A 72,089-nucleotide genomic window follows, 5' to 3' on the forward strand; every position below is an offset into this window, starting at 1 on the left:
GATTTTTTCCGCCACCAGCCATATCTAATTTCATTTTGGGTGGAACAAGCATATATCAGCCTTCTAGGTTTATTGCCATTTAAATGCTTAAATATAATATCAAATAGGCCACATGCATGACTTTCTCTATAAATATACAGTGGTGTGAAAAACTATTTGCCCCCTTCCTGATTTCTTATTCTTTTGCATTTTTGTCACACAAAATGTTTCTGATCATCAAACACATTTAACTATTAGTCAAAGATAACACAAGTAACACAAGTAAACACAAAATGCAGTTTTTAAATGAGGGTTTTTATTATTTAGGGAGAAAAGAAATCCAAACCTGTGTGAAAAAGTAATTGCCCCCTGAACCTAATAACTGGTTGGGCCACCCTTAGCAGCAATAACTGCAATCAAGCGTTTGCGATAACTTGCAACGAGTCTTTTACAGCGCTCTGGAGGAATTTTGGCCCACTCATCTTTGCAGAATTGTTGTAATTCAGCTTTATTTGAGAGTTTTCTAGCATGAACCGCCTTTTTAAGGTCATGCCACAACATCTCAATAGGATTCAGGTCAGGACTTTGACTAGGCCACTCCAAAGTCTTCATTTTGTTTTTCTTCAGCCATTCAGAGGTGGATTTGCTGGTGTGTTTTGGGTCATTGTCCTGCTGCAGCACCCAAGATCGCTTCAGCTTGAGTTGACGAACAGATGGCCGGACATTCTCCTTCAAGATTTTTTGGTAGACTTTCATGTAGAATTCATGGTTCCATCTATCACAGCAAGTCTTCCAGGTCCTGAAGCAGCAAAACAACCCCAGACCATCACACTACCACCACCATATCTTACTGTTGGTATGATGTTCTTTTTCTGAAATGCTGTGTTACTTTTACGCCAGATGTAACGGGACGCGCACCTTCCAAAAAGTTCAACTTTTGTCTCGTCGGTCCACAAGGTATTTTCCCAAAAGTCTTGGCAATCATTGAGATGTTTTTAAGCAAAATTGAGACGAGCCTTAATGTTCTTTTTGCTTAAAAGTGGTTTGCGCCTTGGAAATCTGCCATGCAGGCCGTTTTTGCCCAGTCTCTTTCTTATGGTGGAGTCGTGAACACTGACCTTAATTGAGGCAAGTGAGGCCTGCAGTTCTTTAGATGTTGTCCTGGGGTCTTTTGTGGCCTCTCAGATGAGTTGTCTCTGCGCTCTTGGGGTAATTTTGGTCGGCCGGCCACTCCTGGGAAGGTTCACCACTGTTCCATGTTTTTGCTGGATAATGGCTCTCACTGTGGTTCGCTGGAGTCTCAAAGCTTTAGAAATGGCTTTATAACCTTTGAAATTGAACTCAGGTGTGATAAACCACAGTTAAGTTATTTTTTAACAAGGGGTGCAATCACTTTTTCACACAGGCCCATGTAGATTTGGAGTTTTTTTTCTCCCTTAATAACGTAAACCTTCATTTAAAAACTGCATTTTGTGTTCAATTATGTTATCTTTGACTAATAGTTAACGGTTTTTGATGAGCAGAAACATTTAAGTGTGACAAACATGCAAAAGAATAAGAAATCAGGAAGGGGGCAAATAGTTTTTCACACCACTGTACATTAAAATATGAGAGGCAAATTTAATTAGTGGATATACATAGATATACTGTACATATAGAATGACAAGGCTGTAACTAAAGATGCACAAGTTAATGCAACTGAATGATTATCGCAGCTGGGAAAGGGATGGCTGATATGCAAGATGTCATTTTGCATCCACTGACCATAGAAATATCAATAAATTGTTTAAAATTACCTTTCAAGCAATTTTCGGTATGTGTACGATAGCCTGCCAATCCCAACCAATATTCATGTACTATAGATATTGGTTCATTCTGGGATTGGACAGGTTCAAAAGCACTTTATATAGCCATGAAAGACCTTTCTACAGCTCTATACTGACATTTTGAAGAATGACTTCTCTCAGAATTATCATTGGCCACATGAGAACAATCCAACATTTTTTCTTTACCCATCCGTGTGTGCTCTGCATCACTGCACTGCTGATGACTTGCAGTACAGAATAGGTAAATTCCAGTCAGGTTCCAGTTGAATTGTTCTCTACAATCTTTCATCAATTTGTTTATTGCATTCACACCCAGAGAGACTGGCTGGAAAATCATGGACCTTAGACTTCATTGGCCACAAAGACATTCAGGGGGGTTATATATTAAACTCCTAATTTTTCTAGTTGGACTTTTAAAGGGAACAATGACATTTTATCAGAGAAGAAAAACCCGACTTATTCTGGATTTATTAAAATCCGATGGTGTCAAAAGTCAAAAAGTACTCCAACTAAGAACTGCTGAGAACACATAAAAATCAATGTCAGATTTGCAGAGTAGTTTTCAGAAAATAATGAGCACTTTTTGGATCTTGATAAATAACCCCCTCAGGGTATGTAATTTGAAAGAAAAAGCAAAGGTGACAACATATTTGCCTATGGCTGTATGTTTATATATTTTATATAAAGAGAGCTATTGTAGAATTCGATTTCAAAATGTACAAGTATTTATAAAGCCAACATGTTCAGCAATACTGTACAATATAAGGGGATACATATAAAATTACACACAAATACTGATCAATACCCATTGTCTATATGTAAGTAAATAACCCCTTATAAATTCCTCTTCTGAAATAATTATTTTCAACTAGAGTCAACATATAGATATTTAGGGAACAATCAATTCAGCTCTCTTGGGTCCAATTATTGTGTGATTTAGTCATTCCGTTTTCAGATACACATAAAAGAGGTGCACAGAGTGCAAAATATAAAGTGTAGAACAATTTTATGCAATTTTCATTAACAAAGTATCTCCCTTTTCTCATCTTTGTAACCTAAAGAAACATACTGACATGATTCGGTAATCCTATTTTGTTTGAATAGGCTTACTGTACTTTTCCTATGCTGCTTTTATTCTTTTCACAGTTGGTTGCTCTTTACTTGTCTGGATTTCTTCAGCTGTCTGCTTGGCCTGTTAGTCTGACCCAACTCTACATGGTTTGCTGATACAGTTTAGCAGTTTCTCAATTCAGATGTCGATGTACACCATAGCATGGGCAGAATCTATGTCAGATGGGTCAATAAACAAGAACTGAGATATTGAACTTGTTGTTAAGTCCAATTGACAGTTTGTGATTTTGAGGTAAATGGTAAAAATTAGGAATGGAGAGGAACCAAGACCAACAACAAACTTGACACAAAAACAGGTTTTACATCACTGTAAAGCATGGAACCAACATATATTTCCTGTACACTGTTTTGGTGTGATCAAATTTCAATTAGTATAAATATTTGTTTCATTGTAGGATGTTTTCTTGTTTTATGTATACTCCATCATTCCACATATTGCTTTCTCTGCAACAGGCTCTTTCATTAGCTAAGCTTTAAAGGGGTGGTTCACCTTCATGTTCAATTTTAATATGTTATAGACTTATTTCTATCCACTTAGCAATTTGTCTTCATTATTTAATCTTATCGTTTTTGAATAACTGCTCTGTGAGACTATATTTTTATTGTTATTTGTATTACTTAATTCCTAACTGGAGAGCACCTGAACAGAAACCTGAATAACTGCCAAAAGGCAAAAAAATTAAAAATGAAGACAAACTGCACATTATCTCAGAATATCAATGTCTACATCACAGTAAAAGTTAATATAAAGTTGAACGCTACTATTTTAAGAATGCAATTCAATTAATATTACAAATGTATCTGATGAACAAAGAGAATGGTTCATATTATCCATTTAAAGGAAAACTATACCCCCCCAAACAATGTAGGTCTCTAGTAAAAGATACTGAGTAAAACAGCTCATGTGTAAAACCCTGCTTCATGTAAATGAACCATTATCATAATAATATACTTTTTTAGTAGTATGTGCCATTGGGTAATCATTAATAGAAAATTGCCATTTTAAAAAATAAGGGCCGCCCCCTGAGATCGTAAGATTCACTGTGCACACATACAAACCACATGTAAGGTCACATGAGCCAATTAACAGACAGAGTTCTGCCTTTTGCTTCCTCACTTCTTCCTGTTACAGTTAGTGTTGTAGTATTTCTGGTCAGGTGATCTCTGAGGCAGCACAGATAGAGTCATGAAATGGTGGTTCAAGGCAAGAGATGTAAAAGGGCAATATTTATGTATATGTATATTCCAGTTTGGTAAGATTCTTTAATATGTCATTCAATTTGATATAAACTATCTGTTGCTTAAGTATTCATTTTGGGGGTATAGTTTTCCTTTAAGTTTGAAATACTGTACAACAAATGTCTCGTTGAAGCGAAACAGGACAGATTCGCCCATCACTAACAGGCGCCTATCCTCAGCTCAACATCCTCAAAGAAGTTACACATCCAAATATAAAAACCTAAATGGGGGGAATGTAACAAAAGTCGGTAATGGAAAAAATATGCACAAATCATAAAGTTATGCCTTTGTGCAAACAAATTTGCCTTTTGCACAAATTTAATATAACTTTTGCAAACCCGGAAACTGTTTAGCGACCACTTCCGACAGGGTAAGAAGGTTTGTGAATTTTATAGTTTGCGCCAGAGCGCAGTGAATGTAATAAAACTACTTACTGAAAAAGTTATGTTTGCTCCGAAAGATTACGACACCTCCAGGCACTTCTTAAAAGTGGGCAATGTGCAATTATAATTCACAATGCAATAAAAGTTTAAGGAAGAGTATTACACTGTGAAAATTGTTTTGCTTTGCAACTTTTATTACATTCCCCACAAAGTGTTACCAGAATATACACTACAGGGTACCACACACCGGGGTTGAAACTAGGGGTAGGCAGAGTAGACACATGCCTAGGGCGCAAAGCTGGGACTCTCCTACCCCCTAGTCCGGTCCCCGCTGAGGTTGGCGTGTGCAGTCTGTCCCTTTCGCGACACATATTTGTTTCGCCCATGCATGCTCACGGTTTTTCACGCTTGCGGTATTTCACACATGCGCACGCACCTATTGGACGCTTCGGCCGGCCATGCTTCCTAGGGCGCCTGCCCAGGTTGGCCTAGTGCTACCACACACTGTTAGTCCATTTGGCTGTTTTTGAGTAGTGCTTGCTAATAACGTTGCCTGACACTCCTTGATGACATCATCATTAGTTTCTTACATGTTCACCTAAACCTGATGAAGTGGAGGTGTAATCTCTAATCACATGGAAACAAGGTGTATTAGCAATCAATGAGTTACTGTGATTAGACTGGGTCTAATCTACCTTCCAGCAGATGCCTATGTAATGAATATCTATACACTTCCTACCATACTATAACATAGGTTTAATAACTTTCAACTTGTCGCATGATGCAGATGTAAAGATAGTAACTCAATAACAATGGAAATCAATAAGAATTTTTTTTTTCCCTTCTATGTTTTAACTGTTTGGAAACGTATTGGGGTTTAGGTTTGAACGTCTTCAACTTAATATTTTTTAATATTAATATTTTTTTTTTCTGAAACAACTCATCTGCATTGCATTTACCAAAATCAATTCTAAATTGACATAGGATGCCATTGACTGCATCATGATGTAAGTTGTTCTTGTTAAGGCCTTATATTTTGACCCATGCAGGACTATTCCAAAAGCTCAAAAACAGGGAAGATGTTAAAAAAAAAAAAAAAAGACACGTCCATTACATCACCATTTCTATATAAAACCTGCCTAATTGCTAGTTGATGAAGAGGAAGGCAAACAACCCCTATGAAGCCTCTCTAATTTGTTCCCAATGGTATTCTCCTCAGAACTCTGGGTCAACAAAAAACTTCATTCCTCAATCACCTGTTCTTTAATCTTTTTTTTTTCTCCTACATCCTGTATCCATAGACTGAAGATTATTTTTTTTATTCAGACTCAAAAATCTGTGAATTGCAGCCCAATTGCTTTGGAGGATGAAAAGTGTTTTATCATACAGACCACACTGCAGAAACCATGCCTGTCGCAAAGTTTACCACATAGCACTGTATGTTGTGGCCCCTTGCCAATAGCCGTTAATAAAATACATAGTGGGAATGGTAGCCAATGAGCATGTACAGTTATTTACAGTACATACAGCTGGTTGTCTACTAAAGAACACCAAGGCGAAGAAGAAGTTTACAGCAGGAAAAAAAGTTAGGTTGTGAAACATACACCAATATAACATTTATATATGTTAAAATAAATAAAAAAAATAGATCCAGGCATATACGCCAGCATTGGGGAGTGTGTGGCAGTTTGTGAGGTTTGATTCTCATTTAAATATAGGGAAAATACTATGGTTAGTTTTTAGCACTGTAGACCAAAGGTGAAAGCTGTAATGAAGGTAGAGCAATTGGCTTTTATAAGAACGTTAAAACTTTATTAAAGCTTACATTATAGTATAAGTTTCTTTCATAACCTTTATATATTACACAGTTTTTCTTAGAATTTTCTCTTTATGATATTTTGGGCTGAATGGAAATTGACGCAAACACACAAATGAAAGTGAACCCGTCATCACAAGTATAATTTTTATTTACAGTCCATGTCTTGCATGGGGAACAATTTCATTATGGTCACTGTTATAGAAGGTCCTCTGTACCTAGAAGGAAAAAGAAAAAATGTTAAGTGATAAATGTTACTGGATTCAGCATCATAAAGGTACTAAAGGCCCTCAACGTGATATGTGCATCAGAAAGCGTTTACAGTATCATTATTTTTCATACTGTTACTTGATCATCACTTGCACAAAACTCATGCAATTCCACACACCATTCAAAAATGAATATTTAACCTTTGTTATAGTTCTATTCCACTTTATAAATTTGGCTGTAAGAGCAGAAAATCCTGTTCTTTCAAGTTAACCACACCCATTACCTTACCCATGAGGCAATGCAGGAAGTGCAAGCTTGTCTGTACATCCTGTTACACCCAGTAGTAAGTGATCAGCAACATACTATGTATGTCACTGGTCCAAAAATGAATAAGAACATTTCTGCAGCTAAAACTTCAATAAAATATTAACCTATGACGGGTTCACGAAGGTTTACTTGCACAACCACTCTACCAACAACCTCATTCTGTTCTCAACATAAGGATTCACCATCTAGAAAATATTTCAATACAAGCTTGCACTTTAATTAAAATAATCTGAAAAAAGTTTTCCAAAGAAAACCTTCAAAAATTAATGAACAAATGAGCTTCGTTTTCCGAAGTCGCCCAAAGTTTCCTTGTGAGGCACCCGGCATTTGGGGACATTAATCGCCCAAAGAAGAAGCGTTTTGTTACAACTAAACTCCCAGAATCTTCACATGTGTCTCTGCCCATAGAATCAAATTTGACACAAGATCATGTGACGTGCTATTGTGAGCAGTAAAATTTCATTGGCTGGCAGGATCTACCAAGCTGGTTCTGTCAATGCTGAATGGACAGGCTAGAAGACAGAACGGGGAAGCAGTGAGTATTCTATTTGGGGTTGGGGGGATATCATTTAAGTTTTTTGGCAGTAACTGCAGTATTAAATTATCATATTAATTTATTAGAATAATGCATTCATTTTATTCTGTTACATGCTGCGCAGGGGGGGAGGTGGCACTAAGTAATGTGGAAAGAATTACAGATTTAGCACAACTCCAAATGACAGCATGATTATGTTACTGTGCAGATCACACTAAAAGTACTTACCTTGATAGATTAAGCGCTCATTTTTTCAACAGCTGGTGCCTTACTATAATGAATGGAAATGCAAAGCCGCTGCCAAAAAACAGGGTCATCATCCCTAGAAGTCGCCATTTGTTTTCAACGGAGAAGGGCAGGTTCTTAAAGTGAGAGCATAAACAGAATGTCAGTTAGTTGAAACATTAGTTAAGCTGTCATAAAAACCAGAACACATTTTTTCCCTTCCTAATTAGAATGGGATAACCAATCAGCCACGCGGCAAGACAGACAGCTCATAATACAGGACAGTTCTGCCTTTAGACAATTTCTTGCAAAACACACCAAGCATCATATTTTATGTAGCCCCAAAGGCTTTGGACAGTTTAATCGAAAGCCATTTGCAACTAAACGTGTTGATAAAGACTTCATGATAGGTTGAGAACACCAGCCACTGAGTAACTATTCAAATTAGCACTGACCAGCACTGTCCAGTAATAATGCCCAAATAGGTTTAAAGGAATTCTGTCATGATTTTTGTGATGTACTTTTTTTTTCTAAATGACACCGTCTAGACAGCAAATAATTCACTCTAATATACAAAATTTAGATCCTGAACAAACAAGTGCATTTTTTTTAATTTTAATATTGGTGTGTAGGTGCATCTCAGGTCATTTTGCCTGGTCATGTGCTTTCAGAAAGAGCCAACACTTTAGGATGAAACTGCTTTCTGGCAGGCTGTGGTTTCTCCTACTCAGTGTAACTGAATGTGTCTCAGTGGGACCTGGATATTACTATTGAGTGCTATTCTTACCAGGCAGCTGTTTTCTTGTGTTAGGGAGCTGCTATCTGGTTACCTTCCCATTCTTCTGTTAAGCTGCTGTTAAGGTGATTTCACTCCAACTTGCGGTACAGCAGTAAAGAGTGATTGAAGTTTAACAGAGCACGAGTCACATGACTGGGGGCAGCTGGAAAACTGACAATATGTCTAGCCCCATGTCAGATTTCAAAATTGAATATAAAAAAAATCTGTTTGCCCTTTTGAGAAATGGATTTCAGTACAGAATTCTGCTGGAGCAGCACTATTAACTGATGCGTTTTTGAAAAAAAAAAAAAAAATCTTTTGCCATGACAGTATCCCTTTAAATGTTAAGGTAATTTGTGTGCTGGTCACCGATTTGCATCTTAGATCCCCTTTTGTTTTGTAGCCAGGCCCATGGGCCGGATGAGATAGCACCAACAACTCGTTACTTCATTCATTTTAAAGAAACGTGTAAAATCTAAAGAGATTTAACAGTTTGAGGAAATAAAAAAAAATAAAAAAAATAAAGAGCTATACATTGCAAGATCTGTGACAAAAAGTTGTCAGCCGCTTTCCATTACACATCATTTACCAACAATATCTCTGCCTTTTTGTTTTTGACTCCAGGGTCAATGTAGAAGTCCTAAACCGATTAAGGGCAGAGACAAACGGTCAGATTTGTGGAGATTAATCGCCGAACGACAAATCTCTTCTTCGGGGCGACTAATCTTACCAAACGTTTTTTTTTTTTTTTTTAAATGGCCCTATAGTATTTGAAATGCAGCTGCAATTTAACTCAGTAGTTTTTTTTTCTTCTTCTTTGGTTCTGACTCTAGAAACATTGTGGCTGAAGCCGTTTCTCCTGTTAGGGCAGAGACACACAGTCAGATTTGGGGAGATTAGTTGCCCGGCGACAAATTTCCTCTTCTTCGGGGCAACAATCGCCCCTAACTGCCTTCCCACCTGCTAGAATGTAAATCACCAGCGGGATGGCACTTGGAACGTTACCCCCCCCCCCGAAGTTTCAATGAAACGACTTTGTAAAATAAAGAGCCCAGGGTGCCACTAGAATGTAAATCATCAGCGGGGTGGCACTTGGAACGTTTCCCCCCCCCCGAAGTTTCAATGAGACGACTTTGTAAAATAAAGCGCTCCGGGTGCCACTAGAATGTAAATCGCCGGCGGGGTGGCACTTAGAGCGCTTTATTTTCCTTAGTCGCCTCATATGGAAACTTCAGAAAACAAAGATCTAGGAGTGCCACCCCGCCGGTGATTTACATTCTAGCAGTTAGGGGAGATTTGTCGCCACAAAGAAGAGGAAATTTGTAGCCAGGCAACTAATCTCCCCGAATCTGAAGGGTGTCTCTGCCACATTGTTTCAAGAGTCAGAACCAAAGAAGAAAAAAACAAAAAAACACAACTACTGAGTTCAATAGCAGCTGCATTTCAAGTAATATAAAGCCACATATACTGAAAACTTACTAAAATTAAATGTAACTTCATTATAAATAACCAGTTTTGGTGTGAGGGAGTCTCTAAAGTCCCGTATGTGTAACAGGCCCAAGGTCACTCCCCATCAAGCAAGTGGCACATCAGTAAGCGTTTACACTATCACTGGATTTCTCATAGTCACGTGTTCTCATCATCTGTGCCAACAGAAAACTAAACAAAAGTACCATTTTAAAACGTTGTATCGGTTAAATGCAGGATTTTCTTTCCTATTAACCCTGCCCTATCCAGCAATGACTGCAATAGAGAATCAACTTTACCTTGCCAGGACCCTCCTCGTAGTGGGACCTGCGAATAGCAGAGGTAGCAAACCTACGCACAGCCTGACCGAACATGATGGCGGCGAAGGAGACACTGAAGGCTACAGAATCTTTCTGAACGCACTACGCTTCCTGTAGGAAAAGGCGTGACCATAACCACAGCACTTCCGGTTCAGGCGTTGCACCTCGGGATATGTAGTCCTGACTCCTTTATAAGCTCCTTGAATAACACGCACTGCGTATGTAAAACTACATGTTCCCAGCAGCTAGTTTGCTGCCGGGACCTTTGCGTCAGTACGTCAGTACGTCAGAGGCATAATAGAGAGAGTGTAGCGAAGGTCAGGTAGTTGGGGGAAGGTGACTCGTAGAAAGCGGGAGAGGGTATTTGCGGAAATAAACGACGTGAAACTGGCTAGAGTATTAGAAATACTATAGGTATAAATGATATAGAGTAAAATGTCGTTGTTAGGTGAAATACCTTGACAAGAAATCAGAAAGCTGCGGAAAGAGTGGGGTGCGAACGTTTTGCACGTGTTTCACAATGATGTGTATAGTTTATTCTTTGCCAGCGATAGCCTTGATTATGCGGGGCCTTTGTGTTAATAATAATGATATCACAGACGGTTAAAGGGTGGAAATCCTACTTGGGGCTGAAATATATCATAAATGGCGACTAAAATGATGCGACATATTCTGATAGATGGGAAAGTTCAAGTGCAATTAAAGAAACGTATGAAATATCTCCCTGTCTCACTAAATGTAAAGAATGAGGACAAAACTACAGGCAACTATGGCTTCTTGCTGTTAACACTACTGTAATTTATATAAATAAGCTGCTGTGTATCAATGGGGGGCAGCCATTCTAAGGAGAAAAGGCTCAGGTTACACAGCCAGTGTTGTCACCTTTTCTGAAAAAAAAATAAATACCGGCCTTCCTATATTTTTAACTTTTCTTTATTAATAACATTGGGATCAACCATCATTTTTACCGGCCAGGCCTGTAAAATACCAGCCAGATGGCAATCCTATACACATTCGATGGAAGATAAGCTCTGTAGAAAATAATGTTATGTTATCCACTATTTATCCTGTGCCATATAGACTTTATTCAATTTCCGCCATTGCTACTCAGCAGTTTGTTTATATGAACTATAGTCGTGTTTCTGAAACAAAAAGAAAAGTTTTACCAGTGCAGGGCAAAAGTATATGATATTTTCATTACTTTAAAACACTTGAATTTTTTGGTGTTACTGTGCCTTTAAGTGATAACCGAAAAAAATGTCAACAACAGCGAAGAGCCGTATAGTTAAGATAAAATCCCTGTCGAATGCTTCCCCAATTTAATTTAGTTTTCCTCTGCTACGTTTATAAATGGGTGCAAGAGGGACTGCCGTCCTGCAAGTTCAGCTTCAGAGTTGGTTTCTGAATCCAAATTATAACACGGGTTGAGAGTGTCAGGCCCAGCTGGGGGTGTTATACAGATCTAATAGGATTCACATTTGCTATAGTACACAGCACAAGATACCACAGGAGTGATTTGCCATGCGTTTGCTTGGATATGATGTGCTTTTATGGACACTTTTAAGGGGGCAGATAAAATCTGCCGACAGACCGAGTCAGCAGTTTATTGGCCTTATTGGATCTCCCGGTGTATGGCCACCTGTAGTGTGAGCTGAATGAAAATTTAGCTTTGGAGCTAAAATATTTTGTAACTGTGCCAATTGAGCAAGGCACTTCTTATTGTTAAGCAATGTCTTTCAGTTTATTGCTAAATAAAAGAATTTGAAAAAACACCTTCCCGGGATTTTCCCCTCCATTCATTTTATCCTTTCTGCTCCACCTGTTTATTTACCTTTAATATTCCAAATCTACAATCTCCTAGTGGTTTTTGTTATTAATGTGTATTTTAAGAGCTCCAACATAGTCTGCAGCATTATACAGGTATGGAACATTTTATTCAGACTTTAGGTCTACTAGAAAATCACGTAAACATAAAACAAACCCAATAGGCTGGTTCTGGTTCTAATAGGGATTAATTATTTGTTAGTTTGGATCTAGTACAAGGTACTGTTATTACAGAAAAAAGGAAATAATAATAATAATAACAACTTGAATTATTTGGATGTTTTCCAGATAACAGATCCCATACCTGTACAAAAAATGGGTTTATAAAAAGAACATACATTTTTACATACATAGTAACCAGTAACCGATACAAAAGGCGAAGAGGGCCCTGCCCAAAGGGGCTCAGAATTCGAAGAAGCTAGTGACAGAAGCCAAGTAAATGGAATTTTTATATTTGAAGGTACAAATTGAGAAATTAAAAAAAATTATAATTAGTATACATTCCTATGAAAGATGAATATTTCAGTCTTCCAATTCATTGCATTTTGGGCAGATAGATTTACATCAAGCATCATGTTTTCTATGGTTATATCATTTAAAAAGTTAAATATAACTTGTAGGGGTGATTTATCAAAGGTCACATTTTAATTGTTGCCATGATTCAAATTTTTTTGCTGAAAAATTTACAAATTCAAATTATAGTTTCAAAAACTCAAATGACTCGAATTTATTGAGCAAAAAAAAATCTCTAAAAAAATCTAAAAGCTGGCAAGGCCTTTTAGATGTTGAGAGTTGTCCTAGACAAAATTCAAGCCATATTTTAATTCGAGATTTTCATATTTTCGAGTTTGTAAACTTACAAATTCGAATTTTTAAAGCCTATAAACTTGAAAATTTGAGGTATTTGAGTTTTAAAGCCTTTAAATGTTTCTTACTATTGTATTCAATCAAGTGTTTTACATTTTGATTTTTTAATAAATAAGCAAACATCCAAGATTTTTTAAATTGTGAGTTTACTCAAAGTAGAAAAAAAATCACAAATTCGATTTTTTTTTATTTTTTTTTTTTATAATTAAGCCCATTAAAGGTTTCAACAGTATTTGGAGCCACTGTCATGCAGTAGCTGACTGGGTTTTTCAGTAACTTTTTACAAGGTGAAATAAAAAACATTATAAGCTTCAAATCAATGTTCCCAAGATAAATTATCATGGGATAATCTTATACAAAGATGTGTGCAGAGTGTTAAATATTAAAATACCTTGCTATAGCAAATCTACCCATATAGAGAAATAAATAAAAACATCCATGATCATGGAACAGTATAAAAAATAGCAACAATTGTAAACTTCTTAATATCATACTGCGCTATCCCAAAGCTCTAGAGGGCTATCTATTTCTATTCCAGTGTATCAATATCAGTCTAAAAGGATATTATATTCCAACAACTGGAAATCACTTGAAGTTCGCCCAATTCAAGTTACAGGAAACGAGCTAAAGAATACATTTCATTAAGCCCTTTAGGGGCCACTGTTTCCAGGATCCGCATCCATTTGACTTCTCGCTGTAATAGAAGTTTAGATCTGGTCAATAAGAATTGCTCGTAGTGTAGGCAATGGATGTTTCTGTCCCAGAAAGTGTCTAGCCAGAGGGGTGTCCGCCCTACCGGTAGCTAAAGCTGTACATATAACAGAACGATGGTTATTCATTCGTATCCGCAATGTCGTGGTGCACTTACCTACATAGTAGAGGCCACAGTAAACGACAAATTCTGAGGTGCAGCTAAACCTATGTCCGATTCGAAATCGTTTACCACTATGTGGGTGAGAGGTTTCACCAGTAAGTAGACACCCACAAGTTTTACACCCTGAGCATCTATAACATCCATTCTTACTACTCCTCAGCCAAGTACCAACATTCGGGTTCCTCATATCAGTTCTCATAAGTAAATCCCTCAATGACCGACCTCTTCGATGTGCACATATAGGGGGTCGCATATGTGCAAAGGGTAAATTAGTATCCATCTGTAAGATAGACCAATGTCTCTTCAAAATCGTATTGATCTTTCGACTCGCAGGTGTATAATCCGAGACAAACACCATTTTCTCATTATCAGACCTTATAGCCTTCCCTGACTGTTCATCAGCGACTACCACTCTCTGTGCCCAATCAAGCTCACCGTTGAGGAAAGCTGCTTTATACCCTCTCTCCAAGAAATGATCCCACATCTCAAGCGCTTGCTGTCTAGCCGTATCTACATTGGAATTCAATCTAAACACCCTCAAAAATTGTGTGTAGGGTATAGAGTTTAAGGTAGAAGGGGGATGGTAACTATGAGCATGTAAGATCGTATTTCGATCCGTACTTTTACGAAATAGCGTAGTGCCAACTCCCCTCTCAGTGCGAAATATCCTTACATCCAAGAAGTTAACCTCATCCCTATCACAAGGCAGCGTGAATTTAACAGGGGTAGGCAGAGCATTCAACTCAGTTACAAACGCCTGAATTCCAACGTGGTCCCCTCGCCAAATCATCAAAATATCATCGATATATCTACAATACAATATAAGCTGTTCAGAATATTTAGAGTAGATATATGTCTTCAAATTGATCCATATACAAATTGGCATACGAGGGGGCCACGTTGGAACCCATTGCTGTCCCGTTTTCTGCAGGAAATAGGTTTGCTCAAATAGAAAATAGTTACATGTTAACAGCATCTCCAATAGTGTACACAAGAATTCGGCAGGCGGGTCTCCCTTGTGAAATTTACACAATGAGTGATTAGTATAGTATATAGGCTACATACATCAAGTGTAGCAAACACAGTGTCATCAGGTAAAGGTCCTATACGACATAAAATGTCCAATAGTGATGGGGTGTCAGCAATATAGGATGGCATCTTGGCGCATAGAGGTTGTAAAAAGCTATCCAAGAATATAGCCACATTAGAGAACAATGATCCTCTCGCCGAAATTATCGGACGACCAGGTGGGACAGTTGGACTCTTGTGCACCTTAGGAAGTGTGTATATAATTGGCCGTTTAGGATAATCAACCGTAAGGAATTGGAAACACTTCTCACTGATCCAACCCGAGTTGAGTGCCAAAGTTAACAGGGAATCAAGTTGTAATTTAAAACGTTCAGTTGGATCACTAGAAAGTCTTTCATACACCCCAACCTCTGAGAGTTGTGACAGAAGTTCCTGTCTATAAAATGATCGATCTAAAAGCACTATAGCTCCACCCTTGTCAGCGGGGCGTATGATTAATTCACTATCACCCTGTAGGGATTTAATTGCTTCTCTCTCAATTAGTGATAGATTAGAGAAATAATTACTCAAAGCATTCATTTTGTACAATTCCACAATATGTTTTAATGGACACCGCAGTATTCAATGGGTCAAATGTACTAACCGGACGAAAAGTCTCACTCTCCGTGTTCACACTATCCTTAAAGTGATCCTTCAATTTTAATTTCCGTTGGAATCCACCTCTAAATTAAATGCATCATTTTTATTGACTGGCACAAAAGAGAGACCACGTGAGAGTAGAGACACCTCGCCCTGCGAAAGCACATGCCCACTCAGATTAAAAATCACTGTGTCGGTTTCCTTGGTGGTCTGCCTCTTCGGGCCCCCGCCACCCCGCCTGGCATGTTTCCTTTTCCTACCCCTAAAAAACGATCCTGTGTCTGACTTCCAAGTGGAGTAGAATCCTGAATGACACATTGTGTAGCTATCTGAGGGGACTCCCTGTCAGAGGAGGGAGAATCACCAGAACTAGCAACAGTAGAAAACTTTCTTGGCTGTCTGAATCTGCGTCTATCTCTTCCCTCTGCAGTTGACCTGCCAATTAACCACCTATACACCCTACGACCCTTATAGTCTTGATCTACCTTGATAACCTTAGCTTGTTTTAATGTAATCAATTCTTGTCTATACTGTTGTACACTTTTATCCAATTTCTGTAACCAATTATTAGATTGATCAGATTTCAAAATTGACAACGATTGTTCTTCGAGTTCACTGATCTCAGTTCTAATCTTTTCCAATTCCTTTCCAGATTCCTCTATCACAATCAGCACAAGATCAAGGGAACATTTGTTTAACATGCCACACCAGCGGCTGCAGAATTCTGCACTCGAACGCCCTATCGTAGGGGTGTTCCGCACTCTAAAGCCCCTAGGGATCTTATGCTGCCTGTAATAGTCAGAAAGGTAGGAGCCATACAACAAAAAATCAGTTTCCCTTTTTTTTTAGGGTGTTCAGTTGGTTAAACACATCTCTGGGCAATTTACCAGCTTGGAGTACAGCAGCTGAATCAGAAAATAAAATGCTTGTAGCATCATCCTGGGTGAATGCAAATTCACTTGTTACATCAACCTGAAAGTTTATAACATGCTCAGCCATTAGTAATGATGTAGTAAAAAATCTAGTAAGTATGGCGTTAGTTCATATAACACTGTTCACAGCCCCATCGCGAGAAGTCCACCTGTATAGACTATTTTTCAAAAGATAGAAAAAGCAATTTATACATATGGGAGTCACAATTAAATCCTAAAAGAGAATGGTGTTAATAGCCACTTCATGTGCTCAACCCTCCAATGTAAATCAAAGTTAGTCTTGTGGACTGCATTAACCAGAGTCCAAATGGTTAATAGACTCTTCTTAGATTGTCAATAAAATTAGTAGAAGAATAGTATTCAAATGAGGAATGTAGGTTGAAACACACAGAAGCCCATAAAATGGAGCGCCCACCCTTCTATGGAAGCAGCTGGTCAGCCTCAGAACATTTTATCAATAGGGTATAGAGTTTAACAAACCCTAATAGTGGCGATCAGTTCCACTCGCCACCAGGGTAACAGTGCACTGTGTCCCAGAAGGGAAGACATCCATCCCCAGCAGTGTAGTAGAGATGGTCAAACAGCTGTAGATCCTCTCAACAGCGTGGCATATGTGCCGTGTAACAGACAGGCTGAGTCACTCAAACACGGATCTTCTCCGCAACAGTGCCTCACTTAAGATCTGTGCCTTGTTATCCCAGTCGTCACGCCATACAGAATGCGCACCATCCAGGGTCATCAGACCGTGCCAGTACTTCCCCGTGGTCAGATGACAGTAGTCAGGGGGTGTGCCAGGATCAGCGCCTATGGCAAATGCTAATGACAAACATAAGCATACAATGAGCCAATAATCACTGTGGTTTCCTCTGTTCCCCGTCCATGTAATTCACATGTTCCTGTCCACCTTGCAGTTGTATGTAGATCATATGAGGAAATAAATCAGTCTATTCAAAATATCTGGGGTGCACAATCAGCAGCCATTATTAGGCTGTCTATACAATCAGGATGGAGCGGCACTCACCATTCAAAAATATTCTCGCCGGGTGCTGACCAATAAATCAAGTTCAAAGAAAGCACTCACGGCATTGATCATCAGATAAATTTCAAAGTGTATTTATTTCTTGTGTGATACCTTGGTAATGAGAAACCTTTTTATAGACTATCAATTAGGACAGCTGATAATTTGCATTGATAAGGTACAGGATTGCTTGCTAAATACTGGCAGGTTCCTTGGCTCTCCTTTGCTTTTTGCACCTCCTTTTCTTCATTTGTTCAATTATTATTTCCTGTGTCATTCAACTTTATTACACAACATAATAAGTTCTTTGTATGTGCGGATTACTTGGATTGTTACTGACTTCTGGTGTAAATTTTATATCAATAGTCCCAGTAGAAATATATTTACTGAGAAAACATTGACGTGTTTAATACTTACTTTTAACTGCTGTATACTCAGTATAAAATTATGGAATGGTCCTACATGTAAAAGGCCTGTAATGCTATACACAGCCTATAATTACAAAGAGGCTCTAAATGTTCTTTATAAAACTTAAGACAGTGTTCAATACCAAACAACGAGTATGATGTACAGAGTATTAACATATAGTACCAGGTTGACAAAGTAGGATAATGCAGTCAAACCTCGATATTACACTTCCCAGGTGACTTTAAAAGAAAAGTTGTAAACCGTAAAAAGGGGGGTGCATAAAATTAGTTTTTTTTTTCCGGTAAAAAAGTGTAAACTATAAAAGAAAACCATACAGTGGGGACTATACAGTGTCCTCCATTATGTTTCGGCAGAGACACACTGTGATTTACCCCTCTGCATCTTTTATATGCTGAAGAGGAAACAAAACCCTGGAACAAGCAGGAGTTGAATGTGCTGCAGTAGAGGCTTGGCAGAGCATCCCCAAAGACAATTCTTAGCACCTGGCGATGTCTATAAATCACAGACAATCATTGCATGCAAGGGGTATTGGTTTTACAAATAACTTTTAACAGCAATGTAAAATTTCAATACATGTTGCTTAGAATTGTGTTTTCTTCTAGGAGGCAATTTTTTATTTTGGAGTTGACTTACCGTTTAATTTACACTGATGCAAACTTTTATACAGGCCAAGGGCTTCTTTTGAAGGAACAAGGAGAAAAACATTATATTTTTACATATAAAAATGCATTTTATAATTTTACAGAATGATCGGTACCTGGGGTTTTCCAAATAATCGGTCTTTCCGTAATTCGGATCTTCATACCTTAAGTCTACTAGAAAGTCATGTCATCAAATAAACCCAATAGGCTAATATTACTTGCAATACAGATTAATTATATCTTCATTTGGATCAAGTACAAGTAAGTCTTTTATTATTACACAGAAAAGGAAATCATTAAAAATGATCTTGCATAAGGCGTCATTTACACAGTAATATAGTGTGTAGTGATGGGCGAATTTATTCGCCAGGCGCGAATTCGCGACGAATTTGCGCGTTTCGCCGCCAGCGAATAAATTCGCGGCATAAATTCGCCGGCGTCAAAATTTTTTTCGAAAAAAACGGATGCCGGCGCCAAAAACAGCCGCCGGCGTCGAAAAAACGGGCGCCGGCGCCGTTTCGCGAATTTTTCGCCGTTTCGCGAACCTTCTCAGCAAGATTTTGAGATGGATCCTGAAAAAAATCCACTTAGGTCCAAGGCAGAAGAAAAAAAGATATATGTAAGGAAATCAAGACAATAACCAGAGAAACATGGAAAGTAAAAGACTTTTTTAGACTCTGTTAACGCCAAGATAACCAGTTCAGATATAATTCTAATTAAAGTGTGTGGGAAATAAAACGTAAATTTTAATCTAGGTTTGTTAAAAACACACACACCCCCACATAGACAACACCAGAACAGACTCCATTATAATATATAGAGGTCCGAGACCGTGTCCCTAAAAAAACACACATTTAAAAACCAGGCATAAGATGGATCAGTGGGCTATTCGTGTGTCAGAGTTGTCATTACACCCTGACCATCATAATCTTAGAATATCAACCATGCTTAAGTAGCCATTCCAGAACCCTCCCTTCCAGCCATTCCCCAGACCAAGTAGGAGGGCTTAAAACATGGGCTTTCTTTCTCTCCGACTAACTCTTTTGTATTATTTGATTTGATAAAAGATTTGCACCTCTTTGGGAGAAAACTTTCACTTCACAAACATTTTTGTAAAGACAGTAAAGGTGAACATTGGAATGCAGAGGAACAACAAGCACTTCTTGATCTATCACAATGGTAGATATATACAAGGTGGAGAGTATCGCCAGTCCTGTAACTGTCTCACTGGCGCTCCGTCCTGGCACCAAAATTTAGAAATGCAACTTCACCAAAGTTGAGAACAGACAGGACGCTGAAGCAGAATTACTGCTGATATGCTCTTTTATTTTCCACACAACATGTTTCGGACAGCATATGTCCTTTTTTACTTGAAAAAGGACATATGCTGTCCGAAACATGTTGTGTGGAAAATAAAAGAGCATATCAGCAGTAATTCTGCTTCAGCGTCCTGTCTGTTCTCAACTTTGGTGAAGAAGCACTTCTTGATCTGTACCACCTATTGGAGGACAATGAGGCGTATAGAACTGAAGTCACTGGTCCATTCACAAAATTAAGACCTAAGAGAACTTATACACCTCCTGGTTCAGGTGGGGCAAAAATAGATACTTTCATTGAATGCTGTACTCAGGATTTTAAAAAGCTACTTTTCAAAGCACAGAATAATGGTTGTTGTTCTAATAACGTGCCCTTTAAAATAAGACTGGATTATGGAGTTAGAGAAGTACAATAGTATAATAATAAAGCCCATCGATAAGGGCGGCAATATTGTAATCCAGGACAGAGACAAATATGTTCAGGAGTGCTTACGTTTGCTAAAAGATAAAATTTTTTACACACCATTAAGTACTGACCCCACAAAGATCTTTCAAACTGAATTATTGTCAATTTTAAAAAAAGGGAAAGCGTCTAACCTCATTAACAAGGAGGAACTAAACTACATGACGGTGAAATCACCCACTATACCCATATTTTACACAATCCCTAAGATACACAAAAATGGGGCATCTCCACCTGGACGCCCAATTGTATCAGGTATAGGGAGCCTTACCGAACCAGCGAGTAATTACATTGATAAAATATTAAAACCTTTTGTACATAGTCTCCCATCCTTTATACTAGATACTATGGACACTTTAAGACATCTGGAGGGGGTTTCATTGAGGGAAGATCAGTTCCTAGCCAGTTTGGATGTAGAGTCGCTCTACACGAGCATACTACATGAGATAGGACTTAAGGCAGTCCATGACACTTTATAACAAAGGGGACAACAGTTCAAAAAGCATAATGCTTTTGTGTTAGAGTTTCTGGAGTTTATATTGAAACATAACTTCTTTGCATTCAATGGCCGCTATTATCATCAGGTACGGGGGACAGCAATGGGAAGTACCTGCGCCCCCACATACGCGAATATCTATTTGGGATGGTGGGAACACAACTATGTATTTAATGATGCTTTAGTGGAATTCACAGATAACATCGCTCTGTGGTTACGCTATATTGACGATGTAGTGTTGATATGGTCTGGTACCTCAGAAAATTTTTATAGATTTGTTGAAAAACTCAACAGCAATAACATTTACCTAAAGGTCATGGCAGATATCAATAGGGATGTAATCAATTTCCTCGATATTCAGATATATAGAGATATCAACAATGACGTTCAAACCACAGTATTTAGAAAGGATACGGCAACCAACAACCTTCTACATGCTAAGAGGCAGCATCCATCAAGTTTAATACAAGGTATACTACCAACAGGTCAATACTTAAGGATAAAAAGGATCTGTAGCACACAGATGGAATTTAAAAAAGAGGCTGACAAGCTGTATCTAAGATTTAAGCAGAGTGGATACAGCCATAATTCCCTCAAGACGGCGTATAAGACAGCCCTGGAGGTAGATAGAAATCAGCTTTTGTTCCCTAAGAAACCAAAAGAGACTAATGAGCCCGAAAATACTAAGAAAACAATAAGATTTATAGGAGACTATTGCTTTGAGCATAAGGAGATCCGTCAGATACTAACCAATCATTGGCAGATTCTTGAGCAGGATAAAGATTTGTCCAATGTATTAGGAACCAAACCTACAATCACGTTTAGACATAGTAAAAATCTACGTGACCAGCTGGTACTTAGTCATCTGAGTAAGAATGTGATACCGCCATGGCTGGAGAATAGAATGAAAGGCTGTCATAAGTGTGGCAGTTGTTTGGCCTGTCCATTCATTGAAAAAGCATCAGTATGCCTTGGTAGAGGGGATAAACCTATATACACTTTAAAACATTTTATGAATTGTAAAACATCAGGAGTTATATATGTGATGAACTGTAAATGTGGTAAATGTTATGTTGGAAAAACGAAGCGAGAATTCAGGAGAAGAATTCTAGAACATGTGGGAGATGTCAAACATAGGAGAAATACGTCAGTGGCAAGACACATTAATGAAATCCGTAATGGCAGCATTAAAATGCTAACATTTACAGCAGTTGATCATATTGAACCCACCATGCGAGTTGGGGACATAGATAGAAAATTGTTGCAGCGAGAAGCTCAATGGATATACTGGTTGAATACTAGGGTTCCGAATGGCCTGAATGAAGGATTCACCTTCTCCCCTTTTCTTTAAAAAAACCTTATCTGACTCTCCAATTAGTATAAAACTTCTGACTCTTTAATATGTATTTGATTTTTTCATTCAAATTTATCTTGTGCCAAATTAGATATATCTAGGTAATGATTTTTATTTGTCCAGAATGTCATTCTGTCACGATTATGTCCTGATTATGAATACCCCCACTAGCAGTATCCTTAGTCCTGTAAATTGATACTGTGTAGCGATGTGATGCTTTATTGTCCACAGTGATACAATGTAGGTACGCATGCGCACTGCAAATTATCGGGGAGAATCTAGTAGAAGGTCCTGTGCTGCGAGAAAATCAGGTAGCCGTTCACGCACAGCAGTAAGGGCAGCGCATGCGCAGTAGACTTTGAGGCAATTGCGGGGAAATCACTGAGTGCAACCGGAAGCGACTGAACGGAAGTGATGCGAGTTTACCAATGCACACGAGTGTAAATGGACATGTATTTAAACCTCATTTGGACGCGCACCCGGCACTTATGCCCCTGAAGAAGCCGTGTAATACGGTGAAAACGCGTTGTGCGGTTGGCATAGGTGGACGGTGGGCGGTTAGCTCCCACTTGTCCCCCATGTAGCTAGGTAGGAACTTGGTCTGGGGAATGGCTGGAAGGGAGGGTTCTGGAATGGCTACTTAAGCATGGTTGATATTCAAAGATTATGGTGGTCAGGGTTTAATGACAACGCTGACTACATGAATAGCCCACTGATCCATCTTATGCCTGGTTTTTAAATGTAAGTTTTTTAGGGACACGGTCCCGGACCTCTATATATTATATTGGAGTCTGTTCTGGTGTTGTCTATGTGGGGGTGTGAGTGTTTTTAACAAACCTAGATTAAAAGTTACGTTTTATTTCCCACACCCTTTAATTAGAATTATATCTATTATATATATTAGCTTGGCGTTAACAGGGTCTAAAAAAGTCTTTTACTTTCCCTGTTTCTCTGGTTATTGTCAAGATTTTGTCGGTTCTTGAATGAACACTAACCTGCAGATAATTTATGTCTGTAACTTGGTCACACTCATATTTGTTGAGTTATATATGTAAGGAAGTAAGTGAATCTTCTGTTTCGGCCCCAAAGGAACAAAGTTAACCGATGTGTATTTGAGTTGGAGGTGGCTGGGTCTTAAAGTTGAAATCATCTTATAAAATTGTTTCCAAATCTCTATTTAGTTTTGAGTGTAGATATGGCCAAAGTACCGAATCAAGTGTATCTTCTATAAAGACATCCTAATCCTTATGGATTAGTGATGGAAAAATGGCATTAAGCCCCGAAGGCTAGAATTTTATTAGTTTTTTAATTTGGTCAACACTATTTTGAAAGTAAAATTACAAAATATCTACTGTAGGAAATAGTGTGCAAATGACAATGCTCTTTTATTTCATAAACCTTAAAAAATGGGAACAAAGAAAAAGTTTGGAAACTTACAAATGAATTAATTTACGTTTAGAAGTAGATTTAAAGATGACATTTAAATTTCTGTTCTTTATTGTACTATTGATCCAAAAAAATCGTAATCCAAAAGATTCTTCATTGAGGTAAAAACAATACCTTCACACACTAGGGGTGGGAGCAAATGGCTGCCACCCTGTAGGAAAGTAACCTATGTCCTAAGCTATGATCACATGACTCACTTGTAATCAGTGACATGAGTGGCAGGTGTCAACTACTAATTTAAACATACTGCAATAAAGGAATGTAACACTAGATGGCTCTATACTGAGTGAAGTAAACCAAACAGAAAACGTGGGCAATCAATATATGTGAAAACAATGGGTGTCTGTAGATACCACTATTACTATAACAAGTATATATTGAATTAAACACTTTGGATGTATCAATGTAAAAATATGCATGTACATTTAAGAAAAAATACACGGTTGACTGTTCTGCATCTTCTTCAGGAACTACAAGACAAAGAAAAGAGAACATGCAACAATAACATTGTTTAGTCCATAAAGAAATACTTGAGGAATAGTCATTAATCCTTGAACTCATCTATGCTTTGTCTTTTTGTGGTATTCCCATTAGTTAATCTTGAATTGTCCTTATTAGGCAGCAAAAGTATTATTTTTGTGATCTGTGAAAATCTTTGCCATCTCGTATTTTACAGCCTTTACATCAACCTTGTGTACCTTCTCATCATCGCTGGGAAAGACTCAGTTTATTAGTCCCATTGGCCATTCACTTCAATGCTTTCTTCACCTTATAGAAGAACTAGATTTTCTATATTTAGATTGTGTCTGTTGTCCTGCCATTTCTGCGGCTTTGTAAATAGAGAGGTGTTCCTTCCTCCATCAGTTCCAAAAGTAATTAGCAAGATGCTGAACATTTTTCCATTGTTTTCTGTTGGTTGTCTTAATCAAAGTCTCTAACTGGGGTTGGGATTGTTACAATCTTTTGTTTCAGAAGAATTGCAGGTTTTAGGAGTCGTGGAGAGTGTGGTCCGAAGAAATAGAGGTCTTGATAAAATATCCATGTGTATCCATTGTCAGGTATTTGTTGAAGAGAAGTTGGTTCCACAGTCAGCGCACAGTTATTTTACAGGCCCTCAAATTGAGACAAATCCTCAAAAAGCATTGATGAAACTTGATTTCTCCATTGATTCAATCACTTCAATATGTACAGCTGTTATGCACATGCAAGTAAACAATACAACCCATCTTTGTTTTTGGCCAGCATTAGAAAAAGGATGGTCAGTGCTTAATCTGCCCGCTGGTATATTTGGCCTTTGTTGTATGTGGTGCTTACCTCTTAGTATTTGACATTTTATACATTTTTGTATTAGAGTTCCAATATGTCTGTTAGCTCCAATGACCCCAAATCCTGCAGCTCAGTAAATTGTTTACCTTGATGTTGATATCGAGTAAACTAACAAGATGACTTTATTTATGTTCCAAATTTTAAAGGAGAATTCAACCCTCAACATTTTTTCCTTTCAATCACCATATGTGTCAGACAAGGTCACATGCCATTGTCTATAGCTGATTTGACAAGAAAATTAACAGGGCTATCAAGAGGGTTTTAGTTCTCATTTTAACAGGTTGTGTTAAACAATTATTGGATTTAAAGTTTTTATTGAGCTTTCTTTGGGAATTGCAGAATTGTTAAAGATGCATTTGTTCTAATTTAAGAACATTTCTTGTAGTATGTGCCAAACAATTACTTATTCTGCATTAGAGATGTTTTGCAAACATTTGATAGATTTCCTTATACTATACTGTTATTGCTAACATGCACGTAGAATTGTCTGATTGTGAAGTAAACAAAACAGAAAATGTGGGTTATCAATAGTATATATGAAAACAATATACACCCAATGGTCAGCACACTATTCGTGCATTATTGCAATTTAACACAGTCCTCTTATTGGTCCCCAAAGCTAAAATGGAAAGAAATTAAGTTCTTTGTTAACCTGTTTTCTGTCCAAATATCTGGCCAAGCTCATGAGCACTCCAGTTGTATTAGTGTGTAGCTGTAGTGCTCCACTTTTCCTAATTCTTCTTGCATAAAAGTATAGCTCAAAAATTGCTGCCCACTAGTAAATCTTCTCTAAAGTGAATTATTAAACACCAGCCTAAAGTTTCACAGGGGGTCACAACCTTGAAAGGTTTCTGGGACACTCACAGGTTCAGTGGGCTCAGAGCAGCTGTTGAAAAGCTAAGCTGAGGGGTCATCACAAATTATCAAGCAGAAAATTAGGTTAGCTGATGCTACAAGGCTGATGCTAGTTGCACTGGTTTCTGCACTACCATATTGTATTTATCTGTATTAATTACTAATCAGCCTTTTATTTTGACTTTCATATTCTATGTGTACTGTATATTTTGAGCCGGTCCCTAAGCTCAGTAAAACACCATAGCTTATATAAGCTTCCAGCACAATAGCTAAATGTTTCAGCAACCTAGGTAGGTTTTGATGCCTCTGTTTAAATATTAGAGGAAATATTGATGGCTGTGTAAAATCTTTGGCCAGCACTTTAGCACTTGGCAATAAGGATAGTAGATCTACATAGTCCCCTTTAATGATTTTTTCTTTTACAGAGCTACTCAAAAGTAGTCCTAATAGAGCAGTTTGACAAGGTACAGCTTGCTGACATGCTATCTCTGGAATCCTTGTGTTTAAAATATGTATCCATACCAGGGATTTTTAGTACCTTTAACAAAGCATTAAAACAGTATTAGCAATGTGTTGAAATAGACCATTTTTCTCCTGCTTTCCACCTTCTGTTTGCAAAGGCAAACTGCTTACAGTGTGTGAATAAGAAGATATAGACCGCTGGCACAGCAGCTTGCCTCACAGCTCACTCCATAGAATGAATTGCTATACTCTGCAACTGCATTGGATAGGTCCTTTGGATAATGTATCTAAGAGACCTGTTTATCAGAATTGAATTTGTGCAATTTTAGAAGTTTTTCTTCCTTGATTAAAATCACAATGTTAAAAAACTTTAATGTTTGTTTTGTATTTCCCCCTTGTTCCATCCATGGAAAGGATTGCCTTGATTTTGTTTTTCCAATCTTATTTAAAGCAAGTATACTCCATGCAGTAGAGTTTATATACTTAATTTGCAGAAATATTATTATATATAATAAATACAATTTAATAATTGCAGTAAAATCAGAATTGGAAGTAGATTTAGCAATAAAAGTTTAGTGCTTGCTTAATAGTAATATTTTGAGCCCAATAGTTGACTAATATCCTACCATAATGAAAACAGTAGAATGGTTCCAAGTAGTGCAATCATATTTCTGTCTATAGCTAAACTATCAAAATATAATTTCAAATATTTTATTTTTCAAAGCTATACTGTTATCCTTGTTTACAAAGGTATATCATATGCAGATAGATGGCAAGCTTTTTCTAACTTTATAAAAATTTTAGATGTGTGTTGCAATTAGTGATGAGCAAAATTCTTCGTCAGGTTTTGCTGCAAAAAAAGATGCCCATACATTACAAGGGGTGGAAAAAAAATGTTGCGCATCAAATTTGACACCCATAGACTTCAATGCATTTGGTGAATTTTTCACCAATTTGCGAATTTTTGGTGAAGCGAAACAGGTCAGATTTGCCCATCACAATCTATTTAGCTCAGATTTGGATAGCCTGAAATGGAGCTACAAATTGTAAAAAATGTCTATGACTGTACCATTAGTGAGTGCTAGGAAACGGTATTGTACTTGTATACAGTAAACCAGTGACATTGAGCCTGCAATTGTTAAGCTTTTTCATTTAATTCTTATGTTACCACAACAGCATGCTTGGAGCACATTCATTCAGTCATTCATTCAGCAGCAATACACTAAAAGCAGTGAAGAATGTTTTACCAAGGTATTTTGAACTTGATACCCCCATATATTGTTGTGCTATAACTGTAGCTGGTTATAGTTATAAACTTCTAAAATTCATAAAATTCTCTAGACATTTTCTACTTAATTTTTAAGTCAGTTACTATATCCCAACCCACAGGAACATAAATACTGTTACACTATACACTAATATGCACGTGTTTGGCATGGCATTTAAGGCTTTAAACTATTTAAGATTTGTTTTAATTAAACTATTGGACTTTTGCTTTAAACTATCTTAATATTTCTCAACTAATCTTTTTAGTGCATTGATTTGTTGTGCAAAAAAAATACAATAAAAAGTGGTTTAAATATAATGTTTGTATTTTAGTTTTAGACCATCCCACAGTTAATAAGCTGTAAACTGTCCATTTTGTAAGCTATATTTTTCTTTTTTCAGTTCTGCAAATTGTATATGAGCTGGTGCAAATGAAAGGAATATTTCATTCTGTCATGAAATTCATTAAACATGTAAGAGTGAATGCTAAAAAAAAAATTGATCATAACAGGGTTTTATTTAAAACTAAAATCAATAATGTCCAGAGTTCACAAGAAAACTTTACTTAGACAAGCAAATATGTAATTCTTATTGTAAGACTTGGTAGAAATAGTTTAAATATTTTATACTTGTTAAAGATTTGTAACTAAAGCACATGAATTTTAATGGATTGTCTTGCTGGCAATGCCTAGGCTAATTTACAAGATTTACACCAATTACTAATCTCTAGAGCTAAAAAATAGTCACTTACGTATTTCTGGTGTGTTGGAGGAAGCTATGAAAAGATTTAGCAGGACTGTAAAATGAAGTATCTGGCACATTTAATTTTAGCTGAATGCAAAATTCAAGTGCTCTATCGACCTTGGCACTCATAAACATAAATTATTATTCTTTATTTACTTCACAGTTCAACGTGCATGTAGAGCAGGTTTAGTATTTATTATAGTACTTAAATGAGATATCTCAGTGGGCTTGACTATTTAATACACTTTAAAATATAATTTAAAAAAAAAGTGGCAGTAACAGCTCCTGAGGGGGGAGATAGGAGTATCAACCAAAATTTACGCATCCTTGATCAGTTTTTTAGAATGCTGAGGCTTGGTAGATAGTTCTCTAGCCTGTAGGTAAAAGATGATCAAGTTAATTATTATGACACATTCAAATTAATTTGAAAATGTAAAGTAAAAACAAACTTGGTGTGAAAAAAATATTGCAGATTTTTAATAAATAAGTAATTTATTTCAAGACACTAATATGTGTGAAGTACATGATAGCAAAAGATAAACTTGTACAATAATAAGAAAGCCTATTTACATTTGAATTTGAGTTTAAATTAAACTATATCATGGGAAAAATTATTGAACAAACTTCAATGTGTTTTTTTAAACTCGAACTCCATGTATATAAAAAAAATTGCATTAGAAAAACTTAATTTTGTGGGGGGGGTGGAGAAATCACTTAAATAGTGTCATGTATTTTTAAAGTCGACTTTTGTATGATGAATACATGTATCTATAATTTTCAGAATGTTTATAATTGGTTTAAATCTGCAATATGCCTTTCCTCATCCACATCCACAATGAAATATAAGTTCCATTAAAAGGTTTTATTTTTGTAAATTTTCTCCTGTACTGTTTTTTTACACTTTTTTTTGTCACGGTATTAGTAATTTCTGCTTTTGATTTTTCCTTTTCAGCAGCTATTTCCATTGATGTAGTAATGTATGCACAGTATTATGCATTATATATGTATGTAGCTGTTTCTTTCTGCTCCACTTTTAGTTGGGTTGCCCAGAGGGCATAATACTTTTAAAACAATTTTGAAGTATATTTATATATTCTTCCCTGTGCTCACAATCTATTTTAAAGGAAAACTAAACCCCCAAAACAATGTAGATCTCTATAAACATATATTACATAAAACAACTCATATGTAAAACTCTGCTTCATGTAAATAAACCATTTTCATAATAATATAGTTTCTTAGTAGGATGTGCCTTTTTGGTAATCATAAAAAAAAAATGCCATTTTAAAAAAAGGGCCGCTCCCTTGGATCCTAGGATTCATGGTGCACACAATCAAACCTTACATGTTAGGTTACATGGCCCCCTAAATATACAAATGTTCTAATATACAGACCTTGATCGATCATAAAAAAAAAACAAAAACGTGTCTATCATAGCAGGGCTAATATAAGAATGTATGAATGGGTTGCCATAGTCACCAGGCAAGAGCAAGATTAATTCCTTTTATTTCCATATTTAACACTTTCAGAAACTGATAATTTTACATCTAATCATTATTTTGATGCATTAATAGAGGGCTGCATTGTCACCCCTCCATTTTATTTCAACATAAGCTTGCACTAGACGAAGTCCTAAGTGCTGAAATGTTCCTAACCAAATAATATTGCCTCTCATGACAGTGTCAGTTTGTGACTGTTCTTGAATAATTCTCAAATTATTTTGAGTTGACACAATACTTCCAATTGTCAGGCCTTTTGGGCTGGTCTTGCTTGGTGACACAAACTCAATTACCTGAAAAGCACAGAAAAATGACAGTATAAAGTACAATTTAAACATCACAAACTCATAGAAAGACCTGCAATTATTTTGTAACTCCTGCACTACGTAACTTTCTTTTATCCCTGGAAGGGCTTCTTTTTTTTAAACCTTTTAACATTTGTTTTACAATAGTCATTTTTGTAATGGCAGCCTTTCATGATGAAAAATACAATGCCCGATACATGTTTTTTTTATGCTGCCGCAGAATATTTATCTTAATTCAGTTTCATAATAAAGATGATCAGTCTGTGTAAGTCTGAATCAACCTCTGGTATGTTAATGTAACTAACAAGGCATTTGGAGGTGCACTCAGAAGTCGCTGGTTCAATGGTAAGGTAGATTTGCACAATTAAATAGGTTAAAATCCACGTTTATTAAATGCAATTTAAAAGCATATAGCACTTCAAAAATAATGGATGAATAAGGCAGGGGAGTGCATGGCTCTACGCGTTTTGTGACTATACTGGTCACTTCATCAGAAGCCTTTTTTTATTGCTGCCACAGAATATTTATACATGCTGTTTGCTTTCAGAAAACCGTTAAAAAAAAAGAGTGATAATGCCTCAGCAATAGAGTTATTTTGACCCAGGATATGTTTAGCTTTTAACCAGATATTATGCTGTAGTGCTCTTAAAACTATCTGGCTTAAAATCTTTATAACAGGCAGGGATTTAGACGACATAATTTATAACACACTACTCCAATATTGTCACATGTTTGTAATATGTGCTTATTGGCTATCTGACTACCCCATATCTCCAAGGTTACCCATACCAGAAATATCTGAGTACTATATTTTTGTTAGACTTTAATCTATCCACTGTAGAGGCCAGACATGCACACACCAATTACTTACAAAATTAATACCAAAACCAAATTAAGCTGCTGCATCAATGTAATATTTAATTGCTTCACTATATTGTAACACATATTGTCAACATGACCTACCGTTAAATGTTTTCAAAAATTGATCCCTAATGGAAACATTTTCCATAACATTACTTGGAATTCTAATGACATTTAGGGTTATCTAAATCTTATGTGAGAGCAATGAGTCTTTCCATCTAGAAAACTTTAGTGGTGAAGTTAAGGTGACCTAGAAGCGACTGTAACTGTTTCAGTGTTGCCTTTTTTTGCAGTTTTTTTATGCCCTCTTAAAGGAGGAATATCAAAATTCACACATTCAAATTTTAATCACCCTGCCTAATGGCAGAGGTCCGTTGAGCCATTTGGAGATGTTAATAGCATGCCTGACATTCAAGTTTTTTTTCGGGAGACAAATTAGATATCAAAAACGTTTCAAATTTTTGGGCCGGAACCATTCGATTGAATATTAGCTATTCAATTTTTTCTTAAATAACCCCCCAGTTGAAATTGTGAATATATTCAAATTTAAAAAAATTACATTAATTCAAAATTTGACCTTTGCTAAATAGGCCTCTAAATGTAACATTTTGCCACTTTTTTCTAAATATCATAGTCAAGGTGTCAATTTCAATACAAGGAAGCTGTATACTGTAACTGTTGTTGGTGCTATTGTTTTTTTTTTTCTTTCTTAGATAATAGCATCTCAAATTTGTTAACTTAAACTTTAATTAACTTAAATGTGTCCAACAAAATTTTACAGGTATTTACTTCTGGGACTCCAATAAATAAAATAAATCATCAAAGTAACGCATAATAAACTTTGAGTTAATAAAATAAGAAACAACCCACTCACAGAGTTTGTGTGTTTTTGGTTGAGGTTTTGGAAACCACGACTTAACACACAAGTTCTAAAACCACCGCTGCCATTTAATTTAATAAAGGTTCAGAACAAAAAAAAGTATGATAGAAAAATCTGCTGAACAGTTTGAAAAAAATAAATATACCCTGAAAACCTCTAAAAATAAGAGATACTGTATTTGGACAATTTGTAGCAAACAAAATCCAAAAACCTCTTAACATTCTGTGATGGGTTTAAAAGTGTTCCAATAGGATCATGCTCCTCCCATTTACTTCTATAGCACCTCAACAACTTTTACTTGGCTAAGTTTGTCATAAAAGGCTTTTGTGGATTTTATTTAACTTGATAAATCTCAAATTTTTAGAGCTTTTTAAAAAAGTTACATTTTTTTAAGAGGTTTGTAGAAAAACAAACACATTTTGCAAATAATAAAGAATAATCTCTTCAGTTACAAAAATGCAAATGATTAAATATTTTTCTTGTTTCACATAATTTTATGTTGCTTAATATTCAGGGCCACTACATTTTTCAAGCCTACAACCATATTTACTTGAAATTAAATGATTAATAATGCAACACCATAAAACATGTTCTGCATTTGTGCCTTGGTAATATTACTCTGTTGCATTATGTTGTATATCCAGAAATTCTGTATATTGTTTTGCTATGATATACAGTTGTGTTCAGAATAGCTGTCCTACATCACTAATCTGATCAATTACTGTTTTTGGAAGAAATTATATTGGAAATTACATGGTAAATAATTTACTAAAAGGTGAAGTAGAGTGATAGAAAACCAACAGACTCAACAGTGATGACATTCATGCTGCTGATTCTGTGTAATTGAATAATTAATTGAGGCTTGTTCAGAATAATAGTGAGGTATTCCATTCTGTTAAAAAACAGGTGTCAATTACTGCCCTTAAGGAAGGAAGGCAGCAAATGTTGTGCATGCTGGTTATAGTACATTTCTCTCTGTACGACTAAGTAAAATGGTTTGTTCCAGAACAGCATACTTTGATTAAAAATTAATTGGAGAGGGGAAAAGCTATAAAAAGAAAATGAAAGACTGCTCAGCTAAAATGATCTCAAATGCTTTAAAATGGCAATCGAAAACTGAAAAACATGGAAGAAATTGGAAAACTACCATTGGAATGGAAAGCAGAATAGCCAAAATGGCAAAGTCTCAGCCAATGATCAGCTCCAGGAAGATCAAAGAAGGTCTAAAGACTCCAAGCTATCAGCAAGAAGCCACATAAAAACAAAAAACATGTTGAAGAGGTTACAATTTGCCAAAGAACAAACTGACTGACTTAAAGAGAAATGGCACAACTGATAAAAGCAAGATTGTTCTTTAAGGGTCTAGGAGCCACGGACAGTTTGTCAGCTAGTACTGAATTCAAGCCACAACACACTGGGAAGCATGGTGGCCTCATGATATGAAGATGTTTCTCAAACACACCAGTAAACAGCAATTAGGGGTGGGAAGGGGAAAACATTTATTATTTCCGTGTTTTGTGACAAAAAGTCACTCGATTTCCCTCCCCACCCCTAATTTGCATATGCAAATTTGGATTCGGTTCGGCCGGGCAGAAGGGTTCGGCCGAAACCGAATCCTGCTTAAAAAGGTCAAAATGCGAACCGAATCCTGGATTCAGTGCATCTCTACTTTTTTAATTGCAGATAAAGTTGCTGTACCGTGTTAGCCAATAAAAATGTTATAGGGAAACCCTTTTAAAATAAAAAATAACAAAAGTGGTATAAAGGTGATACCTTTAGTGGCTAACTAATATAATCATAGCAAGCTTTCAGAACATTTTAGTTCATTTTTCAAGCTGATTACAGTAAAGCTGTGGTGTTTGCTGGTATATATACACAACATTCAGCTCATAGGTCAAATGACCAACAAAAAGGAACATCAATCTTAGTGTGAGGTGTCAAAGTCATTTACGAGGGGATTTGCAAGAGACAAGCATGTAAGGTACACTTTATACACATCTGCATAAAGAATTTTCTGACATGAACATTTAGGTAATGTGATGTGGTGTTTGTTAGCAGAAAGCAATATTCATGTTTGTTTGTCATTAGTGATGAGCACATTTTTTGCCATATTTCTCTGCAAAAACGAGGCTCATAGACTGTAATGGGTGAAAAAAAAAATTTCGTCAAATTTATTGCTGGTCATAAAAAAAATGTTGCCGCCCATAGACTTTTATGCATTTTGACGAATCTTTGCCGTTTTGTAAATTTTTGTCAAAGTGAAACGGGTCAGATTCGTCCATAACTAATTGTTATATTTAGAGAAATATGGTTATTATTATATGAGGTTCCTTTAATCTGATATTCTTAAAAGTTCCTATTCACAGTAAAGTTAACTTTTACTGTCTAAAGTGATACATGAAACTTGTGAAATTCCCCAAATATTTTTTGCTTGCAAAAATACCAGATGTTTAAAAAAAAATTTTTTTTTGAGACGTACTAGTTGTTAGTCAATAAATTCTAATATTTAGCTTATCTATGTTTTAGGTTTCCTATTTCTTAGGTTCCCTTTTCACCATCTTTTAAATTGCTCTGTTCTTTTACTAAGCTTTTTGTTTATAGCTTCACCATACACAGAATCCTTACTTACTCCCTTTTATTACATCTCCTATGCCAGTAAAAAATGTAGTTAGCAAGGTGGTCCTCTTATTTGTGTAAAATGACTGTAAAATTTCTATTTCACTCAAACTTCCGTGAACCTTATGTGAACCTTGTTTACATCAAAACAAATAGCAAAAAAATATGTGCTCACCAAAAAAAGAGTAATTAAAACAAAATTGTGCTATGAAATCAAAAAGCAATTACAAGTTGATGGCTTGATGCTGGCCTTTTTGTAGTTGCCCAAGGTGTTTTTAAACGGTGACTGATGGCAAATGATTAGTCACAGCTCAAAAAAAAATCTATAACAAAGTAATGGGGTTTCTTAAACATAAGTGTGGAATGTAGTTTAATTCTTTCTTTTCTAGCATAGTAACATTGCTGATCATTACACAATAGCATTGCATAGTTTTTGTTGCAGGATATGGACAGCTATTAAAAATATATATTTGTAAATATCTGTGAAGGAAGAAAAGATAGCAAGAATGATTCTTCCTAATATTACTTTTATTTTAGTGTACATGATATTTTCTTTTTTTTAAGTAATTATGGTTCTCACTTATTGTTAAACTGTAGATGGGAAAGTTACTGGTGCTTTGTCCTCTTATTTTTTTAATTAGCTCAAAGAAGCTAGACTTAAAACCCTTCTTTGCAGTCTAATTCTGGGAGATGTTGGCTATGTTGCCACTTGTCTTTGTGCTATTGGGTGAACACTAACATGACCTTTAACAACTCCTACCTGACAGTGCGGCTCAGTAAGTGCCTCATCGTGAACTCTCAACAAGACAGCTTTGTAGATATTTGAAGAAATGAGGCTCCTGCTGTATATCTGGCTATATTTGTTCCACTTGTCATACATAAAATGATTGAGAGGCAAACAAGTAGCCTAGTGTCCAACACAAAGAATGCACAACAACAATGACTTATAAATGGAACTTCTCCATTTGGTGATGTCATATTTGCCAGCAGACTGTTCTCATACTATGACTCTTACCACATTGCACTTTATCTTTGTATATCTGTACAGCACTGCACATCCTAGTAGCACTACATGAATACGTTTTACCTGAATACATAAAAGTCTCCACTCATTTTAAGTGAGGAAGCACATAACTTGTAAATTTAAAAATTTCAGGAGTTTGATACAAGAATAATCTTAATAACATTCATAAAAATATACGTTATATTCAAAATAATTTCCTTAAATAGTTATTTTTTTATAAAATTAGAGGAAGAAAATATATATATATATATACTGTAAAAAACATTTATAATCGTTCAACATATGTGTCGTGTTATACAGTATAATGAACCAAAAGCCTGGTATTGGAAGATGCAGAAGGGATTAACAAATTGTTGCCGAAAATTTGTGAAACAGCAACATATTAACCAAACACATTGAAGTCTATGGGGCGCAATTTTTTTTGACGCGCAACAATTTTTCACAGACATCTTTTCCGCTCATCACTAATTGCTTATTGTTTATGTGTACAAAATTTTAGACATTCCTGTAGCATGTATAGATGTGACAATAACATATAATGTGTTCATTGTTTGACAGTAGCGGAAGCATTTGCAGTTATCTGATTGGTGCTGCTATATTTTGAGTTTTTATGTATGTTTGTATACAGTAGGTCTATACCTTTTACGTTATACCTAGGGTATGTTTCTCTTGTGTGCCATTAACAGAATCCAAATGAATTATCATTAGCAGTTAGAAAATGAACTCTCAGCGGAACATATTTTGCAATGACTGAACATTGCTTACTAATTACTGGAGCAGCAAATGTAGTCTCAATTTGAAAATTAGTTGCATGTTAATTAGATGCTTTTATTGAATGTAATTGGCCATACAACATTCTGAGATGGAACTATAGCATAAACATGTCTCATATGATAAAGTAATTCATTCTTTCTTGGAATGCTTTCTCTGAAACTTTTACACTGTTGCTTTGTAATATATATATAAAAAAACTGGATTTTTTTTTGTAATGTGTTTACATTATTGGGTTTCAGCAATCTTGGGGCCACATGTACTATTAAGATTTTTCTGCATTTGCAAATATTTCATATGGATCACATCAGTCCAAGGTATTGGATCTATATCCCTATTTTCTTTATCAGTTGCATGGATTTACTTTTATGGTATGATGCAGCTTTGTGTTTCTTATGGTTGCATACCTAATCCACCTCATCTCTAAGTACATTTTTGTAGAGTTTTTTTTTTGCACTTTCTGTAGATCTGTACAGGCACTGCATACATCAAAATTAGGTAACAGATATAACGAAAGATGCAGTCACTGTCCTAGAATTTTAGAACATACAAGCTTGTAGGTGGAGCTTTGCTTCCAAAAGGCATAACTAGATACTCATAGTGCTCATAGCAAGTATTAGCACAAAACAAAAACTGTGGTACCGTGTTAGCAAGTAGCAAAAATAATAAAACACATTAAGACAGGGCCTTAATTTAGGGTCAGGTTTCATGTCACACTATGTGACCTGACTTAATCCAGACTCCTGGACTATTTACAACCCACCCTAATTCATTGTATTATCTCTACAATTGATCTCTATCTATCTGTAACTTCCTAATGTATTGTCCATGAATACCTTTCACTGATCTAACAGAATATATGCTGTGCCTTTCTTGCTTTCATTTGTATTTTGCCTGATGAAGGGGCCTTGGTGCCCCGAAAGCTTGCAATGTATTTTTTTTTTTGTTAGCCAATATAGGTATCACTTCTACAATACTTATTTGTTATCATAGCAAGTATTAAAAGCTTTCTTCCATTCATTGCCTAAGTTAATTTATTGCCTGATTTCATTTAGCGATCTTCAAAAGTGCACAAATATTGCGTTACGTGTTTTTTTACATGCCTTTTTTCTAGTACTGTGTTTCTGTCTCATGCCACATTAGATCTAGTGCTAATGGTAGCATTTTAGCATTGGAGAAAAAAAATGCTGCTGAACTTCAACTAAGTTGTGCATGTGCAAAGGATAGTTGTACACTATCCAAGACAGTAAAGTGGACGATGTCATAAGGAAGAGTGACTGTGTGGACTGCAATGAGAGTGTTCTTTATATTGCCAGCAGGGATTCACATATACTGTATTATGTTGCAATGTTTGATGAACGAGGCAATATAATATCTGGCAAGGTGCTGCAGGAGCTGGTTCTGCCCCCCTATGAGCTGTTGCGGCCTCCTTGCCAGCATGAAACCATTAATTTATTAATTGTTACATAATTTCTGCTTAAATAATACAGTACTTGCATTTGTACAGTACAAATTATACAGGCTAAGGTATTTGCTGTAACACTGACTACAGGAAAACCATCATCTATAAGTATGGGGCAGGGAAATCTTTAGTTCTTTGCTGCAGATAATCTCAACTTGATAACTGATCTTGTTCTCTGCAATAATATGGCAGTCACGTGTTGGATTTTAAAGTCTCCACCTAAATACGCCTTTGCTCAAAAAGAGCATCTTTATTGTAATTAAGAAGAAAGATCAACTTCATCCTGTATCCCCTGGAGCAGGTCTGGATGCTTCCACTTAAGGTCGGTACAGACCCATTGTATGATGGTCAGCTCCATCCTGATGTATTATCATATCCTGCCTGGAGCAGGGACTGGGCAAAATAACACAATTGTTGTGCATACAGGCTACTGAGGCTAGCCATGTTAGTTAGAAGCTTAAAAGTTTTCCACAAGCTGGTCAATGGCTATTTATACTGGTGCCACATCTATTTTGACAACTGTGTCATGTAATGTGTAATTTATTTTTACCTCCAACTGCGCAGAACCGCGATGGGATCGAACGTTGCCCCATCATATGCTAGTGCCTTTATGGTGTTACTTGAAGATTCGTACATATACAGAGATGTGGACTTCACCAGGCAATGTATGGCTTGGTGGAGGTGCATCGATGAAGTCTTTGTACTATGTACTATATATATATATACACACACACACACACACACACTTGTATTCCGAATAATAGCAGTACAACATCACTAACCTGATCAATCATTGTTTTTGGTAGAAATTATATTTCTACATGGCAAATAAATTTAATAGTAGGTGTAGTAGAGTAATAAAAAAACCAACAGACCCAACAGTTGCTGCTGCAGATTCTGTATAATTGAATCATTTATTGAGGCTTGTTCAAAATAATAGCAGTGTGGAGTTCAGTTAGAAAAAACAGGTGTCATTTACAGCCCTTATTTAAGGAATGAAAGCAGCAAAGGTTGTGCATTTTGGTTATAGTGCATTTCTCTCTGAAAATCTAAGTAAAATGGGTCGCTCCACATTGTTCAGAACAGCGTACTTTGATTATAAAGTTAATTGGAGAGGGGAAAACATAAAGCAGTGCAAAAAATGATAGGCTGCTCAGCTAAAATGATATCAAATGCTTTAAAATGGCAACCAAATCCTGAAAGATGTGGATGACAACAGAAAAATACCATTGGAATGTATAGAAGAATAGCCAAAATGCCAAAGACTCAGCCAACCAATCAGCTCCAGGAAGATCAAAGAATGTCTAAAGTATTGTTACAATTAGAAGACACCTATGTGAAGCCAAGCTATTGGCAAGAAGCCCCACATGGTTGTGGAATGCACTGCCGGGTGATGTTGTGATGCTGATTCAGTTAATGCCTTTAGGAATGACTTGGATGATTGTTTTGGACAGACATAATATCAAAGGCTATTGTGATACTAAACTCTATAGTTAGTATGGGTATGGGATATAGAATTTATGTGAAAGTATGGAGGGGTGTGCGTATGAATGCTGGGTTTTCATTTGGAGGGGTTGGACTTGATGGACTTTGTCTTTTTTCAACCCGATTTAACTATGTAACTATGCAAAGTCTCATGATGATTGAGTGGCCAGCAGCTTTGAGTTCAGTGTCACTTTTCAGAGGAATTTTGTGTGGCTTTACCCTCGACTATTTGTGGCTGATTGCTGCGCCAACCAGAATGTCATTTGCATCAGATATACATTTTGACATAGGGAAGATCATACAGAGAAAACATTTACTAAATGCAGTGTAATAAAACTAAAGAAGGTGTTAATTATGTCTAATGTCTCTGTTAGCAGCTGTTTTTATCTTTTAAGTTTTTATTAATTTTCAAAGGGGTGGGGGAACATACAACAAAAGTTAGTTCACAAGCAGTAATAACTGATTATGTATGGTCTCCAAAATACAGTTCAGTAAAACTCATGGTCAATTATCCTGTCTTAATGCCAGGTTGATCTAACCAGCAAGTATTGATATTAGGATTCAGGGAGCTCTATCAGATTAACATCAAGCCATTTTCTGGGCACACTCTGGCCAGATATGTGAGCTTGATAGAGGTGAGAGCTTTGTTGACCCATTGAGCAACCGTTGGGGCACTATTGCCCATCCAGCACTAAACCACTATTGGCATAATACAGTTACCCTCATAAGTGATTTTGTTTAGGGATAATAAATCTTCCACTAGCCCTAGTAGACAGATCTCAGGGGAGCATATGTGAGGGAATGCTAGATTATCTGCTAGTTAGTTCATTACCTCCTTCCAAAAGCTCAGTATCAGGGGGCATTGCCTCACCAGGTGTAGAAAGCACGCCTCCGGTTCTTGACATCTCAGACACCCAGCCCCCATTTCTGGGAGTAATATATAATTAAAGTAAACATTTGTACTGGATTAGTTTATCGCTCAGGGAGATTAAGGTCACTATAGGAGGCTTCAGTGGCCTTATCCCATTGTTCCTCACTGGAGCTGTTGCAAACCTCACTGGGCTCTGGTGAAGGGTGGTGGGGCAGTACCTATGAGCTACGGGAAAAAAACTGGAAGTAGGTTTTATGCTCAGGATCATGCAGAATTATTTCCACTGAAAGGGTGGCATAGATGACCTCCAGACAGATGAATTGGGCTTTAAATACATGATGGAAGTGGAGGTCCAGGTTATACGTGGAGATTTGTTATCCTACAAAAAGGGGAGCAAAACAGCGTTTACTTTTCAAATAGGCTCTCTTGGATCCATATTGAAGAATTGTGCAGTTTATATAATAGTTTGGGTAAATAGAACATCTTATATAGATTGATTCTACTCTGAGTGATAGGTAATTTAGACCAGATATTGTTGAATTGGTCGACAAGACCGTCAATTTAACTGGAATGGATGAAGAAAGATCTGTAGAGATAGTGATACCCATTTGAATTTCATTTAAGACTCTGAATGGCGAAAGGGTGAGCAAGTATTTGGTCAAGGGTGAAAATTATGGATTTAAATGTATTTATTGTAAGCCCTGAATAGATGCCAAACCTCTTGATAGTAAGTAATGAGGTGTGAGAGTCCTCCAAAAAAAAGTAGCAAATCATCAGCACCGAGTTTAAGCTTATTCTCTAGTACACCACATTGAAATCATTTAACACCTGGGGCCTGCCAGAGGTAGATGGTCATGGGTTCAATGGCTATTGCGAAGAGGAGTGAGAACCCTTGTCTGGTTCCCTTGGCCAAGGGGAAAGAGAGAGACAGGATGCCATTGACTGATATTTAGCAAGTATTTTAGCATCTGTATTTATTAGTGATATGTGTCTATAAGAATCACAGAGTTTGCAATCTTTACCTTCTTTTGCTATTTATAATATAACTGCCTTGTAAAAAGAGGGTAGTAGGGAACTCTGTTCAAAGGCAGGTAGGTAGGAAGCTGTTGGATTAAGACATTGCCCTGCATGGTATACTAGGCTAATGGAAATCCATCTAGGCCCAGGATTTTATTGGGGGGAAGAGCTGAGATTGCATCTGCAACTTCAGTTTCTTATAAAGGGACATATAAAGAGGCAAAACCATGTTAACATCCCTTGAGTTTGTCTTTTTTTATGCAAGACAGTACATTACTTACTAGTAGCCACAGAAAGATACTGCCCGGAATTAGACAACTTTTTATTTACAAAAAACCCTAGATCCTTCTCAGTTAAGGGAACTTCCAACACACTGCAATTTAGTCTTTAACTTGCATTTATATTATATCTGCCAAAGTGCATGACTTTACATTTATCAATATTGAACCCCAGTTTGCTGCCCAGTTTTTCAATTTGTAAAATCACTGCAAAGTGGCAGCATGCTGCATGGAAACCATATTTCTGCGCAATTTTGTATCAGCAAAAATAGAAGTTAAACAGAACACTGGGGCAAGGAGTATGCAACTACCAATAAACACTGCAGAGAGAAGAAATGAAGAACAAGACATAGAAATCTTGGAACACCCATATATAGCAATACATGGGGGCACAATTACTAAAGGGCAAATTATGGATGTGTAGCGAAAAGTCGGCAAAAAGACTTCACCACGACTTCACCTATTTACTTAATTAATTTGCTAGCAAAGTGTTAGAGAACTTTATCTCCATTTTGCCAGGTGAACGATCATTAATCCGCAAAGTGTTTTCAATATGTTAACATTTCATAAAAGTCTACTTCATCTGGTTGTACCTGGTGAATTGTTAAGCTAAAGTTACTGCCCCAATTTTCTGGAGTTTAATGGATAATAAATTACCGTAAATGTCAACAGTTTGTTCCCTTTAATTAATTGTTTTTTGTCAAACCACGTGTTCATTTCTTTTGTGGTCACAATTACACATTTCGATTCGGGAGGATCCCTCCACTACTCAGATGCCGCCTGGTCTTAAAGTGAGAAAACCAGGGAGAGATAGCTCTGGGCAGACGTAAACTTGTACAGGAAGGATGGTAAACAAGGAACGTAGTCAATTAACAGGCTGGGCCAATGCCAAGTGCGGTATATAATCAGAAGCCAGAGACGTAGAAGAGGTCACAGGTAGAGGTAACAGGTCGAGGTCAATACCAATCAGTAACGCAGTACAAAGTCAGAATTCGAAATATGGTCAGTAACAGGCAAGGATTGCTACAGGCAGCAAATTTGCAGAAGTCAGGGACAGGCAAGAGTCGAAGAACAAAGTCAGTACTATAAGCGCATCCAGGAACTATTAGGAAATAAACCTACATTGGGTGATGTCAGTAGGACGAGGTGCCTTTAAATATTTGAAAATCACTGCAAGCGCGATGATATCAGATGCAACGCGCATCAAAACCCGGAAGCGTCACAAGCATCATTTAAAAATGGCACACGGAAGAGAAGGTGGAGGGTGTCCCCACCAGACCACAGGTATCCTCACACCCTTATTATTAATGAAGTAGTTAAGATATAAAGCATGGCATAGCATCTATCTGTTCTTGGATTATCCTCATCTTTTTTTCTTGACCAGTATTGCCTATTTTCTCTACATCTTTATCTTTGCTATTTTGCTACTTTGCTGTATATTTGGAAGATTTTGAGATTTTAAGTTTTTAAATATAGCTGAAATCAAACTGAAATCAAGAGGATTACTGAAATGTTGCCATAGTATTTGCATGTGAATATTAAATGACCTTTCAGCTCAGATCAGGTGTTTCATATGGCTTAAAATATATCCATTCATACTCAGCACACATTAATGGGGGTATTTACTGAAACACAAATTTTCCCCACTGTAATTAAATCTAAAAACATCTACCAAACTTCCAAACCGAGTCCCCTTAATTTACCATTAAAACTTCTCGAAAAAAATGGTTGCAAGAAAAAGTCACGTCAAAATCATGCTGCAATTCAAATTGTGCAACATTTTCTAAATTGATGCCATGACAGCTTGAATTTATCAGATTATTAAACGAAAACCAGTTATAAGGCTTGAGAGCTCAAACACTGATGGCACTAAAGCTGTAGACTGAACAACTATGCCAAAGCAGCCTACATTTGCCATAAACTGAGCATTTTTGAATATGCACACTAAAATTTTGCCATGTGTTTTGAAAAAGATGCAGAACATATGGTGACCTTTACTAAACAGCCCCTTTTCTTTCACATTAAAGAAAAAATATACCCCCAAAATGTATACTTAAGCATCAGATAGTTTATATCAAATTAAGTAGCATATTAAAGCATCTTACCAAACTGGTATATATATATTAAAGTAAATATTGCCTTTTTACATCTCTTGCCTTGAACCAACATTTTGTGATGGTCTGTGTGCTGCCTCAGAGATTACCTGACCAGAAATATGGCAGCTCTTAACTGTAACAGAAGAAAGTGTTGGAGCAAAAGTTAGAACTCTGTCTGTTAATTGGCTCATGTGACCTAACATGTTTAGTTTGTTTGGTTTGTTTGTGTGCATCGTGAATCCTAGGATCCCTTATTTTTTAAAATGGCTATTTTCTTTTTATGATTGCCCATTGGCACATACTACTAAAAAGTATATTATTATGAAAATGGTTTATTTTCACTAAGCAGGCTTTTACATATGAGCTGTTGTATGCAGTATATTTTATAGATTATACATTGTTCGGGGGTTATAATTTTCCTTTAATTAATCAGAAAAGAGCCTTCCCCAGCCCTCCATGTATCTGTCTAAGAAGCTGTTAGGTGCTGAGTTTGGAAGAAACTAGCAACATGGCCTTTTTATCTACAAAGAATATGTGTAGCATAGTGGAAAGAAGTTTTGTCTAACAAGGTTACAGCCCAGGTGCAAATTCAGTATAAATGATCCCCAATTGTGCCTTGTTCAGGATTCGCTTTAAAAGGATCCTGTCATCGGAAAACATGTTTTTTTCAAAACGCACTAGTTAATAGTGCTACTCCAGCAGACTTCTGCACTGAAATCCCTTTCTCAAAAGAGCAAACAGATTTTTTTATATTCAATTTTGAAATCTGACATGGGGCTAGACATTTTGTCAATTTCCCAGCTGTCCCTGGTCATGTGACTTGTGCCTGCACTTTAGGAGAGAAATGCTTTCTGGCAGGCTGCTGTTTTTCCTTCTCAATGTAACAGAATGTGTCTCAGTTACATGGGTTTTTACTATTGAATGTTGTTCTTAGATCTGCCAGGCAGCGGTTATCTTGTGTTAGGGAGCTGTTATCTGGTTACCTTGCCGTTGTTCTTTTGTTTGGCTGCTGGGGGGAAAGGGAGGGGGGTGATATCACTCCAACTTGCAGTACAGCAGTAAAGAGTGATTGAAGTTTATCAGAGCACAAGTCACATGACTTGGGGCAGCTGGGAAATTGACAATATGTCTAGTCCCATGTCAGATTTCAAAATTGAATATAAAAAAATATGTTTGCTCTTTTGAGAAATGGATTTCAGTGCAGAATTCTGCTGGATCAGCACTATTAACTGAAAATTTTGAAAACATTTTTTCCCATGACAGTATTCCTTTACAGTAACAGGCTAAGCTGCCCTTGAAACTGCTTATGAGGTTATCATGAAGCTCTAACCTTTATGATTCGGTTGAAACACAAAGTAAAAGACATGTAAAACAGTTTTAACACATAATCTTATAACACAAAGAAACTTTGAAGAATAAGCACTACTACTACTCAAATTTAAAAAGCCATTTCTTATTTGACCATACTGAGCTGTCTCCAGAAATATTATGTATTAAACTAATAAAGGAATCAGAGTCTAAGGTACTAAAGTATATGTTGTCTCAATCGCTAATTATTTTGTAAGACATCATAATGAAGCACCAGTCCCAGCTTGTGAATGGTTGAAATTTAAAGTATAGCATAATTAACTGTTCTACTACTGAGAGACCTACGTTTAGTGGACATACCACAACATATACACAAATGTGAAACTAAGAAACACCATGAAGTACTGCCCTACTTGTCAAAAGCTGTGTTTGTCTCAGTTGTTTTATTCATCCATTTAAAATCAATATCAAAAAATATATGTGCAGGGTAGTGCCTGTAATGCCAGCAACCATTACGCTTGACGTGTTTTGTAGCCCTCCGGCCACTTTCTCAAAAGCGTAATGGTTCTTTACATATCATTTCAGCTCAGGCAAAGCACCTAACTAGTGCATATCAAGAAAGCATATACAATGTATCAATTGATATAACATAATTAATGACACAATCTTGCAATGGTATAAATACAAATATATATCTGCATTACAGTGTATCTATTACTCTGACATCAGAATTGAGTATGTGTAATAAACAATAAATATAAAATAGTATCAAAAATACATTGACATTTATATTTAAATATAAAAAAGACCTTTGTCAATTCATCAATTGTACAAAAGATGTCAAAAGAAAATTAGAAAAAACACATTAGAAAAAGCACAAGACCTCCCACTCACAATTTAAACCCCAAAATCCTCTATTGTTCTGAGATGATAAATCCAATATAATTCCTTATTTGATAATCTCCTACTTATATGTCCCCTCCTGACCTCTGATCTAGGATTATCTATAATCTGAAATCAAATCACAGTGTGTCTCTGACAAGTGGTTTGCAATATCTGATTTCATATCCCCTCTCTCAGCTGCCGAGAGGTGTTTCAAAATTCTCACTCCTACTGGACGCATGGTCTGACCCACATATTGGGCCCCACATACACAAGTTGCCAAATATATCACCCACTTAGATAAACAATTAAAATAATAGGGAATTTTATATCTTCTGTTGGTATATGTGCTAACAAATTATTTGGAGATTAACAGAGATTAACAGTGCATTGCAGGCCTTGCATCTATTGCGACCACACTTATATGTGTCTTTATATTTCAACCAAGCTGCTGTCTTAGGTCCTTTATCAGTTATGTATAAACTCCTCGATATCCATGAGGCTAAATGTCTTCCTATGCGAAAAACAAACAATGGGGCCCTATCCAAAATACCCAGTAAATTTGGATTCTGTAATAAAATCTTCCAATGTTTTTGAACTATACGTTTCATCCCATGAGCTTGCTTTGAATACATAGTACAAAACCGAACTTTAGAATTCTGAGCTTTCCTTCTCACATTATTTAGATCAATATTGTCCCCCATTTCCAAATTCCGTTCTCCATCATTAATAAACAATGGACCTTCCCTATTCCTGCCAGTTTTAACTACTGATTTCTTCTCCTTCAGCAAGGTATCTATCAGAAGCAACAGTCCTTTCAAAAGCTTCCTCAATACCCATGGTATCATATCCATGTTCAATGAAACGGTCCCACAATTCCATGGCCTTATACTAAAAGTCATCCCGTGTAGAACAAATACGTCTAAGATGTATAAATTGACCAATGGGAATTTTGGATGACCATTGTCCACATGTAAAAGTGTACTGCAGGTAATAGGCTTACGATTTAAGGTGGCCTGTACCCGATCATTCATACCATAAAAAACCACATTAAGAAAAGCAATCTCTGTGTTGCTTGGTTATAAAAAGCCACAAAATGCTCAAAGGACTCCACATCACCATCCTAGATACCTATGCAATTATCAATGTAGCAATATAACTGCACAATATTGGCCCTATAGGGGTTCAGATCGGCAAAAATGTGGCGCCGCTCCCACCAGTCCATAAATAGGTTGACATAGGTGGGGGCAAAGGAAGTCTCCATTGCGGCGCCACAACTTTTCAAAGTAAAAATAATTTGTTTGTAACAAAAAATTGACTGATTGCATGATAAAGTCCTTCTGGGATGCGGGGGGGCAAAACATTATAGCCTGTAACCCCAAATAATGCTTAATGGAGGAGTAAAGAGCATTAACATTCATGGAAAATCATTTATATGATGATTTCCACTGTCTTTACTGTCTTTTACTTCAAATAACCATGTAATTTCACCACCAAAGGCATCAACAATTTTCCAAATACATGGAAAGGCCCTCATTCAAGGACCCTTTGCCTGCCACTATAGAGCGGCCTTTTACATCCTCCAAAGACTTATGCACTTTGGAAAGAATATGGAATATGGGAATGACCGGGGCTTTTACAAACAAAAATTCAAACTCGGTATTGGTAATTATCCCATCATCACGTGCCTTGTCAAGTAGGCCCTCTAAATCCCTGGAAAGCTAGAGTGGGATCCAATTGCAGAGTATAGAATGATACATCCAACAGTTGTCTATAAACTTCATATTCATCCTTATCAAGTATAACCACTGGCCCACCCTTATCTGCCTGTTTAACCACCACATCCTTGTTTTTACTCAATTCATGAAGAGCTCGAATTCTCCTCGAGTGAGATTAGAAGATTTGGGGGTCTTTCCCTGTATGGCCATAATGTTTCAATTTCTTGCTATACCAATTTATGAAATAATTCCATATAATGCCCCTTAGACTGTATAGGATAAAATGTGGATTTCTTTTTGAGATCAGTATGTATTACATTACTCTCCACCTCTTCAATAGTGGAGACCTCCATATATAAATCCTCTAGAGCATGTAGAATACGTGTCCTGGAAGTCAAAATTCTGTATGTCTTCAAATAGGGAAAATGATACATCATAATTTGGTATTTCAACATCAGTAATACTATCTGTACCCTCCATCATCTTAAGTCCCCCATCCATCTCACTAAGGCCCTTCATAGAGAAATGTTGTTTTATCATTACCAAGCTTATAAATTTATTCAAATCAAGTATGGCTTGGATCATATCACAGTCCAGGAACAAATTTAAGTCCCTTGGATAGGAGCAGCAATTTATCATGGAATAGTTGTTTGTGTGAAAGATTGATCACATTGTTGAGCAGTGTTCCAGGCCCAAAAAAGTCAAATTACCACCCAACTCAGGGTCGGCATTGTCTCCATTGTGAGTTGTTAACCCTGTTCATACATTACCAAAGGGTTGGCAGTCCGCGCTTCCCCAAACCTCTTTGATAACCTAAAGCCACTCGACCGTCGTCCACCTCACCTCCTCCGTCTCGGTATCTGCGGGTACACACAAGTTCCAGTCTCGATGCTGACACAGCTTGTGTTTGCGCTAGGGACATGCTCTCCTCCAGTTCGCTCCCTGAGAGTTCCGGATCTGATGCTAAAAAATAGGCAGATGACAAAGATCTTGATCTACCCTGCTTTGGGCTCTCTCATTCAAACCGTACCCATTTCGATGATTTCAATATAGAACGTGGTGGCGTTTTCCTCCCCCCATATTACTTGTTAAAAGCTGTCTGTGTGCTGGGTCTCCAAAGTTGTGCAGGGGCATGTATTGTAAGTTATCAACTACAGCAGCATTGCTGTGGTATTGATGTGCTGCTTCAGCCAGTTGAACTGGTAAGCATATCATAAATGTTAAACATATGTAAGATATAATACCAATATACTTCACAATGAACAATTATATTGAATTAATAGTGATGGGCGAATTTGTTTCGCTTCACCAAAACAATTTCCTGTGAAATTCATGAAAGGCAAAAAATTTGCGAAATGCATTGAAGTCAATGGGTGGCAAAATTATTTTGATGTGCGTCAATTTCGACGCCCGCGACAGTTATATGTGTGCCGATTTTGGCCAAATGCATTAAAGTCAATGGGCGTCCGAATAATTTTGATGTTCAACAATGTTTATGCACGCGTCTATTCTGACGCGCGGGCAAATTTTTCGACATGGCATATTTTTCACTGCGAATTTGTGCCTGTTGAATTTATTAGCCCATCACCATGAATTATATTATATAGCGGTAATGATAGATAAAGGTGTTAATGCCTAATCTGGATGAACATCTTGACATGCAATGCTTATGTAGCCTTTAGTTGTTATGGTGCTAACAATCGTATGGTGCAGTTTTGTAACCAAATACCTATATATTAGGTACTAGTTTATTATCCAGTTTTTATTCAGGTCTGGAAACTGATTATTAAATAGAAGTGAATAAAGTAAATCATTCATCTTTACTGTACTCTTGTAGTGTATAAATAAATAACAGTTGATACATAAACAAATAAATACTTTATTAATTTGCTATTCCCACATTGAAAATTTGGTAGTACTGTTAAAAATTATTTTACTGTACAAAGTAGATTTGTATTTGTTGGCCTGTATAAACTTTGGTAAACGTTTTTTTTAACAAAGAACCCTACAGGAGGTGTTTAAAAGCAAATTTGCTTTTCTCTTCATATACTCTTCTGCTCAATGATTAATATCTTTATTTCATGCAACACAATGCATTCAAGTTACAGCCAACGTTTTTAGATGAGATTAATTAATCAGCTTGTCTGTGTGACTAGTGTATTAATTAATCATGGTGTGTATGTCTGCAACCAAACTGTTAGCAAAACATGCATAAAAGGCCCCCACATAGAAAGGGTATAACACGACTGAACAGAGCAATGAAGTATTACCAAATGACAAGCAAATAAATGACTAGATTTTTAGTTATTTAATTACTAGGGGAACATCAGATACTCTTTTATGCTAATGTGAATTTATTCTTGTATAAATTAAATTTAATCTGTAAAGTATGTTTACAATGTGAAATGCAGTTTTCCTATTATTTTATACTTTAAGCTCAGCATTATGTAGAGTTACATGATAACTAATTTTCAATTATGTCATTCAGCTGTCTGCACAAAAAGTGCTTATAGGTGGGTGGAATATTCTAAAATAAATCAAAAACAATACGAAACACAGTAAATATTCAGGTGGTAGAAAACTCCCCAAATTTATAAAATGGTACAGGTGCACCTGACCAAAGACTTGGGGGTCCGTTTACTAAAGCACGGTAAATTTGACTATAAGTTTCCGAATGTGATCGATGCGAATATTTTTCCGGCAGAATATTCGCAGCGACTAAGCTTACTAAAAGGCGATGCGCTCTCAAGTCATTGCGATCACTCGCGGTAACTTCGTTAATGAACCAGCTTATAATTTTAGCGAGTTGCAAATTTTCTGGCAACAAATTACATTTGCGAATATTTATGCTATAAAATAGTCTTGTTTTATGGCGTTAATTATGGCAATTTTTACTCTGACATTTATGGCTAGAAATGCATCTTCAAAACACTTAAACTTTATTGACTGATGATTATAACATCCAACAACATTACCAGAGTAACACCAATCAAACATGTCTGCATCATATAAACTGATACTTCATCCATCCAGTCACAAACCCTTCAGCCAATAGAATCATATGAACAAGAACTAATACCAGTTAATCTCTTTGCATCATTTAAATGCACATTTAAATGTAGCCAATCACAATTAAACCAAACCCCCTACCAATAGCATAATAAAGTTACAGAAATGAAATATATACAGCCAATAGACACCTCATTTTACACAAGACATCCCACTGATTGATTGGTTATAAGCAGCCTTGGCATACAGTGAATCTTTGACAGGAGTCTCAGTAGGAGTAAAGAGACAGGAGTGAGAGAGGGAGCATCTGGAGGAGCCAAAAGGAGCAGGAGTACAAAGTTTTCCTACAAAGAAAACTGTGCCTTAGTGTATGCTGCAGTTTAGCACTGGCGCAAACTCTTTGGCCAGGATGCCAGCAAAACTGCCATGGCCAGGAAGAATCTGCTGTGGGATAACATTGCTAGGATGGTGAATGCAGTGTCCTTCCACAAGCGAGGCATCATCAATAGGGATGGGCAAATTTTTTCGCCTTGTTTTGCCGCAAAAATGACGCCAATTGACTTGTATGGCGTTGTGTGTCAAATTCGCCCATCCCTAATCATCAACTGCAAGAAGAGACTCAATGACATAAAATATCAGTTGAAGAGAAAACTGGGTCAAGAGGCAAAATATGCCAGAGGGACTGGAGGGGGTCCAGCCCTACACCTCCAATATTTATAATTTGAGGAAGCGTTAAAGAAGGTCATTGGCCCAGATGTGATGGAAGGAATCCAGGGTCATATTGATATAGAACAGTACAGTACCAGAATTGCCTCTCTGTGCTGTTTTTAGCCAACAGTAGCCACCCTCCCCCCTTGCTCATTTGTTGATGCTACATTGTGTCAGTTTACTGTACTCCTCTAGCTAAATTCAACTCAACCCCTCCCCAATGTTCATCTAATGGATACTGATGCTAGCTAGTCTATTAGCTGTACTCCTTCTTATCCTATGACTGCCTTCTTGCTAGTACAGAAACTTTTCTCCACCCACTCCCCATTGCTTATATAAAGGTTACTGATGTTAACTGGTCTGTATTCCAACATCACACACCCCAAAAACACACATACTTGCTTATGTCATTTCAGCATAACTCCCCCCCCACAGTTGCATAACTTTAATGTCCTAGATACCACTGTACATTATATAAAAACAAATGTGTATGGTTTGAAAAATATTTATTTATTTTTGTCTAGTTGTTCAGCAACACATTGAGCGACCGCAGCAAATGGAAGCCGTCTGTGGAACAGAAAACCTAGAAAAAAATAATGCTGAAGGTTAGTATTGTTCGTTCATGTGTGTTGCTTTAAAGACATTTTTTAAGTTAATTTTTTCTTTTATTTAGAATATATAATACTGGAGACAGTCGATTGTCCAGATGTCCTGAACTGTGCTGGAAATTAAGCAGGTACATTTCTGTGCTTTGCAGTGTTCATAGTCCAACAGAATTAGGCCAACCTGGCAAATTATGTGTCAACTTTTATGTGTCAGTGTGTGTATGTTTGTGTTGGGTATGTATGCTAGTAAGAATGTGTGAGTGTGTGTGTGTTTGTGTTACAAACTACCTGGACATTCAGAGAATGGGTATGCTTCCGGATTCGAAATAGTTCCTCAATAGCATGAGGAGGTTTTAACAAAATGTGAGTGCAATCTATTGCACCAATGCAATTGGGCATTGCTCCAAGATTATAAAAAACACTGTTCTGGAGTTTATGGAAAGCAGACAAATTTTGGGGGCTGTTGCACTATTGCTCTCAAGAAGGGTTTCAGAAGTCTATAAAAAGTTGAGCTACTTATCCCAATCACCCTTGCAACAGATGGCTGAAAATTGCCTGTAGCAAAACTGCCAGCATTTTTACTATGCCTGGAATGGCCTGTGAGCGACCTGTCAGTGGCTTGAGATCATGAGCTATGTAAGTGTACAAGGCAAGTATAGCTTGCCTATTCAGACAGAACAACTCCATGACATCAGTGTCACTTCGCTCTTCTAGTGCAGAGCATGGTCGAAACCATCTAGGCTGACAAAGCCTGTCCCTCCTAGCCATAATCTGTCTTTCACCTCTAAAAGGTGCTGTAGCAGCAGCCAAGAGCAAAACCCAAAACATCTCTCAGATCTCCTGTCACTTCTCTTTTCTCCTGTCACTTCTCTCTTCTCCTGTCAGGAATGACAACAGGAATTATGGGTAAAACAAGGTGTTATGGGATATTTCCTGTCCCTCCCATTGAGAATTTTCTGGCGAAAAAATAAGTTAATGCCACTATATAGATGGTAAAATGTTGCGAATATTCTGGCGTTAGTTTTGTCTTTAAAACATTTTGCTGTTTAGTAAACTGGGGGTTAATGTGTACGTAGCGTTATTTTCAGCGAATGCGATAACTGGCGATAACACATATTCTTGCACAAGAAAATTTGCTAATTTATATTTACCACAGGTTAATAAACTCGCAAAAACATAATCTGCGTTAAATTTGTGAATATTTTGTGCGCAAATTTTTACCGCATTTTAGTAAATGGATCCCTTGGTGCTAAGGAAACAAAACGGTTGTGGACGCTCAATGAGTACAATAAAGGACACTCAAATACAGTGAAAACAGAAAGTATGTTAATGAATCATAGCCTGAAGCCTTAGACCAAGTCCAAAGTGAGCAGGAAATGCTTCAGAGATGTTGCATAAAAAAATCTTTTTAAAACTATACTTGTGGTCTTTGTTCACTCTCCGAGTTCCAATTAACTTTTGTTTCCTTACAGATATTGTGTACAGTAGAGTCCTGATTGGGTACCCTCCGAATACCCGCAAAGTGGTTGGGTTTTGGGCAAAAAGTCCCGATTCCTTGGCCGTGCGTGCAATAAGGCCATAATCTCTGCAGGTGGGATTAGGCTGGTAGAGAAGCACTTCTGGTGGAATAAAGGTAGTTTTTAATTTAGCAAACTATTTAAGGGGGAATGTAATTAAAAACCACAAGCAATGTTTAAAATGCCATTTTTGCAAATGTTTATGCCTGCTCTCAATACAAAATCATTCTCTATTGAATATTACATCACTAAACAGATTTTAGCGTTGACTTCTGCTTTGGAGTTTCATTAGATATTTTGTCACAAAATATGTTTTGTGATTGTGAAAATTTGTTGCATACACTGCAAATGTTCACAAACAGTGGCGTAACTACTGGGGGAGCAGGGGGTGCGATTTGGCCAGGGCCACTGACTCTGGTGGAGTTCCGAGCAGTTCCGGACGTACGGAGGAGGGCAGGGGGCCCGGCTGCACGTCCCGTGCCAGGGCCCGCCCCCCTCTAGCTACGTTACTGTTCACAAAAGCTATCTGTCAAAAAGGAAGCAAACATTGTCACTAACATTCACGATGGCACAACCATAAGGAACACCATAAGGGCTACACCGTGGCATGGCATGGTGGCTTTCCAATTTTATGATCACTTGGAACTAAGAACCCCTTTTTTTTCTTTTTTAACTTTGCACATGCACAAATGCTGAATTCTAATGAAACGGGTCCAGGGAATGTGAATTGATCAATCGTATCTCTCTTGTATGCTAGTAACCACCAATTAGAACACAGTAGGAGGTTTTAGGGTGAGCAATGCAATGTTCCTATAGCTTGTTTCAAATTGCACCTGCAAAATGATATACATATAGAGTGGACACTGATTTTGATTTCGTGTGCATATATTGCATTTGTGTATTATAATTTCTACCAACATACATTTTTTAAAGTGCTTCCAGTGAATATACAAAGTAATTTAGGGTTTACCTTAATTTTTTTAATTTGTAAAGTATTCTAACTAAAAGTAGCCTGTATGTCTTTGGAAATATTTTTTTATATTGCTTATGCTACTTGAGTTATGTCCCTGGCTTCTTCATCTGAATGTATTTTTGTTGTGTTTGCTCACATTGTTGGTTTTGATTTATTCCTTTCATTTGCTTCCAAAATGGATTTCTCTAAGAGATGTGGAACAGTTGTTCATTTGACTTTTCCTATATAAAGACACTTATGTTTATGTACCATTGCCGTTTGGCAAAGATAATATTTTTGTCAAATGAGATAATGTGTCAAATTAATATTAATTTGATTTCCTTTAGTGTAGGGCTGCCCAAAAGGTAGATTGGGTTCTACCAGTAGACCTTTAGCTGGTGATCAGTAGATCACTGTCAACAAATAGCTTGTCTAAATTACCCTTCTGTTTCATTCTTTTCATTCAGATATTTATTACAGTTTATTTATTAAAGTTACATAAAGAAAGTTGTTTGTTAAACATAGCAATATACATTTGCTCATAAATCAATAAAATGTTTTGAGTGAACAGACAGAATGCTAACAATGCTTTTATTGATGTAGATCACAATGGGGCAACATCACTAAAAGTAGACCCCACATTAGTAAAGTATGGGTGCTCCTGCTTTAGTGGAATCTAGGGCCAAGATTTTTTTATAAGGCATGTCAAAATAGAAAGCTATTAAATTCAGAATGCTAGGCTGTATACAAAAAGTGAAAAGTAGAAGAAATACATGGTATATTCTGCAGCTGTATATTGATGCATCACCGTAGGTATTATGTTAAATGCTTTAGGCCCTATATAAAGACATACTAATAAAAATGTCAGTGAAGAGCAACAAAGATGTATTGTACTCTAAATACAAAGCATATCAGCAAAGATTCTATACATAGAATAGCATTCCTGCACATGTGGTGAGGAATATATTGGTATATGGCATGAATCAGTTAGATCTTCTGAGGATGCACCAAAGTGGATAATGCCTAATAAAAGTAGCACATCTTTCAGATTTTTTCTACAAGCCTTTAAAACACCATGAAGTCATGAGTGTAGCAGCTTATTATTAAAACCCAACATAGAAATAATAACCCTGATAAAGTGATATCTGAAATACATATCTTTATGCTGTACAAGAGAACATTGACCATAATGCTTTCAACTAAGCATTAAACATTGTTAATATTGCTAGTTATTAAATTCTGAGCTGAAAATAAAATTGCATCTTTTACATAATCATCATATTGAAATGAATTTGTCAGCAAGAAATTCAATCATGTTTTCTAGTAATATGGTGCTCTGTGGGATACTTGTATCATCCATAATTTCAGATGAATATTTTGAAACTAAGCCTGAGGTTCAGCATGATATGAATATCATTCATTTTCTATGCAGCTGCATTATAATTTTCAGCGAAAAGTCTGTATTATTATTCTGGTCAACCAAACCATTGAAAGTATTTCTCTGTGCGTGGTTTCATAGCAACATAGGTTTATCGCTTTGTATTACCCAAGTAGTTATGATCTCTCATGGACCATGTTAGTGAATCTGAAGGATGGGTTTAAAAATAACCTGTCTTAAGCTGTTGCATATCATTATAAACAGAATTTCCCCCCCTTTTCAAATTTCCTTTTCTGTTACCCCATCCTTATATATATATATATATATATATATACAGTATATATATACAGTATATATATATTTATTTATTTCAAGATGGACCAGCACTCCAAACAAATATAGTTTATTGTAACATCACTCGTGTATCCAACATTTCGGCCCTCGTTGGGGCATTTATCAAGGATTGTATCATCCTTGGTAAAGGTCTCAACGAGGGCAGAAATGTTGGATACACAAGTGATGTTACAATAAACTATTTGTTTGGAAAAGTTTGGAGTGCTGGTCCATCTTGAAAAATATACACAATAATTGACCAAGCACCCACGAGAGAGAGAGAGGTCTGCTCTGAATATGAACATTTTGCTGTTTTAATCTATTTTACAAACCATAAGTTTCTATATCAATAAAGTTGTCAATTCACCCTGGAATTAGTTATTTCTCCAGTGTTAAATAATAAGTATAGTATAGGTTTAGAATGCCTAGGACCTGGAGTTTTCCCAAAAGGGGATCTTTCCGTAATTTGGATCTCTAAAAATCATATCAACATTAAATAAACCCAATAGGATTGTGTTACCACCAATAAGGATCCATGCAGCTTAGTTAGGATCAAGTACAGGTTACTGTTATTACAGAGAAAAGGTTATTTAGTAAAATTGGAATTATTGGAGATGGCCTTCCCGTAAGAGCTGAGGGTGCCACTATGGCAACAAATACCATTTTAATATTAAAGACAATACAACCTTTTTCAAGTGGATAAAGTAGCAGCCACAACTTTTATTAAACAGTCATAAACAAATATAACAAAATATGCCAACTGCTGGGGGGTCCGGCAGGCACAAATTACAGACCATTTGTCACAGGAGTCTCCTTCAGCTGACCCCGACCGTCTGCTATTGGCCTCGTTGCTTAACTCAACAAATATTTTACCCATCCGCTTTCAGGAAATAACTGCCATATAAAAGATGAGACAATAATACATAGTAACTGTCTAAAAGAGAAAAAAACAGCATAAACAATAAACACATTAAATATATAATCCTGGGGTGGATGCTTGTGAGAATGCAATTGAGGGGTTGTGTCCCTGAGGAGATGCAGTTATAACTGATCAGAGTTGCTGGGGAAGAAAGGGAGGGGTGGTCAGGTTGCCAATAACCATCAACCAGATCACTGGCTGGCAGCCATGGCCCACCACCCCTCCACTCTGGGTGGTTGCTGGGCAAACTTGGCTGTCAAAATGGCCAGACAAGCTGAGGTGAAACTGTGGCCGCTCATACCATTCTAATAATAAAGACATCTTTTTTTGAGTAGTGGCCATGGCTTTTATTAAACATTCATAAATAACCATAACAAAATATGCAAACTGCTGAGGGGTTCCGGCAGTCATGAATGACAGTCCACTTGTGACAGGTGTCTCCTGCAGCTGGCAAATATTTTACCCATCTGTCGTCAGGTGTTGCAAACCAACACCACCAATTCGGCAATGCCTAGCCAATTGGTGCCCCAACACCGACTGCTGCCTCTATGCCAGATTGAAGGTTCATGTTGAATATATCAAGGCCTATTGCATTCAGGTGCACCCCATCTTACTGAAGGAGACTAGGGTCATCCTGTTTCATCTCCCTGTGCCAAATCACTGCCTCATCCTCATGACAAATGTTAATTTCTTGCAGCATCTCTCTATGGCCAATTGATCCAGTGCATATGTGCCCTGGCTGACATCCTATGTCGGAATTGCTTGTCATGACGCAACTAACAATTGCCACTGTAAATTTTGTACGCTGACCAAACGAGATCCAAATAACAGAACAGAGGGGAACCTTGTTCCGGGATCATCTCAAACATAACGATGGCATAAGGGGCATAGGTGTCAGAACCAGGGGGGCTACAGGGGCTACAGGCCCCCCCCCCCCCCCCCCCCCAAAAAAAAATCCCCCCCCAAAAAAAATCCCCCACTTTTTTTTTCTTTTAAGAATTTTACTTACAGGGGAAGTAAGTGACATCGCAAGCGTTTCGCGCTAAAAACTGCCACCATTATCCAGCCTTGCATTAGAAGAAGGCTGGTAGCTTGCATGATGTAAATTAGCCAATCGTGTTGAGCCTATTTGCATAATGGTGCCATAAGGCTAGGCGCTGATAGGCAGACACATTTACATATAATGCTTTCCCAGTCCTGCCTGCCACTCCCTGCTGATTTCTTTGAAGGAGAGGACCTGCTGTGCAGTTCTGTGTGCAGGATGTGGTAAGACTTTTCTTGCCTGCTGGTACTTGCTGCTCTCTGCCTTCCCCCACCTTCTACCTCAAGCTCTGCACTTCCCCCACCTTCTACCTCAAGCTCTGCACTTTCTAAAGCCATTTTAAGTAGATATTATCGGGCTGGGTTTATTACTTTGCTAATTACATCTCCTTTCCCCCAGACACTGCAGCTTGCCTCCCTGAGCCCAGTCCAATTCCCCATGGCGCACATTATATATTGGGTGGCACTGGCAACCTGCAAACATTCCACCCACACTGCACCCCTGCTATTTCAAGTAAAGCTTTACAAAACTGTGGCTTCACCTCAGTCCTGCCTAGGGTTGCCACCTGGCCGGTAAAAATTATGGCTGATCTCAATGTTATTAATAGGGAGAAAAGATAAATATATAGGAAGGCTGGTATTTTTTTCCAGAAAAGGTGGCAAACCTAGTCCTGCCCCAGTGCCACACAGTCCCACTCCTGCTGCTGCTAGAGCTGTCCCCTTTTTAATGGAGGATGGCTGCTTTATTTTTTATTTAACATCTCTCTTTATCACAAGTCAACAGGTTGGGCTTGTATGCTGGGTTTTGCATTCTTAACCCCTTGGTTAAAGGAAAACCTTTGGAATGCTTGTTTGGTTTAGTAGATCATGCTGACAATACTCCATTTTAAGAATGGAAATGTTTGCTATTGAATAGTCCATTTTCTACTTAAGTGTTATAACTAAAAATGTGCATTTTTATTTAAATGTAATGTATGCATTTGTAGTGTACGTTTATGTTATGAAGTGTTCTATTCATTCTTAACTTTTAGCTCTGTAAGGACTGCCCCCTTTAAAATATTTTTTTGTATGTAAACAATAATGCTCTTTTTTTTTTTAAAAAAAAAATTGCAATTGGTGATTTTTATTATTTCTGTTTTATGTTATTTTGCTTTTTTTTTAGCAGATGTCTAGTTTGAAATGTCAGCAGTTTTCTGCTTACTAGAGTCCAATTCCACACCACTAACAACAGATCATGTTTGTTAACTAAAATGTGCATTTTTACTTAAATGTAGTGTATGCATGTGTAGTGTGCTTTGCGACCTTTACATTATGACGTTTTTTATTCCATTTCTATTCTATTTCCAGACAATGATGCTCTCTTAAAAAATTGCAATTGGTCATTTTTATTATTTTGCTTTTTGTTCAGCATATGTCTAGTTTGAAATGCCAGCAGCTATCTGGTTACTAGGGTCTATATTACAATAACAACAACAGAGCATGTTTGTCAACTAAAATGTTATTTTATTTAAATATCTAGTAGAAGTAAATCTAGAGCAACTGTGGATGTGGGGTGGTTCACCTTTTAGGTAACTTTTAATGTGATGCAGAATAGCCAATTCTAAGCAACTTTTCAATTGGTCATCATTTTTAGTTATTTGCCCTTTTCTTCTGATTTTTTGCAGCTTTCAAATGGATGTTGCTGACCCCATTTAAAAAGCAAATGTTCTGTAAGGCTACAAATGTATTGTTGTTGCTACTTTTTAATTGCTCATTCACATTCCAGCCTCTTATTCAAATCAGTGCATGGTTGCTAGGGTAATTTGAACCATAGCAACTAGATTACTGAAACTGCAAACTGGAGCTGCTGAATAAAGAGCTAAATAACCCGAAAACCACAAATAATAAAAAACAATTGCAAATTGTCTTAGAATATCACTCTCTACATCGCACTGAAAGTTAAATTTAAAAGTAATTTAAAGGTGAAACAACCCTTTTAACTTCCAGCTTTGTTAAAAGGGTGGTTCCTCTTGTAGCCTCACAGAGCAATTATTTTTTTTTGAAAGCTGGGAAATGTTTGGAAATAGGCAAATGATAAAAAAAACTTGAAGACCAATTGAACATTTGCTATGAATTGGTCATTCTGTACTCTAAACAATAGCTTATCAAGGTAACTTTTGTAGAGTGTTGTAGAGTGGCCCATTCCTAGCAGCTTTGCAGTTGGTTTCCATTATGTGTTTTGTAAAGTTTTTAAAATAGTTGACGTTTTCTTTGTAATATTTCCAGCTTTCAAATGGGAGTCTCTGAACCCAGCAGCTAAAAACGAATGCAATGTGAGGCTATAATTGTATTGTTACTTTTTAGTTCTTCTCTTTATATTCAGGCCCTTTCATACTCCTGTCTCTTGTGCAAACCGCTGGCTGGTTGCTAAGGTAAATAAGATACTAGTAACCAGCTGCTAAAATTCCAAACTTTAGAGCCACTTAAAAACCGCTTAAACTTAAGCACACAAAAAATGAAGCCCAATCATGATTTGTCTTGGAATATCAATGTCTACACTAACACACTAAACGTTTAATTTAAAGGTGAACAACCCCTTTAAAGGTGAAGTACCTCTAATAGTGACATGGTAGTTCAATTTGTTGAAGCAAGACACATCTATTAAACATAACCTTTTTGTAAAGCAATAGTAAGCATGCTGGGGGGTTTTAATTTAAAAAATGCTAGTAGAAAACATAGGTGTAGGTATACAGCAGGTATTATATTTAGCAGGATTCTGAGGCAAGGTTCTCACCTTGCTTCATGGCAGGAGTGACCCTTGGTGATACTAACCTCTGTAATTAGTATAGATATTGGGAGATATATATTATATAAAAGTATATTAATGAGTACATATGTGCACTTGGGTTCATTTTGAGCACTTGATGGACTTTTTTTTTGTTTTTTTAACTCAACTTAATTTAACAAACTCTGTATCTTGATCAATGGAGTATTCTGCCCCATTCTGTCATGCTGAATAGGGTAAATAGTCTGTTTCTTACATAGTCATACTTGTTTTTTTATGTATTATCATGGTCTTTGTGTTTTATATTCAGGCTTATCACTAGTTAGTTCTGGTTTTGCAGTTTCCACTTTCAAAAATTTGTTATTTGCTTTTTGCCTAGTTTTCTCGTAGGCTGTTCTAAAATGAATGCTATTGAAAATTTGCATAGGATTTATGTTGAGACCGCTAAAAAGAGAAAAAAAGGAAAGCAACCATTCAAAATTTGACCCTTGGGCCATTCTATAACATGCTAAGTTTCACTTCAAGCCTTTATAACATGCTAAGTTTTCACTTCAAGCCTTTAAAGGCTATCGTTTTTCTTTCACAAACAAATGTTACAAACTGAAGTTTCTATATTGGCATCATTCCGCTGGTGGAGATATACAAAGCTGTCTGTGCTGCGTCATATTACCTTAAATGGAAACCAGTTAACCAGGAGTTATAGGAGTTTTTTCCCTTTATATATGCATTAGATTATAGATCTACAACTGCTTGTTCCTGCTGCCTCAGGCTTTGTGTGACAGGGTTTGATGACCTTTAATTTAACTTATACCCTCCATATGTAATAAAAGTCACTTTGCCCAGAAGACCACAAATAATCATCTATTAAATGACCAATTGAAATACTTTATGCTAATACTAAAATTTTTTATTTACAGAACATTTAAATTGGGAGTTTCAGTGCTGCCTGCTTCTTACAGTTGTATAGTATCCATTGCTGCCGGTTCCAATATAACATTGTGGAGTGTGAAGACCTACTGACTTGATATAAACGAAAGGAAGACAATCTGATCGCTGAGATACAAAAACTTCTCTGGCAGGATCTCCAAATTGTGAATGTAAGTGCCATCTAGGGATTGACATTTTCCCAGTGGTTGACATTTTCCCATAGTTTTTAGTATTTTTTCTAGGTTTGTTAGTGTGTTTCAATGTAATTCAGAATTTAAATTTAATTTAAATCTGACGGAGTTCCTTTATTAGGATCTCCAAATCTTTTTGAACCCCTAACAGGTAAGTGCTACTTGGTGCTGCCCTTTTCCCTTCAGCTATACATTCAAATATACAATTTTGTATAATATGTTTTTCTTTTTCCTAGATTTTTGCATTTCATCAAGACACAGGTGACAGATCATTTCACGTCAAGTCATGTTGTAGCTTATATGTGTACAAGGGACACAAAGTTAAGGAAAGACCATTTGACAGCTGAGCCACAGCAGGATCTCCATCTTTTGAAACTCTCTACTCTGAAACTAAGTGATAACGTAAAATAAAAAAAAACTTGCGTTGGCAGAGTTTATAACCCTTAATAACCGAATAGCATTTTAAGACAGAACACTAAAGATCAAAAAGCTAATAAGAATAGGATATTCTATAGCATATTAAACTCAACAGTGATATTGTGCCTTTTATCGCTATTTTATAAAATGTGATGTTTGGCAAATTTATATTTTGGTCTGCATTTTTTAAATATAGATTGGGTCTTCATTTTTATTAAATTGCCTTCTGTTTTTCAACTTTCAAAAGGGTCATTGACCCCATCAGCCTTTTATATATATATTTTTTTCTTTCTAATCTTATATCCTATAGAATGAAAAAAACTATTCATCAATATTTTGAAAGAAAAAATATTTCTTCAGTGTCTGCAAAACCCCTCACTGAGGTTTTAGACTCGGCTGAATCTGTGTTTCCGCAAACATCCAATTCATCATCTGAGTGCTTTGTGGATTTAACTTTGGAGTGTGATGAGACAGAATATTCTTTAGAGTTCCATTCTCAAGAAGGCAAACTTAATGCAATTATCCAGTCAGAGAGCTCACAGGCCTCACTTGCTCCTAGAGAAGTAGTTATAAGTGATGTCAGTCCTCCTCCGAAAACTAGAAACACAAATTCTGCCGAGTCTAATACCACAGATTTGTGCTCTAGCAAGTGCTGTGAAGACCTGACAAAACCATGCCAACCTACGGATCCTGCAGTGTTAGAAAGCACAAAAAAAGTACAAGGAACTGCAAAGTCACAGCAGACAAGATCAGTACAAATGAAGTGGTTTAAGGAGTTTCCATGGCTAACTATGTGCATTAAGTGAGGGGTTCTTTTCTGTACACATTGTCGTTATTCTGTTGTCAAAGGGCTCGGTGCAAAAATGGAACCTGCCTTTACCGTATGTGGCTTTCAAAACTGGAAAAAGGTGATTTGTGCATTTCGAGACTATGAGAAAAAAATGCCACAATCATGCTTCAACTGCCATGAAACTTTATCGAATTCTCCAAACATAGCTGTATAGTTGGTCTGTCACCTTAGGGCTCAGCAAAAGTTGCATAGTCTTCCTTTAGCTTTGTTTCCATAGGTAGCCAAACCTTGCCCAATGAGGAAGCGCAGGGATGTCATTTGTTTCACTGTTTCACTTAATGCAACTTCGTGCTGAAGACATTCCTGAAATAAAACAATTTATTTGTGAAAAAAAATATACGTCACGTGAAGCAACTAATGAACTTACTCATATGTTTGCCTTAGACATACAGAGAGCAGTACTTTCTGTCAGGAGCTACCTGGGATCGAACTCTGAACTTTAGACTCACAAGCTCCTGCATTATTTCATTGAGCCACTGGAGACCTTTGGATTCCGATTCAACTGGTATGTTTAAAGACTTTCTACCTTTTACGTTTGCTCACCTCCTTCTTGTTCTACCAGGTGTTGGTAATTTGATAATTAAGGGCCTTTATAAGCCTGTTACTAATGATACCCCGGTGCTTGATCATTGAAGCTCCCAAGCTAGATTCCTGCTTTTGTTCCTGAGATTCCTGCTTTTGTTCCTGAGATTCCTGCTTTGTTCCTGAAATTCCTGCCTTGTTCCCTGTGCCTTTGTTCTCTGCTACAGTTCCCCTTACCTGCTCTCTATTGGATCTCTTGGTAATTGACCTCGGCTTGTTTACTGGACTACCCTCTGCCATCAGCCTGCCTCCGACCTCGGCCTGCCGTACGGATTTGTTATTGCCTTCAGCCTGCCCCCGACCTCAGCCTGTTTCTCGGACTTGCTTTATTGTTGCCTGCCCTTGACCACCAACCTGGTGTAAGAACTTATATTATTTATCTTTTGTTTATAAGTTATATTGCCATACTTTTCATTATTAAAATACTCTTCTGCATAACATGTTTCCGGCCTATCAAAACCTCAAATACCCGCTGTACTCGTTTTATACAGCACCAAGGCTCCTAACTACCAGCCACTCACCTGTGGCCAAGCCTGACACTTTCAAAGATACATAAGGCAAGGCTATATTCTATACTTGCTGATGAAGAAAGGGATATTTCAAACAAAAGCAGCTTGTTTGCTTGATCAGATGGGTTGAAGAAAATTACAGTATAATCACGGCTCCGCACACACTTCATAATCAGCAGGTTATTTATTATTATTATCACCACATCAACGTTTCGGGGGGTTTTCACCACCCTTCATCAGGATAAAACACCCAAGTAACACAAACCCTTATAAGTGCAATGCTCCTCCTTCTATTCCCATGATGCAACTTTTAGTTAACCCTTTATATGGGTTAATACTTTATACATTTCTATTAGTGATATTTACTTTTTTCCATACTTATTCTCATATATCATCAGTGTTATACAATAATTTAAATCGCACACATAAACATTAATTTATATAAATAGTAAAAACCGTTTATAAAAAATATGAAAGTGCATTAGTGCCCATTACTCACTATCGGTGACCATATTAATTTTCTCTAACCACCACCCATTTTGATAGTCCTCACATGGATATTTCTTATCTAAAATAAAAAATGGAAAAAACACAAGAATACTTTTAAAATTAAAAACATATTAAAAGCATTGTGCGTTATCTTATAAAAAGCATGTCAAGCTGAAATTCTCATTTAGGCCTCCCGGAGTTAATGTCTTAAGTTGCCAAATCCAGAAGGCCTCTCGCCTCAATAAAAATTTTTTTACATCATTTTCTACATCTTTCCTCACTACCTCCAGTACCTGCCATCTCAATTGGGCAACATTGTGTCTCATCTCGAAGAAATGTTTTGCCAATAATGTTTCTTTTTATATCTCTCCTTTCCTTTCTTCCTATCAGTGTCAGTATTCCCTTCCTTTTCTTCTGGTTTAAAGTTCCTTATTACACTCTTATGTTCGTTCAATCTCGTTCTCACTGCCCTGGAGGTCTGACCTACATAACATAACCCACAAGGGCATTTTAACAGGTATATAACACACTCCGAGATGCAGGTTGCACAATGTTTTAATTTTATATCATGTCCTTGGCTTGGATGCTTGCAAATTTCTCCTTTGATGATCCCATTACAGTGGCCACAGTCATAGCATGGGAAAGTTCCCACCCTATTATACACTAGTTTTTGTATTGGTTTCCTTCTAAAATCCGTTTTTACTAGTCCATCTGCTATAGTCTTTCCTCTTCTATAGCTAAAGAGTGGTTTCTCTGTAAACAATTTGCCATAAATTTTATCTTTTTGTAAAATTGGCCAGTGTTGTGTTATTACTTTCCTAAGTAGGGTTGAATGGGGCCCATATGTCGTTACGCATACCACATTTTGCTTATTAGGGGTTTTATCCTTATCCCTTACTTTCAAGAGGTTGTCCCTATCCATATCTAGGACATCCTTTTTAACCCCTTGTAGATCGTGTTTATTATATCCCCGTTCATGAAATTTTCTCACCAGATCATCCGCTTGCTGTTCATATAGTTCATCTGAGGATGTAATACGTCGAGCCCTAATGAATTGGCTCTTGGGTAGTCCCCCAGTGACCCCCCTTGGGTGAAAACTGTTTTTATGCAATAAGTTATTCTTATCTGTGGGTTTTTTAAATAAATCAGTATGGAAACCCCCATCAGTCATGGGGGTTTCCATACTGATTTATTTAAAAAACCCACAGATAAGAATAACTTATTGCATAAAAACAGTTTTCACCCAAGGGGGGTCACTGGGGGACTACCCAAGAGCCAATTCATTAGGGCTCGACGTATTACATCCTCAGATGAACTATATGAACAGCAAGCGGATGATCTGGTGAGAAAATTTCATGAACGGGGATATAATAAACACGATCTACAAGGGGTTAAAAAGGATGTCCTAGATATGGATAGGGACAACCTCTTGAAAGTAAGGGATAAGGATAAAACCCCTAATAAGCAAAATGTGGTATGCGTAACGACATATGGGCCCCATTCAACCCTACTTAGGAAAGTAATAACACAACACTGGCCAATTTTACAAAAAGATAAAATTTATGGCAAATTGTTTACAGAGAAACCACTCTTTAGCTATAGAAGAGGAAAGACTATAGCAGATGGACTAGTAAAAACGGATTTTAGAAGGAAACCAATACAAAAACTAGTGTATAATAGGGTGGGAACTTTCCCATGCTATGACTGTGGCCACTGTAATGGGATCATCAAAGGAGAAATTTGCAAGCATCCAAGCCAAGGACATGATATAAAATTAAAACATTGTGCAACCTGCATCTCGGAGTGTGTTATATACCTGTTAAAATGCCCTTGTGGGTTATGTTATGTAGGTCAGACCTCCAGGGCAGTGAGAACGAGATTGAACGAACATAAGAGTGTAATAAGGAACTTTAAACCAGAAGAAAAGGAAGGGAATACTGACACTGATAGGAAGAAAGGAAAGGAGAGATATAAAAAAGAAACATTATTGGCAAAACATTTCTTCGAGATGAGACACAATGTTGCCCAATTGAGATGGCAGGTACTGGAGGTAGTGAGGAAAGATGTAGAAAATGATGTAAAAAAATTTTTATTGAGGCGAGAGGCCTTCTGGATTTGGCAACTTAAGACATTAACTCCGGGAGGCCTAAATGAGAATTTCAGCTTGACATGCTTTTTATAAGATAACGCACAATGCTTTTAATATGTTTTTAATTTTAAAAGTATTCTTGTGTTTTTTCCATTTTTTATTTTAGATAAGAAATATCCATGTGAGGACTATCAAAATGGGTGGTGGTTAGAGAAAATTAATATGGTCACCGATAGTGAGTAATGGGCACTAATGCACTTTCATATTTTTTATAAACGGTTTTTACTATTTATATAAATTAATGTTTATGTGTGCGATTTAAATTATTGTATAACACTGATGATATATGAGAATAAGTATGGAAAAAAGTAAATATCACTAATAGAAATGTATAAAGTATTAACCCATATAAAGGGTTAACTAAAAGTTGCATCATGGGAATAGAAGGAGGAGCATTGCACTTATAAGGGTTTGTGTTACTTGGGTGTTTTATCCTGATGAAGGGTGGTGAAAACCCCCCGAAACGTTGATGTGGTGATAATAATAATAAATAACCTGCTGATTATGAAGTGTGTGCGGAGCCGTGATTATACTGCAATTTGTTGAGGGGCCTTGCCGGGCCTGCGGTGAACCAGCACCACTTGTGCAGGAAAGTGGACAAGGAGAGGGTGCGGTAAATATAACACTGGACTTTGAAGAAAATTACACCGTTCATGAAGATTTTATAGGACTTGTTGAGTTACCTAAACAGAATTCAGCTACAATCTTCTCAGTCTTACAAGATATACTGATACACTGTAATATTATTATTATTATTATTAACATGTATTTATATACAACATATTGCGTAGCACTGTAAAGTAAATGTGATTATACAACTAAATCACATGAATTATATACATAGAACATATGGAGTTACATACATCACAATCAATACAGGTACAAAAAGGTGAGGAAGGCCCTATGCATAGGCATACAGTCTAAAGGGAAGGGAGTAATACACAAGGTGTGGGAGTGGGCAAGATCGAATTAAGTGGGTGAGAAAAGTGGTATTGTATGTGGTGTTGCGTTCGGTAGTTAAGCAGAGTGATGGTAGGCTTCTCAAAAGAAGTGCGTTTTAAGAGATTTCTTGAAAGCAGAAAGGTTGGGAGAAAGTCTGACAGACCGTGGGAGAGACTTCCAGAGGAGGTGTGCAGCTCTTGCAAAGTCTTGAATGCGAGCATGTGAGGAGGTAATGAGAGAAGAGTTGAGTAGCAGGTCAATAGAGGAGCGTAGTAAGCGATTGGGTGAGTATATAGTAATATACCACTACATTTGTGCAGAGGTCAAGCATATGATGGTGCAGCAAATATGTCTGGCCATGTACGTGGTGTTGCTGCAATGTTTAAAGAGAAAAATCCTGCAGCTCTTCACATTAATTGTCTGGCACACTGCCTCAACCTGTGCTTACAGGATGCAAGCAAGAAGTGTAAGAGTGTTAGGGATGCATTAGATCTAGTCCTTGAATTTACCCATCTGATCAAGCAATCTCCAAAGCGTAATCACTTATTTGATTCTTTAAGAAAATAGTTGGAACCTCAAAATCTGCGCACTGCAAGGTGGACAGTCCGTACTGGTACAGTTAAATCTGTTATTGATAACTACAATGTTCTTTGTACAGCAATGACCTACATCAATGAAAATTCACATGATGAGCATGGAAGGAAAGCTTGTGGCATTTTGGCTGTTCTAGAGAAATTTAGTACATTTTATGGTCTTAGTTTTGCATACTTAGTTTTCTCTTTTACTGAACTCCTCTCCAAAACACTGCAGACAGTTAATATAACTATACATGAAGCACAGAAAGCAGTTAAATTAACACAGGGTTTTTTTTTTAGTAGACAGCAAACACATGCATGCTTTGCTAACTTCTTTAACTCAGTGATAGAACAATCAAAAGATCTAACAATTCGTGGTTCCCAGACAAAAACGACCACCTAGGCGTATTGACAGTGGAGCAGATTCATGTACTTTTCCTAGTCGCAGGAATACTATCGAAGAGAGTATTATGAGGTCTTGGAATTGATAGATCATGAACTCACTTTTCGTTTTGCTCAAAAAGATATAGAAGTAGCAATAGGTCTTGAACAAATGTTGCTTGCAGCAGCTACAGGGAAAAAAGTTGCCCTTCCATCCTCAATTACTAATTTGTATTCAAGTGATTTTAATTTTGATCGCTTATTCCAGCAACTAGAAATGTTAACTGATACAATACTTGAGTCTGGCAATGATCCTACTACAGTAACAAACATAAGAGTAATTTCAGATGCCATGAATGCAGTGCCTGTATCAAAGAAACTACTACCAGAAGTACACAAGTTACTTTGCTTATACTACACAATGCCTGTAACAACTGCTACTGCAGAAAGATGTTTCTCATCATTGCGTAGAGTAAAAAGTATTTGCGCTCCACTATGACTCAGATGAGATTGACTGACTTAATGTGTGGTTATCTTCACAAAGACCTCCTTGCACAGACTGATGATGTGGCACTTGCAAATGATTTTGCACAAAGGAACAATTGTAGAACAATGTATTTTTCAAGGGTTGACTGATACTAAAAAATGACTCTTAAATTTGTTAATGTAGCAATCAATGGCATTCATAGCTGGCTAGGTGAAAGACAAATGGTTAAAGGACCACTAGCACTAAATTTGTTTTAGTAAAATTAATTCCACCCCCTCAAATAACACTTCTATCTTGGACAAAGTAAATTTTTGCTTATCCATATATACCTAGAAAAAAATCCCTCTTCTGGTTATGTGCTGCATTGAAAAGGCGATGGAGTGACATACAGTACATTCTCGTATTCGTGGGCTCTTTCTTTAAAACTGGACGTTGGTTGCTTCTCCTTCAGGAAGGATTTGCCTGGAAGAGTGTGTGGCAGCACTACCTTAGCAAGATTTATTTCTAAAATGGTTTGATAGTAAAGAAAAGAGTGGGCTCTGTGCTAGCCATCTGGGTTTCCGATCTTCCTTGGAAGATTTAGGGCTGGCCTGTGCGCTGCCTTACTACTTGCAGCCAGTAATTAAGTAAATCAAGCTGGTGAAATATACAGAGCGGCAAAAATCCCTTTGTGAAGCAGAAGCAACCGATCAGTTTCAACAAGAACGTTTGGCTAACTGGTGACTGGAGCAAATAGAAGAGCTTAGAATGTGTGTGTCGCCCTATCGCCTTTTTTGATATGCAACACATAACCGGATGTGAGATTTTACCTAAGTATTTATGTATAAAGCAGTAAAAATTAACTTTGTCCAAGATACATTTGTTATTTGAGGAGGGTGGAATTAATTTTCTACAAAAAATGTTTACTGTTCCTTTAAGGAATATACTTTGATGAGTACCTGTGAAAAAATAAGTTCTAAAAGCCATAATGCAGCATTTATTTTGGATACCACAATTCTTAAATGGTAACTTCACAAAAATATGTAATCATAAAGTAGCTTTACAAGTTAATCAAGTAATACACTGGTATAAATCACCCTTGTTGTTTTTTCTTTAAGGTATCTTAAGCCCCTGCTTCCATCCAAAGCTGAATCCAATAAAGCAAACGAGGTGGGGAAAGAATACCAAAAGCGCTTATAGCTGCAAGGTGCCTTTATTCACCGTCACACGACATGTTTCGAGCTAGGTAGCTCTTTTTCAAGTGTATAAATCACAACAGTGGAAACAATCAAGAAATAACCATCAACTCCTCCCCCCCTCTGTTCCTACTGGTCCTGAGGTAATTGCAAGGAGGATTTTCATGCCTAACCTCCACAATGAACAGAGTTAACCCTTTGTGAAAAATCCAACATGTTCAAAGTCCCATGTGAAAGTCCAATGTGTAAACGTTCATTAAAGTCATTTAGATCCTTGTGTGTTGTTGCTGAAAATGGAATAAATGAGAGAAAACATACTCTTATCCTCAGCACTGCTCATTAAAGCCTGCTAGAGTTACCATAGCCAAAAAAACACTATCAGGCATACTTAAACACAGTAATAAAAAACTGTTACATTCTGTTGCAAATATGCTGTCTTACTGTTTCAAATAAAGTTACTATGCTGCCAACCCTTAAATGTAACGGTAAAGTATCTTACCCATAGTAGAACTCGTTTTCAAAGGCAGCACTATCTGTTAAAGAAGGAGAATAGATTTAATATTAGCAATTCTTTACAAAAAGCTTACAACACTCCATTGATCATTTAACCCCTGGGGTACCATCGCACATAGTTTTTTGATCCACAGGGCCTCTCTTTGAAGCAGAATGTTCTTTTTATTGCCCCCTCTCTGTGGTGTTTGAACCACTTCTAGCACCTGCCACTTAAGTTGTGACATATTGTGTCTACATTCGTTAAAGTGGCGTGAGACTGAGGTGTCTGTGTAGGTATTAGGTTTGAAATTTTTAATATCGACTCTATGTTCCTTTATTCTAGCTTTTATTTCTCTAGAGGATTGGCCCACATATACTTTTCCACAAGGACATTTTAGCATGTAAACTACCCATTGGGTATTGCATGTGGCATAATGTCTTAGGGGAATGCTGTTTCCTTTGGTGGGATGTTGAACAACTGCACCTTTAATAATAGATGAACAGCACACACAGCCCAGGCAAGGAAAAGTGCCTAGGTTCGGTTTACCTTTAAAGATTTTCTCTATTCTTTTTGGTGTCCGTGGCTCAGCTGGGCATAAAATGTCTTTAAGTGTATTACCTTTCCTGTAGCTGAACAAAGGGCTATCTGTGCAAAATCTTCCCAAGGTTTTATCTCCATTAAGTATTGGCCAAATTCTTATGATGATTTTTTGATGGGTTTACTCTGCTTGGCAAAAGGTATTCTAATTGGCTTCACATTCCCTTCCCAGTTCCCATTTTTGGCAAGCAATGTATTTCTGGGTATCTCCCCTACAGTCCTAGCAATGTTCAAAAGTGTTTTTTTCTTGTAGCCCTTGGTTTGAAATCTATCAATCAGTGTGTTTGCTGCTTCCCAGTATTTCACATTATTTGAGGCTATGCGTCTAGCTCTAAGAAATTGTCCCTTTGGTATTCCCTTAATGCACTGGGGATTGTGAAAACTGTTAACGCTAAGGAGATTATTTTTGTCAGTGGATTTCCTGTAAAGGTCTGTGGTTAACATTCTATTGGTTATAGTTAACTTAACGTCCAGGAAATTTAATGACTGGTCTGAGGTTTCTGTGGTAAACTTAATTATTTGGTGTTTTTCATTTGCTTCAGACACCATTTCCTGAAATAGGGTAACATCTCCCTTCCAAATAACCAGAATATCATCCACAAACCTTAGGTAAAGTAAAATATGTTCGCTGTATCTATGTTTAAGGAAAAACTTTGATTCCAGCATGTGGACGAATAGGTTTGCAAATGAGGGGGCTACCGCCGCACCCATCGACGTACCCTGTTTCTGCCAATAGAATTCGTCTTCAAACCTAAAGTAATTCCTTTTTAGGATGATGTTGAGACAATCTAACAGGAAATAGATCATGT

The 72,089-nt window shown here is 36.9% G+C and overlaps 1 protein-coding gene, 1 long non-coding RNA gene and 2 other non-coding genes across 4 annotated transcripts; 1 reads left to right on the forward strand and 3 right to left on the reverse strand.

Annotated features, from left to right (window-relative positions):
• Window positions 1-6,510: 6,510 nt before the first annotated feature.
• Window positions 6,511-10,311, reverse strand: cox7c.S (cytochrome c oxidase subunit VIIc S homeolog). Its single transcript, NM_001171760.1, is given in 3 exon segments — window positions 6,511-6,592; window positions 7,675-7,808; window positions 10,216-10,311. Coding segments are annotated over 2 exon segments (192 nt in total). The 5' UTR covers window positions 10,291-10,311; the 3' UTR covers window positions 6,511-6,592; window positions 7,675-7,691.
• LOC121399581 lies at window positions 6,678-6,739 on the reverse strand. Its single transcript, XR_005965153.1, has one exon. It is a non-coding gene; the product is annotated as a small nucleolar RNA Z39 (small nucleolar RNA).
• Window positions 10,035-10,098, reverse strand: LOC121399582. Its single transcript, XR_005965154.1, has one exon. It is a non-coding gene; the product is annotated as a small nucleolar RNA Z39 (small nucleolar RNA).
• A 47,536-nt stretch (window positions 10,312-57,847) lies between the features above and the next one.
• On the forward strand, window positions 57,848-62,270 carry LOC108707240. Its single transcript, XR_001934255.2, has 3 exons — window positions 57,848-57,977; window positions 61,434-61,613; window positions 61,871-62,270. It is a non-coding gene; the product is annotated as an uncharacterized LOC108707240 (long non-coding RNA).
• The last annotated feature ends 9,819 nt before the right edge of the window (window positions 62,271-72,089 follow it).

Source organism: Xenopus laevis, chromosome 1S (genome assembly GCF_017654675.1).
Source record: "Xenopus laevis strain J_2021 chromosome 1S, Xenopus_laevis_v10.1, whole genome shotgun sequence".
Taxonomy (NCBI): Eukaryota; Metazoa; Chordata; class Amphibia; order Anura; family Pipidae; genus Xenopus; species Xenopus laevis.